At 44.5% G+C, this 72,089-nt stretch overlaps 1 protein-coding gene and 1 non-coding gene across 2 annotated transcripts; both read right to left on the reverse strand.

Moving 5' to 3' along the window:
* Positions 1-5,972: 5,972 nt before the first annotated feature.
* Positions 5,973-6,104, reverse strand: LOC130839468 (small nucleolar RNA SNORA72). Its single transcript, XR_009049858.1, has one exon. It is a non-coding gene; the product is annotated as a small nucleolar RNA SNORA72 (small nucleolar RNA).
* A 1,396-nt stretch (positions 6,105-7,500) lies between these two features.
* LOC130838458 (liver carboxylesterase-like) lies at positions 7,501-32,438 on the reverse strand. The gene is made up of 11 exons (XM_057711557.1): positions 32,308-32,438; positions 30,315-30,468; positions 28,673-28,777; positions 26,723-26,827; positions 23,551-23,589; positions 16,317-16,457; positions 14,611-14,691; positions 14,198-14,345; positions 10,296-10,427; positions 9,223-9,295; positions 7,501-8,945 (listed from the first exon to the last, which is right to left on the reverse strand). The coding sequence occupies exons 1-11, from the start codon at positions 32,436-32,438 to the stop codon at positions 8,762-8,764; spliced, it is 1,293 nt and encodes a 430-aa protein (XP_057567540.1). The 3' UTR covers positions 7,501-8,761.
* Positions 32,439-72,089: the final 39,651 nt, after the last annotated feature.

Here is a 72,089-nt window from a genome sequence, read left to right on the forward strand (position 1 = left end):
CCTCTCTCTCTCTTTGGTTTGTAGATCATTGTCTTCTACCTGTGTCCTCACACAGTCTTCCCTCTGTGCATATCTGTGTCCTAATCTTGTCTTATAAAGACACCTGTCATCCTGGATGAGGGCCCACCTTCATGACATCGTGTTAATTATCTCTTTAAAGACTGTCTCCAAATACAATTATATTCTGAGATATTGGGGGTTAGATTTACTTTAACCTCACATATGCTTCTTATGAAACCTCACTCATGAAGAGGTGTCAGCTGGGGTCTCACGATGCAGGATGTGGGCGTTCCAGACCCCCTTACAGGCCATCACCATCCTCCACCTGACCCTGGGGCCTCTGCCTCCCCCTAAGATGCCTGGCAGGTTGCACCCCACCCCTGGACAGACGTGAGGGAACAAAAGCCCTTGCTCATAGTGGGACAATCTGCCCCAGAGCACCCCAGTGGGAGAGGTCACGGATAGAGGGTCCGTGACAAAACATCTGTGCTTGGCCCCCTCCTTCCCTGTTCTGCTTCCCTCTCACCTTCACATGCACAGAATTCTTGTCTCCAGCTCTGAATTAGAGAAAACTGCGGGCAGAAGACAGTCAGTGCTGGGCTAAGAAAGGAGCAGGGCAATGCCTAAAACAGGTTGGCAAGAAACCCCTGTACTCCCAACACTAAATCCAAGACACTAAAATCCCATTATCATAGTGAAAAAATAAAGTCTTAATTTTTCAACAACAGGGACCAGGCTTGATAAATTACAGCACACACAATGCGTATTTTGCCACGGTTAGCAGTGCCAAACAGAGTCTGGCAAAATGTTGACATTTGTTGAAGCAGGGGGATGGGTGCATTTCATTTGACTATACTCTCTATTTTATATATGTTTGATATTTTCCATAATAAAATGCTTATAAAAAGATAGATAAAGAAAATGCTGTTGTACTGGGAAATTATTCACTATGTAGTTAAGTGAAAAAAGACTGGCTGCAACCACTAATCCAACTATTTAAAATAATAAATTTACATGTGCATTTTTAAATATCAAGAAATTGATAATTAAGAAAATAATATTCAAAAGCAAACTGAAATGTATATACCCAATGACCCAGCAATTCCACTTCTGGGTAGAGAAACACACATGAGGAAGGAGATGGGTAAACAGCCCACGTGTCTATTAATAGAAGAATGGCTTTTAAAATGGTACTATAAAATCATTCTTTGAAATATTTGGCAGTAAACAAAATGAAACTTAAGCGCAGGTACCCTTCTAAATACGTAGGCACATTAATGTAATTCTCACCCTATAAAGTGGGTATTGTGGTCAAGTCATTTTATAGATAAGAAAAATTAAGAAACTTGCCCAAAGTTCATTGGGCCAGTAGTGGTCCTGGGGTTTGAACCCAAGGAGCAGTCGGCCTGACTGCAGAGCCCATGCTCTAAGCCATTACGCTGTTTCACCACTTGATGATGAGATGGTCCTACAAATATCAACAAATTTATCATACCTAACATTTATTTTCAGCACTTCACATGGCAGGCCCTCTTTTTAATAGCTGACATGTATTATCTCACTTTGTCCTCATGACAACTCTTATGAGAGAAGACACTAACTACTAAAACCTCCCTTCTACAAAGGAGACAATTGAAGCCCAGAGAGGTTAAATAACCTGCCCCAGCTCACACAGCTAAGAAGCGGTAGCAAGAGAATTCTAACCTATGTAATCAGGTTCCAGAGCCTGTGCTCTCAATCCGTCTGCCCTAAGTCAATAAATCACAACGGTATGAGAAATATAGTTCAAACAAATTAAAAAACCTACAAAATAATGTATTTTCTAGAAGTACCTATGTAAGCATATAGAATAAGTACTCAAATGTGAAGTAGAAAAATGCAACCACAAAGCTGAATTTAGGATAAAAATATGTTCTAGGTTAAAAACAGAAAACAAAAACAGTCTCCCTGCATCTCCACATACATAGAGAAGAGTCTGGAATCATATTTGTTCCCCTGACGAGTGGTCATCTGGGAGGCAAGGGCTGGAGCCAGCAGCAGGAGTGGGGCTGGCTAAGGGGACTTGAGACCTATCTACAATGTTTTAACTTTTTACAAGAAGAACATATTCACGTATTATTCGTCATTAGAAATTAATAATGCCCCAAACAGTCTATATGGATATACACTAAACTGGCAGCAAGGGCCATCTCTGGGTGATGAGATTTTCTTAGTTCTTTTCTATAATTTATAAATTTTCTACCAAGAGAAAATATACGACTTGCGCAATCAAGGTTGGTGAGAAGGAAGGGAGCAAAAAGAAACAAATGTATCGTTATTGCCCCAAGCTGATGCCCCCGACTTCCCCTCCTGGTCCTCTACAGTCTATTCTCCCAGACCCGCCAGGATGTCTTGGTCCCCAGCCGCTTCCCCAGGAACAGCTCCCTCCCCACTCAGTGCTCTCTGAGCCCCATGGTGGCACAAACTACATTACCCAGTGTTGGATGGATATGTGGGCTTGGCCGTGAACTTCTCCAGGGTGGGCCCTCCGCGCTGTTCTCTGACCTCCCTGTGGTCTCGTCTACTCCAAGCCCTGGCCCGTGGGCATCAAGAAGTGTTGGTAGAATTTACATTGTCCAGAGTCCATCAAAGGAGAAGAAGAGAGGATCCTTCATGTCCTCCTTTCCCCCCTCACCGGGGACCCCCTGTGAGTCCCAAGGGTCTTCTGACCACACCTCCCACCCCCATGTTCCTCCCAGGGTGCATTGCCAAGTCCAGATTCTTTTTCACTGAACACCTACCATGTGCCAGACACTGTTCTGGGCACTGGGATTGGCCCACAGTGAAATGCCCAGTGAATGGCAAGGACAAGGACTGACCCCAGCCTTCAGATGCCACATCTGCTACTGACCCCAGAACTTCAGACCCCAGAACCATCAATGATGAAATTCTTGGTTTTGTTAGAGCCACTGCAACACTCACAATTAATTTCTCCAATGTGGTTATTCTGAAAACTGCAGCAATTTTTTCACAGCCTTCCTTCACTGTTCTTCTCCCTTGACTGAATAAACCCTTAAAGTAACAAGCAGAAGAAATGAGGAAATATAGGTCAGATCTCATCTGAGCCTATAAAACCAAGATGGGGATTATAATATTGCTTCATGAGCTAAGTAAAAAATCAAGCATTTTAAAGTATAAGACTTTTTTTACAATAACTATATAATGGCTTATGAATGGGTTCCTTCAAATAAGCTCCCTGTTTCCAATAAGAGAGATCTTTAATTTGTAAGTTTGACATTTCTTATATACACCCTGTTGATTAATGTCTGCAGAAAGCAAGGATTTTTCCGTTAATAAAGTTCCTGCCCTCATGAAGTGTGCATTCTGCTAGGGGAGGTTAGAAAATGACAGGTGCTCAGGAAAAAATAAAGCTGGGAAGCAGGATGGGGTAGGTTTCTGATGGGGAGGGGATGAGACTTGAAGATGAGGGAGGGAGTCACTGACAAAGTATTTCAGGCACAGGGGACCAGAGGTGCAAAGGCCCTGACGCAGAACATTTTTGATGGTCCTGAGGTACAGGACTAGGCAAATGGAGCTGGCAGGAGGGATTCACATAGGGCCTTGTGAGCTAATGTAAGGACTTTGGTTTCCACTCCAAGAGAAGTAGTGAGACACTGGAGAGTCTGGACCAGAAGGTGACATGTTCTACCAGGATGAGTCCAGCTGCTATGTTAAGAACAGACCAAAGTTCTAGCTGCACTTGCTTGAATTCTCTTGTTGCCTCCTGAAACATCATTGTTATTGCTATTAAATATTATTCATATAATAACAGTTGTGGAACTTGGCTTCTGTCCAAGAGTGAGCTCTGAACAACCATTTTTTCTAGACCCAGAGGGACAGGAAGGTGGCACAAGCCTGGAAACCGAGTCTTGGGACGATTCACCATCCTCAAGGTCAGCCAGCATTCTGAGTCACCATAGCGACAGCTCTGACACTTCCTGACGCTGAGGACCCCAGCCCTCCTTGTTGCTAACAGTCATGGGGGGGCCCAGCCTCGGGTCTAGTGCATCACTTTGTTTCTACTGTCAGATAAATTTGGAAAACAATGCTTTAATACAAGATGTGCCCATTTTATGGCATCCTAAATATGTCTAATCATCTCCAATTATACTATGAAATTCTCAAAAACATCTTCACAAAATGAATACAACTGTGCTTGACTATAAATTATAAATGTATTCCAAACAGGATTTTTAGTAGTAGGGAAGCTGGGGACAAAGTCAATGTCCTAAAAATTGAAACTAAGGCCCTAGAAAAAAAGGAGGGTCACTGCTTATACCAGTTCATGCAAACTGCAAACTGTTTTCCCAAGGGCCTGTCTGTCAGCTGTGGGCTTGGAACTACTTTCTAGGATCTGAGCAAAACCAGTCTGATTGTCTTAACCTTTTGATACGCTGGTTGGTTGACCAGTAAGACTCAATTGGGATTTCCCGCAACTGGCAATTACTTAAGTTAATAACAGATGGCAGCAGACATCCAGTAAAAGTCAATCCTTTTTTATTTATTTATATTTTTTATTTATTTTTTGTTTTGAAATAGAGACAGCATTTATTAGAAGCATAGCACGTATGGAAGGTCTCATGGGTGAACTCAAAGTGAGTTGTGTGCAATGGGACGGCTGAGGTTGCTTACACGGGGGCAGTTTTCTGGGTTGACTCTGGTCAGCCCTCTCGCTTGTGCCCGCATTAGGTCTGACTCAGGGTCCTTCCAGCTTGCAATGAACTAAATGACCAGCAGGTGGCAGCAGACATCCAGTAAAAGTCAATCCCTTTGGAAACTATAAAGCCCTCAGGCTTGCAGACATGAACCAGAGTTGATTTATGACATTGGGAGAGGGAGTGCTTAAAATTCTGAGTAACCATAGCTAAATTACGTTGCTAATGTTTAAAAAACGTGGCTTCCGGGCTTCCCTAGTGGTGCAGTGGTTAGGAATCCGCCTGCCAATGCAGGAGATGCAGGTTTGAGCCCTGGTTGGGGAAGATTCCACATGCCGAGAAGCAGCTAAGCCCCTGTGCCACATCTACTGAGCCTGCGCTCTAGAGCCCACAAGCCACAACTACTGAGCCCACGCGCTGCAACTACTGAAGCCGGAGCACCTAGAGCCTCTGCTCTGCAACAACAGGAGCCACCACAATGAGAAGCCCATGCCCTGCAGGGAAGAGTAGCCCCCACTCTCCACAACTACAGAGAGCCCCCGCGCAGCAACGAAGACCCAAGGTAGCCAGTAAATAAAAAAAATAATTGTATAAAACAACAACAAAAACCATAGCTTTCATGCTACCTACGATCCCCTCCCCCTCAACGCATCTCCAGGGATTTGCTAGATAAATGAACCAGTTCTCAACTGGGTGTTATTTTGCACTCCAGGGGACATTTGGCAATATCTGAAAATATGTTTGCTTGTCACACTAGGGGAGTGCTGGCATAGGGTAGGTGGAGGCCAGGATGCTGCTAAACATCCTACAATACACAGGACGGCCCCCACAACAAGGAATGATCTGACCTGAAATGTCAGTGCTGAGGTAGAGACACCCTGGATTAAACAAACAACAAAGTCTGGCTTTTCTGGCGAAGTGAGACGGGCTCCCTGGGTCTCTAATTTCTGTAGCGCAGCCCCTGTCCAAGGAGGAATCACTCAGTGATGCCGCAGCACTTAATTGTGTGAAAAAACGGAAAGGAGATCCCATCACGGCCTGACTGATCTTCTTGGATCTTTGCCTTTCATTATTTTGGAGAATTCTCAGCTATTTTCTTTTCTTTTATTATTATTTTTAAATTTTACAATTCATTTAATGGCAACTGGTAATCATCAAATTAGCAATGGTTATCTTCAAAAGTTACTACACTAGCTGTGCTACCATTTCTCAAGGTTGATTGCATACCTAGAGCCACAGACATTTTCCACATAAGATGCATCATATAAATCAGACTTGGTTTATCACCAGCATTTATAAAACCAGACCTAGGAAAAGAACTAGGTCTAGGGACACATGCATGGTCTTAATATAGCGAATGTTTAGCCTGCCCTGATTATTACAAAATCAGAACAGCGAGAATATTCGCAGTCAGCTATTTTCTTTTCAAATCTTTTCTACCCTTTTTTTCTCTCTTCTCCTTCTGGGATTCCAGGTACACATATGTTGGACCATGACATACTGGCACACATCCCTTGGATACTCTGTACTGTTTGTTTCTCTCCACTACTTTTTCTTCTTATTTAAGCTGGTGATTTATATGGACCTCTCTTAAACCTCACTCATTCTCAGCTACCTCAAGTCTACTAGAAATCCATTGGAGGTGTTTTTTTTTTTTTTTTTGACAGCCCTATTTTTATTTTTATTTATTTTTAAAAATTTTATTGCAATATAGTGGATGTACAATGTTGTGTGAATTTTTGCTCTATTGATTCAGTTATACATATATATACATTCTTTTTCATATTCCTTTCCATCATGGTTTGTCACAGGATACTGAATATAGTTCCTGTGCTGTACACTAGGACCTTGTTGTTTATCCATCCTATATATACTAGTTTGCATCTGCTAATCCAAACGTTCAATCCTTACCTCCCCCACCCCTCTCGCTTGGCAATCACAATTCTGTTTCCATTGGAGATATTCTTCATATCTTACTACTCTTTTTAATGTCTAACATTTCCATTTGCTTCTTTCTTATAGCTTCTGTCTCTCTCCAGAAATTACCCATCTGTTCTTGTATGTTTTCATATAGTTCTTTAGATTCCTACTTCCATCGGTCTAACACCCGGGTTATCTCTGTATCTGATACTATTGATTGCTTTGCATCTTTTAGTGCGTTTTTTCCCCCATTTTTGTGTGTGTGTGTGTTTCTAATTTTAGATGAAATGTTGACACCCTGTGTAGGGGGAAGAAACTGAAGTAAATAGTGTTTATGACAGGGGATGGACATACCTCTTCTTCTACTAGACTGGGGGGTGTGTGTATGTCTGTGTGTGTGCACACACACGACTATGTGTTGGGGGAGTTGAAGTAACTTAGTCAGGAGTTGAGCAGAGCTTGGGTTTTGTTGTTGCTATGGTTTTCCTAAGTGCGCCACCTGCTTCAAATTCTTTTGGTACTACCTTGTGCTGAGGGTGAGGGTGAAAGGTTTTACTCAGTGTTCCTGTTTCACCCTCAGCTTTGGGCCTGCCCTGTGCACCTGCCCCTCAGGGAGAGTCTCTCTATACGTTCTCCCTCCCCCAGTGGTGGATTTCTGCTGCTCAGTCCTTGGGGCTTGATAACGTGGGGGTGGAATCCAGGGGTGGTTTCTCCTGTCCTGGTCCAGCCTCAACCTTAGGCAGGCCCCTATCCCTGGGTCACGGAGACAGGGATTTCTCCCCTTCCCTGCAGTAAGAGACTTTTAATGATTGGGACCCAGGATGCTTTCCTGTCCCTCTCCCAGTAGCAGAGGGTTTTAAAATTTTGCTTTCCCTCAGCTTCAATAGGTCTTCCTCAGGGCCAAAAGGGGAATGGGTTTGATGCCATTTCCCAGTGGTTAAGGGATTTTGTTTCTTAGGGGAAAAGTGCCTGAGCTGGGTTTCAAGGCTGCACACCTGAGCAGGCTCTGGTCTTACTACCTGTTCCCAATGTTTCTCATGGGTCCCTGAAGGAGGTCCATGGAGAAGGGCCTGTACTGTGTGTAAACTCTCCTGTGGGTCCATGGCTCCCGAGGACTTCATACTCCCATACTTGCCCACAGTTGGCCTTTAGCACTTGACTTGAATTTTTAGAGTAATTCTACTCAAACATATGGTGACTCCATCTTCCACCTGTTGGCAGATGGTAAGCCAGTGTTCACGTCCCATCTCTCCTCCAAAGTGCCTGTCTTCCCTGAGATGCCAGGGTAATTGTTTGCTGTGCAACCTCTTTGAATGAGTCAGAAAAAGTCATGATACTGGGAATCATTCGGATTTTTCTTGCAGAAAGCGTGGGAGTAACACTCTTAGAGCTTTCTATATCCCAGGAGAAGCCAAAAATCACCCCATGGATTCAGAAAGAGAGAGTTTTCAGGTGACACTTTAGGGACTCACTCCAAGGTGGTCCTTGCTTGGACGTGCTGTGGTCCAGGCTGTAGAAAGTGCTTAAAGGAGTTGTTGGAAGAGATGGCCTCAGGGAGGGGCCTGGGAGGATACTGTGTAAGCAGAAGAAAGAACTGTAGACCTGTGGGAGGACCAGTAAGGGCCACATCACAGTGTCACAGTGTCACTGTGGCAAGTCCCCCTCTCTCCCAGCCCAGGTACATCCTCAGCCTGTGCCACCTCCACCTCTACAGTGTCCTCCACATGGAGGAGAGGGACACTGCACTGTGGTCCCCCTGCATCCTCTTACTGGAGTTACTGACGGCCCAGAGACATGGAGCAGGGGCAGCGTCCCCTTGAGCCCCTGCCAGGGCCCAGCCTGCTGAACTCTTCCTGTCCACAGGCCAAGCCAGAACTGCCCAAAGCACCTTCCTGCCAATGGTGCCCTCTCCCATCATTCTCTTGCTAATGAGGATGACTTCATTCCAGCCCAAGGCAAAGACACTGACGTGGTCTCCAAAAGAACATGTATTTCCAAAATTGAGGCCACAGAAACAGAAATTCCCCCTCCCTGACCTCTTCCACACCCATCACCTAATTCCCCAGCCTCCACATACGATGCCTCTTTGGCCCATAAACACCTTCTATAGAACACCCCTGTCTGGGGTCCCCAGCTGGGCCTCCCGTTCACAGCTCAACGTGTTTTAACTGGTGTGCCTTCTTTGCTGCCTCCTTGGACAGGAGCTCGTTCCAGAAAGCCACTTCTTCATCTTTCAGCTTCTTGGCTGCCTGGGTGGTGACGCCAATCTCCAGGTACCCTTCTTTCTGGTCATACACTGGCCAATGGGGAAGCCCCTTTCCATTGGGGTTCCTGGGAACAGAATCAAATAGAAATTCCCCAAAGCTACTGTGTGGTCCCAACAACCCTGTGAGATTGTCAGGGAGCCCTGGCTTCATCTCTGCCAAAGGCTCCTATGCTTCCAGAGACAGGAGGCTGATCATCTCCTGGGCAGCCTGTCCATTGACGGAGCTCTCATGTCAGGGGTCACAAGGTACGGAGTTTCACCATCACAGGTTGGAAGCTCCCCCCGCCCAGCAGACACGCCCTGCCCCTTCCCCACCCTGCTCCACCTTTGCCACCAGCTCACCCATTCCGAGCAAAGTTGGCCCAAAATCTCATCACCATCTTGCTGAGATTGGTCTCTTCTTCTGAGGCACCATCTGTGGGGAGGAGACAAAGCCAGTGCTACTCAAAGTGTGGTTCAGGGGCTGCAGCAGCACTTGAGAACTTGTTAGAAATTCAGAAATGGAGCCCTTACTCCAGACCTGCTGAGTCAAAGCCTGCATTTTAAGAAGATCTTGGGTGATTCATGTGCACTTTAAGCTTGACAGTTACTGACCTAGGTTGGGCTCAGTGAAGAGCTGCAGTCCATCCATACACTGGCTGCCTTGGTCTTCTATGCCCACCTGCCTGCCCCTCCCCCCTTAGGGTCGCAGGGCTACACCCCAGGGTTTTTGCTGCAGTAACGCCAGGATGATCTCCTTTGGGTCTTTTCTCAGTTTCCTTCAACCACACACATTTTCACAGAATCTGGAAAATAACCAAGCATCAAGGTCCCCAAAGAGGCACCCAACTAGGAAATGCCCAGAGGCTCTGGGTGTCATGAAGAGCCTTGGGGTGTGTCACATACAAGTTGTCTGTAACTGCTGATGGTTAAGACATTGAAGACATCTGTGAAAAGTATTTTTTTAAAATGTTACACTCCTAAATATATTACAATATTAAAAGATATGAGTTTTAGATAGATATAGATAGGTAGATAAGTAGATAGATAGATAGTTGGACAGACACATATTAGTCCTGATTCAAGGTTAAGAACAATTCTAACCTTACTGTCACACATTCTGATATGCTCTCATGAGTGGGGAGTGCGTGGTGGTATTCTAGCCCTGAGCAGGGCCCTGCAGGTGACCCTCCTCCTGTCTTGCTGATGCCCAGGTCGGGATTCTTAGAGTGACCCTGGATGAGGGCACAAGGATACACATTCTCCATCATGCACGTTAGAGCAAGAGAGAGGTTGGGACCCTTGTCCTTCAACCCTGTTATGCTGAATTCAGGAAACTAAGACCTGGAGAGAAGGAGGAATTTTCCCAAGGCCACCAAACCAAGACTTGAACCCCATCTCTGAACTTCAAGTTGTAGTCACCAAAGGGCCATCACCTTGCAACAATGGAGCCCCAAAGACGGAGAAGAGCTCATCCCCATGGTCCCCTATCACCGTCTTGGGTCTCATCTCTGATGCGAAGCTTGGGCGATACTGAAACTCATACATGTAGGTAGGGGCTCCAGCATCTGGAAGACATGGATTCACACACAGGTCAATTCAGCAGACGCACACCTGGATGATATCAAGGTCTCCAGGGGGCCGTCAGCAATCAGGAAATTGGGGGCATGCCCCGTCCTATGTGAACAACAACATTATTAACAGCAGCTGCCCACTGTGAGAACCAACTGTGTGCCAGACCCTGCCTGTCCTTGCAGGAAGCCCCTGGTTATCAGCACAATGAGAAAAAGAGTTTGGGAAAAGATTCATGACTTGCTTAAGGGTGCATAGTGGGGGAGGTGGAATAGGATTTGAGTCGGGTATTTATTAAATGAATAAGTGAAGATTGAACAAACAAATAAATGAATGAATGTTTAAACCTTGGGTAGACCCCTTCAAAATAACTGTAGGGGCACTGGGTCACTCACAAAAGTCCCTTCCGATGCATTCACGCACCAGGACGTCTACATACACACACTTTACACTACTGTATTTCACTGCTAACAGGCTAGTCTTCATTCCCTTGGAGAATACTGCAGCCTGACAGGTGTCTTCTATTATGCCCATTTTTGAGCGTTTCCAGTGTTTTCCACACGTATTCCAAGAGGAGTGAAGGAAATCCAAGCTGCTGGTCTGAAAGTGCCGATATTTAAATACAAGCCTATGCAGAAAGGGGACAATCTACTCCTTGTGTCTCAGGAAACCACAATTCAGCATTTCCTTTTTCTCTGCCATCTCACATGTATTGCTTCCTGCTTGGCCTGGGGAGTGTTAAGGTCTTGGCAGAAGGGAGAAGGGGCCGAGGAAGGGAAGGTTCCTCTCTCTTCCTCTCCCCTGACCCGCTCTCACCACTCCTTCTCTAAGCCCCAAGAAGATGTCAGTTTTCCTGTTGAGGTGTCAGCAGAGCTGCCCATCTTGCTCCTTTAGGGCTAAGGCGTGGGCCACCCGCCTGCGGAGCTCTGGGCTTTGATCACTGTGCCCAGAGCCAGTGACTCTAACGGGGAAGGGTCGGGCCCCAAGTCAGACTGGCGGGGAAATAGCACAACTTTTTCCCTTCTTGGGGACAGTATCACATTTGGAAAATGCAGAAAAAAGGAATAAGAACAAAAAGATCACATATAATCCCACAGCTGTGAGAAATCTCTGTTAACATTTTAGCACTTATCCCACTTATGTATATAAAGTTAGGATAATATTGTATATGTTATTTCCTACGACTATAATAATTGCTTCATATCATTAAATATTTGACAACAAAGTAGTTTAACAATTTATGCAATCCTGACAGGTGGATGTAGAATAACGTATGTAATTGCCTCCCTCACCCCGCCCCCCATCGTTGCACATCGGTTTAGCAAGAGGTGTTTTTTGGAAGAAGCAATCCTTCTGTGGTCCCATAATCCACTTATTAAACAGTTGCTTCAAGGTCAAGCAGAAACTGCTGTAAGGAGGTGTTTTATCCTTGGCTCTGCCACTCCAAAGTTTTAGAAAGGAACTCACAGCCGAACCAGAGAGGAAAGACCCGCTGTGAGTGAGGAACTTATTTTTGGCAGCATGTTGCCCAAAAGATATTCCCCTTTTTTGTTTTTAATTAAACTTTCTGCCTTAAGCCTCTGAGGTTTATTAAATTCCTACAACCACAACACAAGTCTTCGAAAGAAAGGAAGGCACAGATTTGAATAACGACATTTAGGAAGAATAAGAAAAGCAGAGGGAAGGAAAGAGCTACCAATCAAAAATACTCAAGTTAAAAGCGTGATGTACTATTTCTGTTGTTGCTGTTGGGAGGGGCTTATGAAATTGGCAGCATTATTTTTATATTTTAATCTGAGTATCTCAACTGAGAGAATTAAGAAATCCACTCTCTTACACACTGGAAAGAAATTTCATAATATGTATCAAGAACTTGAAAATGCTCCTACAGCCCAGTTTACAATTAAACCTCTAATAACCATCCTAAGAAAATCATCAGAGATTTGGTTATAGATTTACACACACGAGGCTGAGCATTTTGTTTCTGTAGCATCCAGGTACAGGCAGCCTGTCTACACATCCAACAGGACAGGATACCAAAGTACATTTTAATGCATTATTCCATGAAATAATGGATGTTTTTATGAGTTTTGTTGACACTGAGGAAATGCTTACAATATAGGATTCTGGGAACAAAAACATAATATAAAATCAGTATTGAATTGATATGTAAGATATGGAAAGATTAATAGAAGAAAATATGTCAAAAATTTATAGCAGATACTTCCAGGTGGAGGAATTATGAGTGATATCTAGTTTCTTCAAGTGTTTCCATATTTTCAAAATGTTCTACAACCGTAAGATATTAATTTTATATTCAAAACAGTTCTTTTCTATAAAAAAGAAGAGTAAGACAAGTATAAAAATTTAAAAAGGAAAGAAAAATGTTGATAAAATCTGGGAAGTCCAGGTGGAAAAGACACTGAACTCAGTCATGAGATTCAGATAAAACACAAGTCCAGGATGGCTGGGCCAACAGACAATGAAGAAGAGGAAACCACATGTATCAAGAGACAAGACCAAGTTTGTGAAAGAACAGATTTGACCCTGGCAGCCCCTGGCTGAAGAGTTTCACCAGGACCGTAGGGAGGAGGAAGCGGTAACCAGCATCTGTACATGACTGTACGGAATTTGGGGGACATGGTAGGTCACTGTAGCTACCTTTTATTAGGCTTACAAAGTCCCAAATTCTAAAACTCTTCCAGCATGGTTAGAGAATGTTGTCTGGATCAGACAACCATGTCCTTCCTTGTACACTAGGTGAAGGATAGATCCTAGAAAAGGAAGTGTCCTGTGAGGACCTCAGCAAGGCACCCCAAAGGGACACCTCCTGTGTGGGTGCATTCATCCATCCCTGACCTCACCCCCCGGCCCCCAACACACATACAGAGTCTTGGGATATGTTGAAAGGTCCTGTGACACACCCAGCCACACTGGGATGGAACGAGGCCAGCTGCAGACATCAACATTCTCTAGACCAGCTGCCCCACACCTCCCCCTGATCACTCCTTTCAGGTTTCGTGGTCCCAGACAACACTCCTAACCCTATGCTTGGCCTCACTCTACCCCCAGCTCCACTGGTTAACAAACTAGTTTGCAGCTAGCTCTGACCTTGGAAACCTCCCAAGACCTATCAGCCAAGATTTCTCCTCTCCCCCACAGACCACCAATTGTGGTGAGGAGTCCTGTGGCAGATGCTGTCGGTGCCTCCCCCATCCCTGCTTCCGGGCACGCCAGCCTGAGTTCCACCTCCTGCATCTGTAGCTCTTTGCCTGAGGTCTTTGGCAGCCAGAGACCGCTCTGCCCATGCACGCAGCAGGTCAAAGCACCAGGGAATTAACTGCCCTCCTGAACAGGCTTCAACCAATGACTCATCAAAGTTGGAGGATAAATACCCCAGCTCTCTTGCCACTCTCTTGGGATAACCCTGAGACACATCTTCCCCAGAGCCCCCCAGCCCCAGTGCCCATGATGGATACTTGCTTGACAGCACAGTGTGGACTGGCTTTTCTCCATTCATGTCACTTCTCCACTCCTCTACTGGTGTTTTCTGGGATCACCCCCCAAGTAAAGTATTGGTATTTGGATCCTTTTCTTGGAGTCTTCTTCTGGTGGAAACCAAAATAGGACAGTGCCCCGCCCCAGACCACATGGAATGGATCTTGGAGTTTCCACAACATATCTTTCTATGCTGAGGCTTAGGAGAGAATACAGTGAGAAGCTGGTGCGGTCAGTGTCCTTCTCCTGTCCAGTGTCTGTGACTCACCTCTGTGGTGACGGGCCACATTCACAGATGGGACACCAAACATGCCATCTGCAATCAAGTCCAGGAACAGGTCTTTCTTTTTGGCAGGGTCGTCTGTCCCTCCTAAATACTTCTCAGTAGCCACTGGAGCCAGTTCCTCAGGGATGTTCTGAAATAGATCAAGGGTGAAAGTGACCACCAAGCCCTAGTGAACAGCATGGCTTCTCCAACCAGGGAGGAAGGCTTGCATCGATGGTGACCCTCTCAAGCCCTGTGCAACCACTTCCGCCCACCCCTGGTGGTGAGGTGGAAAGGCATAAGAATGGCAGCAGAAGCCTCCAGCCCTGGTCTTCACTCTGCCATTTAATTGCTCTGCAATTTGGGACAAGCTCCTGCCCCTCTTTAGGGCTCAGTCCTGTGATTCCTAGACTTACAATGATGGGGTAGGACTTCCACACGAGTGATGTGGCTGTCTCCTGGTCCAGCTTGCCTTCAGAGAGTGGGTAGCCCATCATCTGTTAAAACAGAAGTGAAGCAATTGTGAGTCATCAGGTAATGGCAGGAAAAACCAGTGACCAACAGACCAAACCAACGCATGCCGAAGGTCACTTTGTTATGTTTTGATGGGCATGAGTCTTTGATGAGTTGGGCAAAATCAATGAATCACATGGAGTTTTATATCCAGAAGTCCAGGAGTGCAAAGAGGATAACATAATTGTTAAGGGACGCTGTCCCAGTCTTTATACATATATATATGTGTGTGCGGGTGTGTGCACACACAATCAGGCTAGAGTCCCCACAATGATCATTGAGACAGAGAGGGAAGGTGTCAGCCAGCCTAGTGTTGAAATGGAGGGCTCTGGGGCAGAGGCACACAGACCTCACAAATACCCCACCTGTGTCAGATAACTGGGAAAGCTTCAAATCCTGCCGTTATGGCTTTGGTCCTTCGGTATCACCTCTGAAATCATTCTGAAGAACTGCAGAACTCTGCACACAATGATTCCATCAAAACTCTGCACTAAGAGACTTGACCAGACTCTAGCGCGGCTACAAGCAGCTTAAGGCCACATCCCCAGGATGACCCCAAGCCCCCTTAAAAAGCTCTGCACTGCCAGGAAAATTTACTGTTTGTTCCAGCCAAAACCTGGTGATAGGCAGGTAGGTCCCTGAATCCTTTCTTAGAGCAGTTACTTTAGCAACAACGTTATCATAAATCCTTTGCCTGCCCTTTGAGATGTAAATCTACCACCCAAAACTGTTCCCTCCAGGACCTGAGAGCCATCTCTATGAAAAGCAAACATTCAGGGGCTAATTCTTGCTCTCTCCCCCAGTTCCTGTGGGAAGATAAAGGCCTAACCTCAGCGGGTGCCTTGCTTCTACTTACACCATGGCCTTCTGTCCTAAAGACAGGAAAAGTTTGTTTCTTCTCCAGATAAATGCTAGCTAACAAATCCAGGTGGCCCAGTCACATGGACAACTCACCCCCCACCCCGCCCCGCCCCCAGCCTTAAATAGGCTCCAGCCTTCTGTTTCAAGGAACTGGGTTCAGGTCACAATGGTTCTTTTCCCTACAGCAAGGGTGTAACTGAATCAAACTTATTACCGCTGAAGCTCGTGTCCGGTTTTGTTTATCTTTGGCAGAAGGGAAAGCCCTTTCTAACTTTCAGAAGTCAATTTTAACCCAGGAGGAAGCAGACTCCTTAGAATCTTTCCAGCTAGATGACTGAACGTGTCAGGGGTTGGGGGTCAGAATTTATGGAGAACTTATGAAAGTGCCAAGTCCAAGGCGAGAGGCTGCATGTCTCAAACCTCATTCTCCTTAACTCCCGAGCCCCTTCCCCTTTCTAGGTGTTGGGTTTCTCATCTGCCCAATGATTCTCTCTACCAGCCCTCCTGGCACCGACATTTCAGGATTCTTGGATGGGAGGCAAGCAGAGAGTGGGTCAGAACATGGGTCCCCAAGGCCACACCTCCCAGATGACAGCTGGGCCATCGTGGAGAAGGTTTCCACAGAAATGTCAATGTGTATGAATGTCCCAGGGTGGGGGTCAGTAGAAGAAGGGGTCCTGTGACCAGAGATGGAAGGGGTGATGTGACAGGCAGGGGAGGCAAGCGGGAGAGGCCTGCACTTGCTCACCGTCGGCAGAATCCAGCCAAACTCTTGCTTGTTGATTCCCACGATGTAGGGAACGGTGTTGAACTTCTTTTCAGCCAGAATCGCCTCAGGCATCTTTGGCAGCAGCACTCCATCAAGTACAGCGGTCAGGAAAGGATAGCTCTGGTGAGGAGGGCAGCGTAGTGTCTGTGCTTCCCCTTAGAGGTTACACCCACGTCCCCCTCTGCACCTGCCTGAGCTCATGGCCAGCATCACAGACCTGCATGCTTATGGGTGGTGGCCACACACTCAGGGTCCTAACAGAGGGGGCTCCGTCTGTGGACCCCAGAGGGCAGAACTCTGACCAGGGGGCAAGAGTGGTCAGGTGATGGGGGGCAAATCTTCACTCAAACTGGTATAAAATATATAACATAATGGGCATATATTTGAAATATATATATACATATGCATGTATCTCTGCACCTACAATCAGTTCTCATTATTTGTGGTACTTATGTTCTAAAACGTCACTGTAACTCCAATTTGGGGGATACTGAGCTGCTGCTCCAGGGGAGATATGGGGTCAGGCTCCTGAGAGCCTCTGGTCACTATTTTGCCAACTTTGTTTTGTGTGTGTTTCTGTTTAAGGACACCTTATGTAATATATACTCCTTACAAACAAAAGTTTTTTGGTCGCACCACGTGGCTTGTGGAATCTTAGTTCCCAGACCAGGGATTGAACCCAGGCCCTGGCAGTGAAAGCATGGAGTCCTAACCACTGGACTGCCAGGGAATTCCCACAAATAATTATTTATATGTAGTATTTGTTTATCACAAAACACCAGCTGACAAGGGCTCAATGGTTCCCTGGGTAATGTGAGTATTAATTCCTTGGGCTGTCAGCCTCATGACAGTGCTGTCCACTATGCTGTTTTAGCCACCTTCATCTCATAAAATCACAAATGTACCCTCGTTTCCACAGCTGCATCACTCACTACAGATGTTACTTTAGCTCTTTCCAAGCAGCCTGACAGACAGATCAGCAAATTTCCTCTTCTTTCTTCTGGATGCCCTGCATTGTTGAGTCATTAACACTGACATCTTGGCCAGCAGCACTGTCCCCCACGCCTGAGGGGAGCTTCTCCAACACGTAGACACATCTCAGCCTGCCTGCACTTAGGAACATTAGGCAGCCCTTCAACCCTAAGGTTGGGGACTATTTTAAACAGCAGAACTGCCAACACAAAGCTCAAGAATGCAAAAGGGGGCACGAAATAGACCACAAAAAGGCATGTTAATAGTATGAAAGATGAAACTAAAGACAAAAAGTCTCTCCTTGTTTGATCTCAGATGGAAACGTATGTGTCATCATGTGCAGGTGACCCCAAAATGCCACAAGTATTGAATTTGGGGTTGCAAACAAATGTCTGTGAGCAGATGAATCCACAAATACAGAGTTTATGACTAAAGAGGATCAACTGGGACTTCCCTAGTGGCGCAGTAGTTGAGAATCCGCCTGCCAATGCAGGGGACACGGGTTCCAGCCCTGGTCTGGGAAGATCCCACATGCTATGGAACAACTAAGCCACAACCACTGAGCCTGCAGCTATAGGGCCCAAGAGCCACAACTACTGAAGCCCACACACCTAGAGCTCATGCTATGCAACAAGAGAAGCCACTGCTCTGAGAAGCCCATGCACCACAACAAAGAATAGCCCCTCACTTGCTGCAACTAGAGAAAGCCTGCCCGCAGCAATGAAGACCCAATGCAGCATAAGTAAATAAATAAATAAATAAATAAATAAATAAATAAATGTCTCTCTGTTTAAACATGGGCTGTGATTGATAAGAGGTTTGCTTCAGGAGGTAGTGAGCCCCTCATCATTCAAGGCGCTCAAGCTGAGACTCGAGCCCCATTACGAGGAACAGCACAAAGAAAGAAAAAGCAGTGAGCTCACGTTGCATTTGTAAATGTCTTAATCTTAGGTTTACCTTTGATTAAAAATACAGTAGTCCCTTCTTATCAGTTTCGCTCTCTACAGTTTCAGCCACTCGAGGTCAACCGTGCTCCAAAAATAGTAAATGAAAAATTCCAGATGGAAACAATTCATAACTGTAAAATTGCGGTCCCTAGCGGGTAGCAAGATGAAATCTGCAGCTGTCCCGCTCCATCCCACCTGGGACGTGACTCTTCTTTTCACCAGGGTCTCCTGCCCCTTAGTCACTTAGTAGCCCTCTCAGTTACCGGATCAACTCTCAGGGTATCGTGTGCTTGTGTTCAGGTGACCCTTCTTTACTTAATAATGGTCCCAAAGCCCAAGAGTAGTGAAGCTAGCAATCGGATGTTCTTTTATTGTACCTAATTTATGAACTAGACTTTATCATAGGTATGTATGTGTATACAGGGGTCAGTACTCTCTGAGGTTTTGGGCATCCACCAGGGGTCTTGTAACGTACTCCTTGAGGATACTGGGGGACTACTGTAACGACATGGCCACAGACTAAGTAGCAAGTGACTCACATGTCACCACCTGGGAAGCTGGTTTCGGGTATAGTTACATTTCATATTTGGTCACAGTGGTCATTAAGAGTGGGGATTTGGGAGCCAGACTCTCTGGATTTGAAATCTGGCTCTGTCATTTACCAGCTGGTAACTTGGGAAAGAAGTCTCACCCGTGTGTGCCTCAGCTGCCTCATCTATAAGAGGGGCTGGTGTGGGGATTAAATGGCTGAACACATGCAAAACGCTGAGCACGGGACTGGAACCTGGAAAGGGCTGAATAACATTAGACCTGATTCATTAGCAGTGCTGCTACAGATCCCGCACACGGACACCAGTCCCAAGTGCACAGTCCCCTCCTGGATGGCAGGTGGAAATGGACAATTCCTAGGCTCTGAGAGCCTGTGGCTCCCACGACCTGCTTCTGCTCTGCAAGGACCAGTGAATGCCGGGCCAGCTCTGGCTGCCCACAGGAGAGGTTCTGTCACATGATTCTGACCCAGCAGGACAAGGGCCCGGATCCTAATCCACTGTGGCCGACAACACGGGAGAAGGATCTGGGTGCCGCTACGGCTCACTTCTAAAGGCTGTGCAGTTCAGAAAGGGCTGCGGCAGGCGGCCAGCAAGAGGAGCAACTCGTTCTGGAAGGAGGACCCAGGAGGCCACCAGAGGTGGTGCCTACCATTGGCAGTGGGCTCTGGGGAATGAACCGTTTTCTAAAGAGTGGGAGTAGCATGAGCAGTGACAGAGGTGTCACTGCAGCGCTAATCCCGGGAACCTCAAACCCCAGGGGCTCAGGGCTTGAAGGAATGTTGGGGACATGGACTAGAGACACGGTCATGTGCTGCAGCACGTGTTCTGCACACGCCTGCACACAGCAGGGACGCAGGTGCCTTTTGAATGAATAACTCCACGAGTGAAGGGGATTTCTCTCTCGTAAGGAAGGTCAGCCTTTCAAGACGAGGGTGGCATGCTCTGGCCTGTGTTCACAAGGGGAACTCTGGCAGCACTGTGGGACATGGGATGTGGAGGGGCAGTAAAGAGACAACGAGGGTCCTAGTTGATCAAGGGGCCTTCCAGGGCAGCGTCCAGTGGGGATCTACTGATACCAGCAACGGTGAGAGGGACAGTAAATGCTGCTGTCCAGAGGGGGTGCTAGTGGCTGCTCTGTGTGGGCTTCATGTATCACTTTGCTCAGGTCAAAACACCCAGGGGAGGGAATTCCCTGGCAGCCCAGGAGTTGGGACTCCGTGCTTTGACTGCCGAGGGTGGGGGTTCCATCCCTGGACGGGGAACTCAGATCCCACAGGCTGCATGGCACAGCCAAAAGCAAAAACAAAGAAACAAACAAAAATCCCAGGGGCCTGCTTCACTTCTCTTCTCCTCATGCCCCACATGCTGTGAAGCAGCACATCCCGTCAGCTATTATTTCAATAACATCCATGGACCTAGAGGTTATCATACTAAGTCAGGCAGAGAGAGACAAATACCATAGGATATAGCTTATATGTGGAATCAAAAAAATAATACAAGTGAACTTATTTATGAAACAGAAACAGACTGACAGACATAGAAAACAGACTTATGGTTACCAAAGAGGAAAGGCTGGAGGATAAATTAGAATTTGGGGATTAACAGATACACACTACTACATACAAAATAAACAAGAAGGATTTACTGTACAGCCCAGAGAACAATATTCAATACCTTGTAATTACCTATAATGGAAAATAATCTGAAAAAGAATATGTATATAACTGAATGACTTTGCTGTACAGCTGAAACTAATACAATATTGTTTAAGTAAACTACATACTCTGGTAATACACTCACACACACACACACACACACACACACACACACACACACACACACACAGGCTCAAACAGGTTCTCCCCATCCCCTCTGCGACATCCTTAGTCCAAGCAACTGTGATCCCGGGCCTGGATTATTCCAGTGCAGAGGCCACCCCAGCTGGTCTCCCTGTGGTTGCCCTGCCCCTTCCCTACATCAACCTCACCACAGCAAAGTGCCCTTCGAAAAATCTATGGTCCTTCCACTCCTTTATTCAAAACCCTCCCAAGACTTCCCATCTCACTTGGAACCAAAATCCAAATCCTTTAAAGGACCACCTCCACCTTTTACTCTCTTTTTAGCCTCAAGCCTGTTCTCTCCCCTCATCCCAGCACAAAGGCCTCCTGTCTCAGATCCTTTGCTGTTCCCTCTGCCTGGAACACTCTTCCTCCAGTTTCCTGACAGCTGGCTTTCTTCCTCCTCCAGAACTTGGCTCAAATGTCACCGTCACATCCAGCTAGTTCCTGACCCTGCTCTGCAAATTCAACCCACTGGCAAACTATCCCCATTTCCCTTCACCAAAAACACAATCATCAAACATACTACATATTTTGTTTGCTTGTCTACTGTCTGCCACCCTCACTCCCAGGGGGCAGGTGATTATGTCCGCATGGCCTATTTCACTGCTATATTCCTAGGTCATAAATCTGGGCTTGGCACATAGCATAGTGCTAATTAAATCTTTGTTGGAAAAAGAACAAATCTTGTTGGAAAAAGCTGGAGTATAACAGTCCCAGACTTCAGACAACACTACAAAGCTATAGTAATCAAAACAGTGACGTATTGGCACAATAACAGACCTATGGATCAATGGAACAGAATAGAAAGCCCAGAAATAAACCCACACACCTATGGTCCATTAAATTTCAACAAAGGAGGCAAGAAAATACAATGTAGAAAAGGCAGTCTCTTCAGCAAGTGGAGCTGGGAAAGCTGGACAGCCACATGTAAATCGATGAAGTTGGAACACACCCTCACACCATACACAAAAATAAACGCAAAATGGCTTAAAGACCGAAATATAAACATGACACCATGAAACTCCTAAAAGAGAACATAGGCAAAACATTCTCTGACATAAATCGAAACAATCTTTTCTTAGGTCAGTCTCCTAAGGCAAGAGATATAAAAGCAAAAATGAACAAATGGGACCCAATCAAATTTATAAGCTTTTGTATAGCAAAGGAAACCATAAACAAAACAAAAAGACAACCTCTGGACTGCAGGAGAAAATATTTGCAGATGATGTGACCAACAAGGGCTTAATTTCCAAAATATACAAACAGCTTATACAACTCAATAACCAAAAAACAAACAACCCAATCTAAGAAGAATGGGCAGAAGACCCAAATAAACGTTTCTCATAGAAAATACACAGATGGCCATAGGCACATGAAAAGATGCTCAACATGGCTGATTATGAGAGAAATGCAAATCAAAATTACAAGGGGGTACTACTCCACATTGGTCAGAATGGCCATCATGAAAAAAATCTAAAAATAACAAGTGCTGGAGAGAATGTGGAGAAAAGGGAACCCTCCTACACTGTTGGTGGGAACGTAAATTGGTACAGCCACTATGGAGAACAGTTCCTTAAAAAACTAGAAATAGAGGTGCCATATGACCCAGCAATCCCACTCCTGGGCATATATCCAGAGAAAACTCTAATTCAAAAAGATACACGCACCTCAATGCTCATGTAGCACTATTTACAATTGCCAAGACATGGAAGCAACCTAAATATCCATTGAAACAGGAATGGATAAAGAAGATGTGGTAGATATATGCATACAATGGAATATTACTAAGCCACTGAAAAGAATAAAATAATGCCATTTGCAACAACATGCATGGACCTCATACTATGTGAAGTGAGAAGGAGAAAGACAAACACCATATGATATCACTTATATGTGGAATCTAAACTATGACACAAATGAACTTATTTACAAAACAAAAGCAGACTCACAGACATAGAAAACAAACTTATGGTTACCAAAGGGGAAAGGGGGGAGGGGAGGGATAAATTAGGAGTTTGGGATTAGGGATACAAACTCCTATACACAAAATAGATAAATAATGAGGTCCTACTGTATAGCAGAGGGAGCTCCCTTCAATATCCTGTAGTAAACCATAATGGAAAAAAATATGAAAAAGAAGATGTATGTGTATGTATAACTGAATCACTTTGCTGTACACCAGAAACCAACACAACATTGTAAATCAACTATACTTCAAAAAAAAAATCTTTGTTGAATGACTGAATGATCTCTTTTAGTCCTCTCTACACCTTTTCGGGTAGGTGTTGCCCTCCCCAGGGAGAGAGCAGAGAGGCCAGGATGTAAGATGTTGCAGAGGTAATGCCATGGGAACCTGGCAAAGCTTTGGAAGGTAGGAGGGGAGGAAGGAGATGGGAGGCTGCTGTTGCAGTTCCCTGCGTGGCTGGGAGGAGGGTGGTGTCCTCAGGACTGAGATTCACGATTGCCTTCCTCACAGCCCTGCACATAGTGTGATTTGCCCAGCCAGTCACCCCTGCAGCTACCCTGGAGAAGATTCGGGCTCCTCATGCAGGCTCCTGAAGAGCCCCTTGCCCAGTTCTCTCCACTCCCCACAGTGGAAGTTTCTAGCCCAGCCTTCTCCCAACAGGGCAGTTTTAGAAATGTAAACAAGGCAAGGGGTAATAGGTCCAGGGGACACAGAGTTGATGATGGTGAGCACCGCACTGGGAGTTGGGGGAATGGGTTCTGGTGCTATGATTGGTCCTCCTCCCTGTGCCATCCAGGCAATACTCTGTCCCTCTCTGGGCTTTAGCAGGGTAAACGCAAGGAGTTACTGTGATTTCACAAGGGAGAATTCTTTCATTCATATGTAAGTGGAGCTTAAAGACTTGAAACCTATAATCAAGAAACCAAAAGTCCTTACCTCTCTGGGGTCTCCAAGCAAATCAAGAGTGAAAAATTTCTGTGAAGACAAAGACAGAGGTTGTGAGTGAGAAGGTTTCCTGGGAGAAAAGCTGACCTCTGGTGCTGTGTCCCAAAGGTATCATGTTCTCCCTCCTGGTGCCCCCCTGGCTGGTCTGAAAGGAAGTGGGCAGGGCACAGGCTCCCCTGGGCATGAGCACAGGTGTAGCTATGGGACGGGGGAGGGGAGCTCTGGAGAGGACTGCTGTTTGTGCCTGCCCTGCCCTCCATTTCCCCTTCTTATTCCTCCAGGCTACAACACCCCAATTTTCCTTTGGGGGACCCCCTCTTCCCCACTCTCACTCCACAATTCCATGCATCTATGTGTGACCTAGGGGACTTCCCTGGTTTCGCAGTGCTTAAGAATCTGCCTCCAATACAGGGGACATGGGTTTGAGCCCTGTTCAAGGAAGATGCCATATGTTGTGGAGCAACTAAGCCCGTGTGCCACACTACTGAGTCTGTGCTCTAAAGTCTGTGAACCACAACTACTGTGCCCGTGTGCCACAGCTACTGAAGACCTCACGCCTAGATGTCCATGCTCCACAGCAAGAGAGAGGCCACCACCATGAGAAGCCCTCTCACCACAACAAAGAGTAGCCCCCGCTTGCTAGGACTAGAGAATGCCTGTGCACAGCAATGAATACCCAATGCAGCCAATAAATTATTAAAAAATAAAAAATGTGACCTGAGGGGTACCATCTCCCTGGAGACAGGGATTACTTCAGGGATAGACATGTGCCCATGTTAGTTCAGTAGAGTTTACCCAAAACTTTTGCTGGAATTATTGGGAAAGAGGGTTTCTAAGCAGATAGGATATACATGTAGAGTACTGTTGTTCTCCTTAACTCCCAGGGGACAAATCTGCCTGAAAGTGAAGCCAATGTAGAGAGGTAAAAAGCTGAGGGATAGAGACAGAGTGTTAATAATATCATATGTGCATCTGGATCCAGACATGCCTGAAGCTGTCAATTCCTGGACCTTTTATTTCGCTACATGAAGATTCTGTTATAACATATTCCTTTCCCTTTTCAAGGTACTTTAAGTTTTCTCCTCTTGCATTAGAAAATTCTGACTCATACAAGCTCACTGAAATTCATCCCACCCCACACTTGTGAGTTCACCAAGACTGTGCTGATTTTATTGTTACACTGTAGCTAACAGGCCTGACCAGTATGCAGGAAGTCTCAGCAAGGGTCCCCCATTACGTGTCCTAGCCCCAATATCCAGGAGTGTGTGTGTGTCTGTGTGTCTGTGTGTGTGTGTATGTACTGGGGAGAGAGGATAATCATGGAAACACTTCCACATGATCTCACAAAATCTCAGAAGGATTATAAGTGCTTAGGTTCTCAGGGTTTTCCCAAAGTCACCAATTCTCCCCTAAAAGCTGGATCTCTCCTGCCACAGGGAGAAGTGCCGAAATAAAATTTACCTCTTTCCAGGCATCAGAAAGCAGTTGTGGGACTTCCTTGGTGGTGCAGTGGATAAGACTCCACACGACCAATGCAAGGGGCCCGGGTTTGAACCCTGGTCAGGGAACTAGATCCCACATGCATGCCACAACTAAGAGTCTGCACGCCACAAGTAAGAATCCTGTGTGTCACAACTAAGGAGCACACCTGCTGCAACTAAGGAGCCCGCCTGCTGCAACTAAGGCCCGGTGCAACCAAAATAAGTAAGTAAGAAAATAAATACATAAATAATAATTAAAAAAAGAAAGCAGTTGCATTTTCATTCTTTGAACATGTTGGTCATGTTATGTGAGCCTGAGAAATCAGGATCCAAGTTCCAAGACCACACTGGAAATAGAGCAGAGTCCAGTGCTATAGGCTTGTTTCTGGGGAATCCAGGAATACCCTCAGGAGTCCAGACAGACAGCCCAGGTGCTCAGGCTACTCTGGGCTCACTTTCAAACCCTCCCCCACAGACAGAATAGTTTCCATCGGCCCAGATGCTGTATTTCTGGGTGTCTGTCCTGAGGTAGCTTCTCTGTGATGACACACTGCCACAGTCATCCATGAAGCCTCACGTGTTGCCTTCTCTGTGAAGCATCCCTGCTTAGTGTAACGAGCTCTGTACTCCCACCACATAACCCACAAAGTATATGGGTGTGTCTCTCCTTGGAGAGTTCCTTGTGAGCAGGGACTGTGTATCTGATTCATGTTTTGCATCACCCTCCCTATTACCATGTCCAACCCCACCCCCCACCCCCAGCACAGATACGGGGATGGATGAAGTTGGTCAGTACATGGAGTACTGGTGAATTAGATGGACGAGTGGATAGATGGATGATAACTAGCAGACCGGTGATGGATGGATCACTGATTTTGGAGGGATGGATGATGGAGTGAAGACAGTGGTGGCTGGATGATGTATGGATAATTAATAATGGATGAATGAAAAGTTGTGGATGGAGTGGTGGATGGATAGAGGAATAATGAGATAGATGAATAAATGGATGGATGATTGGATGGATTAATGGGTTGATGTATAGTTTTCCTAGAAACACAACTGAGGCAGAGTCTTTAAAAATCTAGAAAATTGGATCACCACTGGCTTATAATTGAAATGGTTTCTAAATTAACCAAGATAAATTGTAACAACCTTTTTGAAAATCTTTGTTTTTAATATCCCCATCCCTAAAATTCAGGATGGTAGTTTCCTCTGAAATATATAATTTTAAATTATTTTATTATTATTATTATTATTTTGGCCATGATGTGTGGTTTGTGAGATTTTAGTTCCCTGACCAGGAATCGAACCTGGGCCCTCAGCAGTGAGAGTGCGAAGTCCTAAATGCTGGACTGCTAGGGAATTCCCTGAAATATGTAATGCTTAATTTCTTTAAAATATATCTAAAAACATGAATGGAAAAAGTAAATTTTGATAGATCTAGAGGATTATGAGTTGTTTATTATGAGTTTTTTCTTTTTGATTTTGCTAAAGTTTGAGATATTTCATGAAAAAGAAAAAAGGTATTTCCCATTCAGATCTAGAGGCTGATACTACTCCCAGGAGGCAAGAAACTGTCCCAGGTCGCTTTTTCAGGTTAAGGGGACAGCTGAAGTGATGAAGCTTGGGGCCATGTTTACAGGGTGCAGGGCTCGTGTGGTCACAAGAGTGGAGGTACTCACCATCTTCCGCGTTACGTCCAAGAGCTCGTCCTCTGTCTTCTGGCGCAGGCAGTGAACAAGGACAGCCGAGGTGGTAGCTTTACACCCAGCAAGGACAGCAATTTGCTGCAGAGATCACAGGTGACAGCAGAATTAAAGAGCCACATCTCTTCCTTCCAACAATAACAAGGTGGTCTGTTCCAACCTCAATTTCTGTAGCACATGGTAGCAAAAAATACTCCAGAGCAGTAGGTGTGGGTCCTGGGTCCCAGTCACGCCAATTTAATACAACTCCTACCCTGTTACTTTATGTCTGTTAAAATGGGCACTATATTCTCACAACTGAACATCTAAAGGGTGGCAGCATGGAATGGAGCTTAAAAGTGTGAAATCCAGAATCACAATGCTTGCTTTCAAATCTTGGCTCCCACTTACTAGCCTTTTCGCCTCAGCCAAGGCACTTGCAAAGTGCAGCCAGAGGGGAAGATGCAGAAGGAGAGAAGTCAGGCTCCAAGATGGCGGGACCATGCAGAGTGTGGTCCAGTGTCTGACACAAAGTCAATGCTCAGTAGGTACTTATGGAAGAAATGAAATGACACAGGGAGCAGTAGGGGGCGGGGAGAGAGAATGAGAGAAAGAGGGAGTGAGAACAAGAGGTTTTAGACTCCCTTCATTCTGTGAATGTCTGGTCCTCTTTGGTAGCAAAATCCAGCCCCATTTCTGCCACCTTTGTTTCTTTTAAACAACCGCACCCCCCCAACCCCCCATCCCCCCCGCTTTTGACTTAAGCCTGGTCAAATGGGCTTCTGTTGTTTATAACCAAGAATTCTGGAAAACATTTTCAACAATTAAAATTCTTGGTGTCATATCTCCTCCCCAAGTCCCTTTCAGTCTGGCTGCTGCCCCCACCCCCCCAACCAAACCAGCTCTCACAGCCTGACCAAGAGGCTCCTCACCGATGACTCCAATGCACCCGCCGCAGCAGAGCCTCTCTGTTGCTCACCCGTCCTTGGCATCCTAACACTCTCCAAATAAAGACAGAGTCCTCACCAGGTCCTGTGCAGCATGACCCTGCCCACGGCCCTCTCCTCCCCTCACTCCAGGGTCCATCCACTCTTTCTGCTCTGGCCACATCAGCCCCTCTCACTCTCTCTCACTTGAGATACCTGCTCCTGCCACAGGACATTTGCACAGGCTGCTCTCTTGTCCTGGATATTCTTTTCTTAGCAAGTAATTTACTACTCATCCTTCTCAGCTCAGCTCATTAATCATTTTTTTTAAAGGAAGACTTTTCTGATAACCTCCCCCCCACACTGGATGCAGTGCTCTTTTTGGATTCTGTTATGACATCAGGTACCTGTGCTCTATTGCTCTTGTCACAGTTGACATTTTATAAATTGTGCAATTATATAATTACTAATCTGTCTCCTAAATTATAATAGAAGCTTCATGAGGATGCTAGATGTCAGAGTATATCAAAACTATTTGTTGAGTGAATGAATGATTCAATCTGAATGAATTCTGTAGGAGCCCACCCCAGGCCCAAGCCCCCAGGGAGAATCCACTCCAGGCCCACATGGTGCCAGTGAGTTCATCAGATCTCAGACCCTGAGAGAGGCAAGACAGCGACAGTTCATTGCCCACTGTCCAGCCTAGCACCCCACCCCGAACACTTTGGGAAGTGTGTTCAGTGGACTGAGCATGGGGCTGGCAGTAGAGAGTCATCAGCTTGAGTCCCAGCTGTGCCCTGATCACTTGTTGACCTTGGCAATTGCTTCTGCTCTCTGCCCCAGTTTGCTCAGCAATAGAACTGGCAGGTTTGTAAGGTGAGTCTTTGCCCCACTCCGCTCAGCCATTTCCCACTGCTGTGATTCTTAGAGGATGTCAGCTGGAACCCACAGTAAGAAAGGCCCCTGAGCACTCCAGGAGAGCAGAGCAAAGGGTGTGGGGAGAGTGCAGTGTGAGACCTACCTTAGCTGCAGCCTTCATGTCCTTCTTGATCAGGCCAGGAGTGAGGGCCACCCCACTCTCAGAGATGGCCCGGTGGAAGAGATTCTTGGCCAGGGGAGATAACACCTGGGAGGAGAGCAGCAAAAAAGGGACTTTACACTCACGGGGAGGGGTCTTCAAGAGCCAGCCCCACCCACAGCCCTGTCCTGGCTGTCCCCCTGGAGACCATGGGGCTCAGTGGATATGACAGGTCTTTGCTTGGCCTGGCCTGTTTCCCAGGTTGACTGTAGGGTCCAGCTTCTTCAAGAAAACTCTGTACTCCTGGAGGAGCCAGGAGTACAGAGTGAGGCATGCACTGATTATAACAATCAAAGCATCTGAAAGGCTGCTCAGCAATCCTTAGCATCATTTTAAACACACAGTTCTGATTCCCCATTTCCATTACTTAGGATTTATTTTAAGGAAAATGATCCTGGAGGCACACAAAAATCTCCAAAATGTTCATGTTACTTATAACAATAAAAACTGGAAATAACACGTTTCTAATGTATGACATGGGTGAATAAGGTATTTTTTCATTCTTACAGTGAAATACTATACTATACGATACTATACAATACTTAAGTATACACACAAAAATATGAAAGAATAACTAATGCTTATGGAAATATTTATGTTATAATAATAAGGAAGTTTTTTGTTTAAAAATTCATAGGTATAGATATCTAGATAGGTAGATAGATAGGTAGATAGGGTGATTCATGGGAAAAAAGACTAGGAAAATGAAACTGTCCATGGTGAGAAGCCCTGGCTAATGGGTCTGTGGATGAATTTTTATTTTGGGGGGTCATCTATGCTTTTCTTTTTTCTCCATTTTATAAAATATAAAAGCATTTTCCTCTGAATATTCAACTATGAATCCAACATAGGTTTTAAAAAGATAGTCAGAGTGCTAACCCTCTGCTCAACAGTGAGGTAGCTGGAGGGGTTCCACAGCTCCCAGCACCGTCTAACCTGGTTTTCCATCTTTGCTTCCCTCAGTGTCTCCCTATTCCCGTTCCCCACTCCAGACTCCCAGGTCGTGTCTGTGTCCCGTATCCCCTGCCCCATCCCCCCTTCCATGCCCCCTCTTACTCTCCCCCACTTCCCCCAGCCCCGCTCCATCCCTCAGTCCCAGAGACTGCTGCCCTCCTTCTTGGGCACAAACAAGCCATCACATCACCTCAGAGGAGGCCGCTGATCTGTTCTCAGTGCTGCTGTCTCCAAGAATTGTAGGTCTGGCTTCAAGTCAAAGAATGACACTCTACCAACTTCATGGTTGCCTCTTCATATTTTTAATTTACACCCACCCCCTACTTCCCAAGAGGAAAGAGGTGAGTGCTGATGTTAAAATGAGTTGGAAGGAGAGTGAGAGATCAACCAACAGAGGACAGGAAGAATGTCTCTGTTGCAGCTGTGGCTGGAGATATGGCCCAGGATGCTAAGCTGAGCTCTGAGCTTCCTGGGGGTCAAGGAAAGTTTGGCCATTAACTTTCCACCATCTGATGCTGCACAGAGTAAGGTCAGCCTTGAACCCAGGTCTTATAAGTAAAGGTCCCATAACTAGGTTGGCTGGTCTGCAAGGGGTCCCATCAGTAGCCACATCAGTGCCAGGAACACTTACAAGAATAGAGACACTTTGCCCTCCTGCTGACTCTCCAAAGATGGTCACAGAGCCTGGATCCCCTCCAAAGTGGGCAATGTTCTTCTGGACCCAGTGCAGTGCGGCCAACTGGTCCAGGTAACCCCAGTTCCCCCGGCAGTGTTCATCCCCTGTGCTGTAAGAGAACAGGGTGGGGTTGAGAGCAGAGATTTCACAGCAGGGCCCTCAGGACCACAGGTGAGGCTGGGGGTCCAGGGGAGCCTTCTGGAAAAGACTGGGCTTCCACAGCCCTGACACTGGGGTCTTTGCCTACTTCCCATCCTGTAGCATTGTTCTGCTCTAGGGCTCTACACATCCATCCCACATCCATTTATTGAGCATCTACTATGAGCACGTGAATCTTGCAAATATCCAAAGAAGGAAATTCCAGGCATAAGAAACAGAATGTGCAAAGGCCCTGGGGTCTAGTGAACAAAAGTGTGAGTCTAGGACATACAGCCATATAGGGCCCTAAGGGCCTTGGTAAGAATGTCACTGTCATTGTAAGTAAGCTGGGAAGCCATTTCAGGGATGGCGTGATTCCATTTATGTCTTAAATGATCACTCTGGCTACTGTGGAGCCAAGAGGATTTGCCTGTGACTGGATGTGGCTGTGAAAAAAACAGAGAAGAATCCTGAGTAACTGGAAGGGTGGAGCTGCCTGCAGCTGAGCAAGAGGCCCTGTGGGGAAAGGAGGAGTGTTTGGGGGATGGCGCATCGTGAGTCAAGGGTTATGCTTGTGTGTGGAAGGGAGAGGTGCCCTCAGACATCCCGTGGGGATGGCAGGAGGCAGTTAATGATGTACCTGTGGGCTTCAAAGGAGACCTGGGCTAAACGTAGGGAACTTGGAAGTGCCCCCTGAGGTCACTCAGGGAACCAGGGGGACAGAGAAGAAGATGCACACAGAGGCGGAGACGGGGAGGGGCAGGGTCAGGGAGGGGCCGAGAGGGAGCAGCCATGAGGCAGGAGGTGGCCAGGAGCCAAGAGAAGGAAGCTTTTCACAAAGATCCGAGGGATCACGTGTGGATGCTGCCAAGGCTGGGCCAAGAGCCGCTGGGTCATTGGTGACCGGGCCCAGAGCAGTCTGGTGTCCGGTCGGGGTGAAACCCTGACTGACGTAGTACAGGAGAGACTGGAGGAGAGGAAACAGGAGAGTGTGCGCAATTATACTGTAACTGGGAGCAGGCATGGGCCGTGGGGGAAAGAGCTGAGGAGGCTCTGTGAAAATGACACATCCTGGGACACGACCCTCCTGGAACAACCCTCCTCCAGCCCATAGGTCTTTCCAGCGAGGTGACCAGCCCTCCCCAGCCCACCCACCAGCCATCTCAGGGTAAGAGGTCCTGGGGCTGGTACATTCAGAAAAGGCTCAGCAACTGCCTGCAGGAAACCCAGTTGCTGTCCCCATGGAGACCCCATGGAGGAGACAAACCTTCACTCATGCATGTGCCAAATCCCAAAACAGAAATGGGGTGAGTGGGCCAAACATTCCTCCCAGTAGGTGTGTCGACTAGGGTCAGATGCTCCTTATAACCTCCCGGTTCCAACCACTCATTCCTTCACCTACAAGACTTCTCAGATCTCCCACATGAGTCTGCTCCTTTCCTACTTCTCCATGAGGTAAGATGCATAAGCCTCTAACTGCTTTGCTGCAGCGTAACTGTCATCTTAGCAGTAATGCAACATGCTGGGCAGCACAGGTGAAAAAGAGATGAGTATTTCAGACAAGGTAACATTTGGGTTGGGCTTTGCAAGAATACTAGGAGTTTATCAGGCAGATTAGGCGTTTTACATGTAAAAGCTCAGAAGTAAGTGGACCAGAGTGGCTGGGCAATGAGAAGGTAGGTGGAGCCCAATTATGAGGGGACTTGGATGTCTTAGTGGGGATCCTCTTGAGAGTTTGCATGACCAGAGCTGAGTCCTAGCACCACCACACTGAGGGTCAATGTACCGTGAGGAGAGGCCAGTGTCTTACCTGAAGAATCCCCAGATGCCCAGGCGGTACTGAATGGTCACCACCACCACGTTTTCATGGGCAGAGAGGGCCAGCCCATCATAGGTTGATGCCCCACCCATTATCAGAGCTCCTCCATGGATCCACACCATCACCTGGATGGGGAGGATGCAACCATACAGCTTATAGGAAGCAGAGCTCGGGGAGATCTCAACAGGATGTCTGTTTTGGTCACCTACCTGTTCTCCCAGCTGTGGCCCAGGCCACCACCCCACTCAATGCACCCTGGCTGCCCCTGCCTGTCTCCCCCACCCCAGTGACACCTCCTCCCAGCACTCTTCATACTGAGAACATCATCTTGAGAACAGACAAGGCTAAGAGCGTCATCTTCTCCCCAACACTCCTACCATCCTCACTCCTGGACCCCTGATGCAGCTCAGCACACTCTGCATGCAGCAGCCCTTGGTTAGAAGCTTATTTCAGTTTCACCTTAGTTACCTTTTGTATGGGGAAACAACCTTCTCATGTCAATGAATGACCATGTCAAGAAGCACACGTCCCGAGTGGTACTGAAACCGTGCACCTCAGATTGGGACTTGAACCTGCGAGCCAGGACTCAAACCCAGCAAAAACCCTGATTGGGACTTGAACCCTCGCAGCTGGGACAAGAATCCAGTCAAAACTCAGACTGGGGTTTAAACCCACGAGACCAGGATTCAAACCCCACCAAAACCCAAGATCTTCCAACTGAGATCATAGGCCTGATTTCAGGACTTAACGAAGCTCAGGTTCTTGATGTCTCATCACAGAAAGAATTCAGTGAGAGACAAAGTGATAGGTAAGAAGTTTATTTAGAGATTTAGAGAGAAACACACTCCACAGACAGAGTGTGGGCCATCTCAGAAGGTGTGAAAGGCACCAGGGTATGGGGGTTGTCAGTGTTTGTAAGGGTGGGTAATTTCATAGGCTAATGAGTGGGTGGAGTATTCCAGAATTGGGCCACCACCCACTCTTTGATCCTCAAGGTCAGCCTTGCAACTGTCATGGCGCCTGGAAGATGACTTGTCCGCCATCTTGGACCCATTTGGTTGTAATCAGTTTATGTTATGTCGTTGGGCTCTGTTATTCTTTCAAAGCTTGTGCCTTGCCCCCTACCTCTTCTTAATATGCCTACCTGCTGCCTCCTCTGCTCCTCAAATTCCACCCATCCTCCAAAGCCCAGCCTAAAGGCCACCTCCTCTAAGAAGTCTTTGATCATTTGATGAAGGTGATCTGAAAACCTACTAGGTGCCAGGGACTGTGGTAAGAATTGAGGATGAGAGTAGACATGACAATGCATGGCTCTGATTTTAAAGAGTTCACATAGAAAAGTGAATTAACATAGAAAGTGAGAATGGCTAAAATAATATTGTAATCATTTTGGTAATTAAAAATATCAAAGAGCTCATACATGAATTATGTGCCAATCATTATTCTAAACATTTAAAAATAAACCATCCATGAGATAGGGACTACTGTTGTCCCATTTCATAGATGGGAAAACTAGGGCACTTAACTACTCTGAGGTCCCACAGATAATAGGTGGTAGAGGCAGGACTTGAACCCAGGCAGTGGCCCCAGAGTCCACATGTTGAGCCACCCAGCACACAGCAGCCAACGGCCTCGGCGTAGTAGGCTGGCTGTGGGGGCAGGAGGGATTTCTTCCCTTAAACTGTAATGAATGCATCAGGAATACTTGCCTCGTGTGCTGTGCCAGACACTAACATAAACCTTGATATTCATCACTGAACACTTGTGTGTGATCACCCCTGATTTGAGGACACAGAGCCAGGTCTCTCAGCAAGCAAAAGGCAGAACCAGGATTTACACCCAGACCCTGCGGTTCCAGAGCCTGTGTCCATAGTAGAGGCTCTCCAGCCTCAGGTTCCTCGAGCCCCAGCTCCTCCTGCACCTCTGATGCCTGCCTACCTCCAGGCACAGGGCCTGAGTTTGCAGTCATCTCTGAGTCCAGGCTGAGCCAAGGGCCTGTCAGCAGTGAGCTGCTGCTGAAGAAGCTAGTCCAGCTCTGTGCAGCCCAGATGGTAAGATCCTCGAAGGCAGGGGCTGTGTGGTCATGCTTCTATGTTCCTCCTTTCTCCTAACCCCCAATCCTAGCTATGCATGTGGGGGCGCTGAGTACGTAATAGGGGAGTGAATGAATGCATGAATGGATGAATTAACAACTGTCCCCACCTCTCTGAGCCAAGCACGTGCAGGGCCAGCTTCTAGTCACAAGCTCCCAGACGCCTTCCTCCACATCTGGGCACCATGCCAGGGGTGCTCCTGGGAGAAGGCTGGGTGCTCACGCCCCTCTGTCTCTACCCCAGTGACCCCACCTTTTCCAGCAGTCCAGTCCCCACCCTCCAGCCTGAGTCTGAAAGGCTGCCCCATCTCCGGGCTTCCATTTATTCTGGAAATGTTGACTCACTGGGTCATCAGCTTGCGCCAAAGACAATTAGGAAGTGAAATTAGCTACAATAAAATCTTGATAGCTGGCAAAGGCAGAGGAAAGTGCCTCTTTGTTACTCCAGGCTCTTTCCCACAACCTGTGACACCAAGACACTGAAAGTTGTCAGAGAAGGTCTTTGTGTGCTGAGGAGAGGCCACACACAGGCTCCACTTGCTTGTGCGTGTCAAAGACTGTGATTTGAAGATCAGGAGACTCGGGGTCTAGTCCTGCCAACCCTATTCTGTGACCTCGCCTTCCCCTCACCAGTTTTCAGTTTATCTGTCAGAGGAGGTTGCGTTGTTGGCTGGAGGTCCAAGATTCCTTCCAGCTCTGACTTTATTGGAAATTACATTTTCTCCGCTCTGGGTATCAGATTCCTAATCTAGCAATTAAGAATAATCCTTCTTGTCCATCTATTAGCATGAGAGACCTTAGAAAAATTAAAATGTGTATTACAGATGTACAGTAAGCTCCCCCAAAGGCCCTACTCTACAGTAGGGGAAACCGAGGTATGAGAAACCTGCATTCCCTGATGTCAGGTTTGGCTGTGGTGGTAAAGGAAGCCCTGGGGCCCCTGGAACAGGCTTGTTCCAAGACACCCTCACCCAACACTGCCTTCACCCCCTTCCAGTCTACACCAGCCTTGACCAGTGGTTCCCACTGCTTACCGGCAGCCTGCTTCTCCTCGTCAAGTCAGCAGGAGAGTAAATATTTAGGTAAAGACAGTCTTCAGAAAACTTGAGGGCAGTGTTGGGAAGCAGCTCTGAGTCCGTCCTCCCCACCACTGGAACTTGGGAGCACCTGGGAGGGGCAACGAGAGAGAACTCCTGATGTTCAATCAGAGCTGACTGAGGAGAGGTCGCTGGTGGTTAGGCGAGGTCTTGGACTGGGAGAAGAAGCCTGTAAGTAGACTTGTTCTTACCAGATTCCAGACACTGGAATGCATTGGAGGATGCCCAGAGTGCGGGTGGGGGTCAGGATGGAGGGCCCTGGGGCTCACCAAGGTCTCTGGGGAGAGTGAATAGTGAGAAGGAGGCCTGGCACCTCCCCTTCCAGGAGCCTTCTGGATGCCTTGTGTCAAGAAGAGGATGCTGCTTATACGTCTGGCAGGGTAACAGGGAAGAGCTAAATCAGACTCCATGTTGGATCTGTTTCTTTGACTTTAACCTTTGCTTTTCGCTGCTTTTGTAATTATCATCATACATGATGGCCTGCCTCAGGGAACACTGCCCCCTGCCTGAATGTTAAACTAAAGTGCCTCTCCTCAGCTCACAGGCAGACAATCTGCCCTGCCCACCTGTGTGAATGGCTGCAGAAAAGAAGAAATTAACATATCCCCTCACTGAGGCTGGTCATTCCTGGAGATGTCTTGCAAGACTGATGGCCCTTTCACTTTACTTCCTCACAGCCTCTCCCTCTCTGATTCTATAAAAGAAACTGGCATCCAGACCCTGATAAGATGGTTTTTTTGGAGACACTAGTCTGCACCTTCTCGGTCTCCCAGTTTTCCAAATAAAGTCATATTCCTTGCCTCAGCACTTCATCTCCCATACATTGGCCTGTCGTGTGTCGAGCAGAGTGATCTTGGACTTGGTAACAGGCGTGGATCATTGCCTGCAGGCCCTGGTCACCGCTGGCTCTCTGCTGGGCTCTGCACAGTGAGTGCAGGGTACCCACGTTCCTCCACCAGGTAAACCAGGTGTTGCAGTCCACAGGCAACTTCCAAAAACCATGAGAAGTCACTCTATTGGCAGACATTTAAGGCATGCAACAGATCAAGGACAAAATCTTTGTGGTGCAACATTAGGAGAACTTTGTTCTAGTCCTGCCTCAGCCACTTATGTGCTGGGTGACCTTGGGTGAATTCCTTCTCTGCTCTGGGCCCCAGTCTGCCATGTCTAACTGCTGAGGGCACTGATTTCTATCAGGGTCTTGCAGCACTGACATGCTAAGATTCTATCATCAACCCATTTGGTCAAGTGTTATCTGTTGCCCAAATAATGGATCTTAAAGATCCAACAGAGATAATTGCTAATATTTAATCTTAACCTATGATATAGGTTCTACTATTATCCCCATTTTACATTTGAGAAAACTGAGGCACAGAGAGGTTACAAAACCTGTCCAAGATCACACAGCCAGGAAGAGCCATACTATGTAGTGCTTATGTTTCTGAGGACATTAAAGCAACATTTCCAGATTTCCAGAAAGCAAGTATGATTGCCCACAGACTGCTGATGAGGTAACTGAAGCACTGAGCTGCTTGGGTGACGCAGCTGTCAAGTGGCAGAGTCAGAGACTCAAAGATAACCTCTGGATTTCCATCCTGGGGGAAATTTCCCCAGATCAAAAGACAAGGGGCATAATATTCATAAAGGAGAAATTCAAAAATTAAAAAAGGAAAAAGGAGTTCAACATGACTAGTATTCAGAGAAATGCAGAATAAACTTTAAAATTGTATACATAATTATGCTGTTAAGTAGTATTTTGCCCATCCACTACCCAAAACCATTTTTTAATAATTCCAAGCACTGGCAAGGGTCTGGTGAATGAAAGGTTTCATATATTAATGGAAGGAGTGTAGTTGGAACCTTTCTGGCAGGAAATTTAACAAAAGGTGATACTCTTTTCCTCAGAAATGTCATTTCTTAGAACTCATCCCAAAATACCTAGAATGTGCACAAGATTTGGCTACAGGATGTTCACCACGGTGCTAATTATATTATCAAAATCATCAAGCACAGCTTAAGATCCCTAATAAGAGAGTGAGTAAAGAAATTACTATTCAATACCCAGTGTAATATACTGTCAGACTGTGGTATGTAATGACATCCAACAATGTTCTCGATACATTTAAAAATGAGCAAAGCAGGCATGCAAAGTATCTGTATCGTGTGATATGATATTGTGATATAATAAAAAATATATTTTTGGTCTTCATCCCATTCCCAGAAAAGAGCTCCTAAAACCCTTGGAATTTCCTATGTGATGAGAGTGATAAATCTGCCTTTTTTTTGTGTTAATGAGGTGATTTTGGACCTCACCTAAGGATGGGAGCTGGTTACCAGGAGAATCACATATGATTCCAGGGTTGGAACTTGCAGATCCACCCTCCTGACCTCTGGGGAAGGGAAAGGGGCCAGAGGTTGAATCCATCACCAATGGCCAATGATTTCATCAATCCCGCCCATGTAATGAAGCCTCCACATGAACCCAAAAGGCTAGAGTCCACAGAGCCTCTTTGTTAGTGTACCAGAACTCTTCACAGTGCCCCGTGCTGGGGGCAAAACTCCACAAGCACAGAAGCTCCTTTGTTTGTACCTCAGCCTCTGTCTTCCCATCTGGCTGGTGATTCATATCCTTTACTATTCTTCCTGCTAAACCAGTAATCTAGTGAGTAAACCAGCATCCTGAGCTCTATGAGCTGCTCTAGCAAATTAATGGAACCCAAGGAGGGGGTCATGGGAATCTCTGATTATAGCCTTTTGATCAGAAGCATAGGTAACAACTAGGACTTGAGATTTCATCTGAAGCAGAGGGCAGTATTGTGAGACTGAGCCTCTAACCCATATAATCTGATGCTGCCTCCAGGTGCTTAGCATCAGAATTGAGCTGAATTGTAGGACACCCAGCTGGTGTCAAAGAATTGCTTGCTGGTGTGGGAAAAAGGAATTAAACATTGGAATTGGGTGCAGAATCTTATCTGATTATGCTTTAAGGGATAAAATATGCACTAGATAAGAGACTAGAAAAACAGAATCTAAAACATGAATAGCAGTTCTCTCTAGGTGGTACAAGAATATATGATTCTCATTTTCTTACCTTTACTTACCTGTTCTTCCTCACTTTTCTGTAATAAGTATGTATGACACTTGCAATCAGGTAATAAAGACTGAATATCATAAAGAAAATAAAGAAGGAAGGGAAGGGGTTGGGAGGATGGCAAAGTAGAGAAGAAAAAATAAAGGAAAGAAAAGGAGAGTAGCGGAGGGGAGGGGAGGGGAGGGGGGATGAGGAAAGGAAAGGAGAGGTGAGGCGAAGAAAACAAAAGAAAGCAGCGAGAGGCAGGGCCCTGGAAATTCCCAGAAATGCCTTGCTCAGATGAAAAAGGTCTCAATCCATGCATGGAGATATCCCAGGTGTCCTGGGGGATGACTTCGACATCTTTGCCCAACGGGGTCAGAGTGACTAGGACACACCAACCATTGCTCTGCTCCTTACTAAGTAGCAGTCACACCTGGGAGTTAGGAACTTGCCTGGTCAACACCCCAAAGACTCCCCACCCACACACCTCCTGGCCCACCTCACTCCCCAACTACAGCAAAATTCAAGACAGGAGAATAAATAGAATCATACTTCTGATCCGCCTCACCTGCTCAACTATTTTATTCCAAAGCACGTATCCTATGCTGACATATTACATAATCTATTACTTTGCCTATTGTTCAGTATCTGTCTCTCCCTGCTAGAAGGCAAGTTACATGAGGAGAACATTAGTCTTGTTCACTAATGGATCCCAGGAAACTAGAACATGCCTGGCACACAGGAGGTGCTCCATAAATATTTGTTGAAGAAGGGGTTCTAGAATGCTGTGAGAGTTCTTGAATAGTTTTAACGATCTACAATATCTCGAGGACTCCAGGACAAAGTACGAGCCACTCAGAGGATTGCCTTGGCTCCTTCCTGCATCCCTTTGAGGCTAACATCCCCACCGAAAGATGTCAAAGCCACACCTTGACTTACATGGGAGGGTAAGAGGTAGTATTCTTCACGAAGATCCATGGTTCTGCAGGCTGCGGCGGAGCAAACCTCAAGGATCCAAGAGGGGGCTTGGCGAAAGGGACTCCCAGGAAAACGGCCACAGGCTGTGCAATTCCTTTTAAGCTGACGTATTTCCCCAGGACTCTGCCCTGCACGGTGTCCACAACAGGTGGTGAGGGTGGCCGCCCTGCTGGACATTGAGAGGAAATGAGGATATGCCAGTGGTGAAGGTTTGATCTGGATTCTGGGTGGATTTTGTTACTTTGGCCACATGATCTTGAATGTCCCCTCAACATTCTAAGCCTCAGTTTCTTCTTATGTAAGAGACAGTGAAGCTAACCGTCCTTCCTCACTCACAGGGCTATCTGAAGGAGTGAATTGGAATTGGAGGAGTAACAGCATCAAATAAGACATAAATGCGAAAAGGAGAGCCTCTGGGAGTGAAGGCACTCAGTTTCCACACTCAGGAGCCTCTGGAAACCGTCATCCACTGGATCCTGACTCTGAGCTGCAGCTGGATGAGGATGAACAAGAGGCGAGGCGGAAGAGGGGGTATCAAGGTATAAACAGATGAGACTGGGCAGAGGTGAGGCTCTAGACAGCAAAGCGCAGGGCTTGCCTGAGGAAGAGTGAGGGGCCCACGTGGGGCAGGAAGAGCAATGGGGGAGGAACAAAATCCTGGATGAGACAGGTTCCTGCTTGGGAGGGTCTCAAATGCCAGGCAAACGATTCAGGCTTTATTTAGTGGGTAAATGAGCAGCAGTGAACCATCCCGGAGTAAGAGAGAGGGACACAGTCATCTTGAAGAGGCTCCTTCTGCTGGCTCTGAGCAGGGTCATCCAGAGGGAGTGAGACTGGGGCTCAGATTCCATCTGTCCCATTCGCGTGGAGCAGACAGTTCTTTCTCACTGAGCTGAATCGCATCTCCCTGCAGCTGCCACGTCAGTCCTGGTGTCCTACCTGCTCTGGGACCATTCTGCACCTTCCTGTGACCAGCGGCCTTAGCAACCCATGTTTAGGCCCATCCCTCAAGTCTTCTCGTGTCCGTCCTCAAAAGCTTCAGTTTGTTTAAGCATCCTAACAGGAAACGACTTCTAGCCTCTCATCCTCCCAATTGTTCCCTTTAAGTGCAGACAAAATGTCGACCTCTCCCTCCAAGTATGTGGCCAGAACAGAAAAGAATAACACAGATTTGGTCTTAATAGGCAAACCCACTGATAACTTTCAAGAGAGATGATGTGGACAGATGTCCAATTGGTGAGGGTGAAAAAGTGGGCAATGGGCTGAGAGGCATAGGCAATACTGGTAACAGCAGCAGTTACCACTTGTGTTACAGGTAATGTTTGTATATTGAGCACTTGCTATGTGCCAGTGGGCATTCCAGTTCCTTTAAACTAATCTTCACAAAAGCCTTGCTAGGTAGACATGAATATGCCCATTTCACAGATGAGGTAACAGGAAATGGACACAGCTAGTATGGACCTTCTAAATGTGGAATTGCCATGGCCCTGCCAGGGGGCAACCAGCAGTAAGGGAATAATCAAATCCTAATTTGGTTCTTACTCTGCTCTTACCCTCAGTGCCAGGTCTCTCACAGTTTCATAGCACCAGGAAGAAGAGAAAACCCCGTGGAGCCTGAGCACTGATGGCCAGAGCAGTGGCCCTGGACTCAGGAGGTACAGATAGAATTCAGAGCATGATTTTCCAGTTGACCTTGGGCATGTACACTTCCCTCTCTGAGTCTCAGTTTCTCCATCTATAAAATGGCACAGATGCATTCCGAGGTCCCTTGCTGCACCCTTGTATTAACTATGTCTTTTATGTTCTGTATTCTGATGCTTTGGCATCTGGGGCCTTGCTGATTCTGGAGGGACTGCTCTTCCCAGAGTTAGCCAGTTCCTGGAGATGGGAATGAACTTCCCCTTCAAGCATGCCAGAGCCTGAACTCCAAGCACCTTCTTTATTGGGCCCTCCACATCTGGCCACTATCCTGCCCTAATCACTCCAGGCCAGGTACCTGACAACTGTGGGGGCCACCTAAGCCCCAGCGCCCACTGCAATTGGCTAGTTAGCCAATTCCAAACCTTGCTGTTACTGCTTCACCTCCACCTTCTCCTCCCACCCACCCCATGCCCCCAGGAAACAAGATAAAGTTTCCTGCCCCCAATTCCTCTTTCCTTTCTCTGTCCCCTGACACACCTGCTGCTTCACCTTGTGGCCCACCATGGTGATGTCACGCCCCCTCCTCTGGGGAACTGTGAGTGACAAACTGTCTTTCCAGTGGCAGTTGGCTCCTGATCCCTGGCCTTACCACACCTCAAATTTTCTCTTACTACACTATTTTAAAACAACCCTTTTATTTATGAATGCTTTTTTCACTTTCTCCATTTCAGACACTCTTTAGAAACAACAACCCATTTCAACCTTACAACAGCCCAGTGCGGTAGATACAGCTGTCACCCCCATTCTAGAAATGCAAAACCAAGGCACAGAAAAGGGACATCCCTTGTCTAAGAACACATAGCGACTAAGTGCTGAGCTGGTTACGAACCCACACACTGACTCCACAGTGGATATTAATATTCTGCTAACACAGTTTTGGCCATAACTGGACTAATAATCATGGGGAAAATACACGGAACTCACCAAAGTCCTCAACGGTGAGGCATGAGGTTAGCTGGTTGCCCTCCCGCGTGTAGCATAGCCCGTGCAGCTGTGTCTCCGAGTGTTTACCCTCCCCTCTGTCTCCTGTCACCTGGGCTGGCTGGGCAGAGACTCAGAGTCCTGACAGTGGGTGCTGCGGCAGAACCTGGCCTGTCACTCCTTTGCCCTGTATGCATCTCCTCCACCTTGTCCCTCAGGAGGATTTCCAAGGATGCCCCGGCTACTTGCATTTCAGAAGGACTCACCCCAAGCTGTGGAAGTGGCAAGGGCAGTCAGGACCAGAGGGAGAAGCCACATCGTGGAAGGACAGCAACTTTTCAGCCAGCAGGTCTCTGTGCCCACAGAGGGCCTTCTGAGTCCACCCCCCTAGTTCCCGCCCCCCTCCAGCTCCCGCCCTCACCAGCTCCACCCCCAGCCACGCTGCCCAATATGATGAGACAATGGAATAGCTCCGCCTCTTCCAAAGATGCAATGGGTGGCTATTGGGGCCTCCAAGCCCATTCAGGCCCCACTCCCCCAGACTTTACCAGCTTTTATCAAAAGAGCCTGGATTAAACTCTCTGATTACAGATAGCCACCTACTCCTTCAACAACTCCTTTCATAAGTGTTTCTCCCTTCCTGAACTCTAACCTTGGTGCACTGTGAGCTACCCAAAGCAGACACAAGCACACAGATGCCTTTAGACACCTTTGGTCCAGGGTCCTCAGAACAACTTGAAAATTTTCAGAGTGACTCCTAGCCCCACAGCTGCCCAGTTGGAGAATGTAGGGCAGATCTCTTAGCTTCCCTGAGCTGCTATTTCATAGAGTTCTATGCTTTCCACTTTAGAAGCACCTTAAATTTCATCCCGTTTCCCTTTTGATGCCTAGATTAACTTTTCAGTATTCCTGCCAATGAACTCAGCCTCCTGTGCCACACCTCCAGGGTCAGGGAATGCATTTTCTCTCCAGGCAGGGATCTTTGGACAAAATGTTCTCATAGTAAAGGAACTCCATCTCTTCATAGTCCTTGGCACTAACAATCCATCCTTCCATTTATTCATTATTCCCTTTATTCTTTCATTCTTCAAACATTTACCAAATGCCTGGCTCTATGCTAGGTAGTATGGGTACAAAGGTAAATTTGACATGTTCTAGTGCCCAGAGGAGCTCACCATGTAATAGATAAGATAGATGGGGGAAGGGGTGGCTTGTTATGCAATGTGAAAGCACCAAAATAGAGGAAAACAAAGTGCTCTGGGTATACCTGGGAGAGTGGCATTTACACGATGGGGACGCAAGGAAGAGGCTCAGAGCCTGTTTCATTGAATCATAAATGTCCAACAAAAGAGAATTCTCCAAACACACTGTGACATTGATACTTAGCTGGCTAAGACAATACCATGCATTCACTCAAACTAGTGACGCACACCTCTACGTGTGGACAAGGGAATACAGTCATGATCCATTGTGAAGGGGAAAAAAAAACACGTTATAAAATAGTTACAGATGCTTCAGGACAGAGTTTGGCAGTTCATCAAAACTTAGAGTTGCCATATTTCTCAGCAATCTCATTCCTAAGCATGTACCCAAGATAACTGAAAACATGTCCATACAAATACCTGTACTCAAATAGCAGCATTCTTTAAAAGAGTCGAAAGTAGAAACAACCAAAATGTCCATCAACTGATGAATGGACAGAGACCTCTAACCACACACTGGAATATTATTCAGGCATAAAAAGAAATGAAATGTGGATACTTGCTACAATGTGGAGGAACCTTAACAACAGCATGCTAATAGAAAAAGCCAGGCACAAAAGGCCAGATATTGTATGATTCTATTTATGAGATGTTCACAATAAGCAAATCCATAGAGACAGGAAGTAGATTAGAGGTTTCTCCAGGCTGGGGACGAGAGGAATAAGGAATGACTCCTAATGGGTATGAGGTTTCTTTTAGGTGTGATGAAAGTTTTCTGGGATTGGATAGTGGTGATGGGTAGACAATTTTGTTAATATACTGACCGCTAAATTGTACACTTTAAAAAGGTGGATTTGGGCTTCCTAGGTGGCGCAGTGGTTAAGAATCCGCCTGCCAATGCAGAGGTCATGGGTTCGATCCCAGCTCCAGGAAGATCCCACATGCCGTGGAGTAACTAAGCCCGTGTGCCAAAAAAAGAAAAAAAAAAAAAAAGGTGAATTTTATGGTATGTGGATTATATTTCATTAAAGTAAATATTTTAAAAATCCCATCATGTATAGTATCCCATGTTAAAAAACAAAGTTCCACTTCATAAATTTGAAGATCTGATTGGCTTTGCAAATGATTCATGAACAAAGAGGCATCCCATCTAGCAAGCAGAAAAGTTTTTAAAGGCAAGGCAGAGAAGGAAGTCATAAACAAAAATGATGGTTTCTGGCAGGGTCACCTTCTTTGAGGGGACAAAAGGGTCTATTAGGCATATCATCTCACTGGTGCTGACCAGGAAATTCCAGACCGACTGGTTAAGATTGCAGTGCTGGGGAAGGTGGAAACTGCCATTAGGTGAGGTGCTAAATCTTCATTTGGTGACAAGGGCTTAGCACAAGTGACTGCATGTGGATCCTTTGTGTGGTATCCATGGCTCATCATGTTTTTGTCTAAGACCGTGACAGTCACAGGTCTTGGCTTCAGGTTCATAATACCTACGTCGTTATTCTCTTTCCTTCTTTTCTGACATTTCAGTCTTAGTGAGACCACTTGCTTGGCCGTTGGCAGCTGGGAACATGTATTTAAAGCCTTTGAGAAGGTACAGTGCACCATGGAAATGATTATGGCTGAAATTAGCAGGGTAAGTCTCAATGTTTGAAGTGCATTCTAGAGACATGGTCCCCAAGACCCAAACCAATCAAAATCAAGTAAGTCCAAGAAAGACTTGTTGAAGAAATCACCTTTTTAAGCCAAGTGGCTTGCTCAGTGATCTCATATAACTGATCTTAGGTAACTAAGTTATGTCCCCAGAAACGTTAATCCAAGTGCAGCAAGTGGTGTTGGCCAAAGCACAGATACCTCCTTGCTCAGCGAAAAGATAATCAAGGGCTATCCTGTATCAAAAACAACTTTGGCCAGAGAGTCTGAGGATTTTTCTTGGGCAGCTATTGCTTTAGCAGCAGATTCTATAATACTATCAGGAGTTAAGGAGAGGTTCCTGATCATAGCCTCATTTACATGTACTCTTATCCAGGGAAATAGGGGCCTTCCTTCAAAGGAAGCAAACCTTGAAAACTGAATGCCTCCTGGTAATTCCCACTTAAATCTTGGTCAGGATTGGAAAGGTGACAGCCATGGAGACCAGTAAAAGGGTCTGTAGACCACACAGGAGTTAGTTTTATTCTGGTTACCCTTTCCTCATGTACTTTTTTTGCACAAAGCCTAGACATAAGGTTTCCCAAGTTTGGGGTTGTTAACCAGAGATAAGGAAATGGATGAGGGTGACCCTGGCATTATGGACAGATAAGAGTTTTTTAAATGACATATCCAGCAATCTGGAAACTTCCCCCCCCACCCCCCAGCAATGGTCTTGGAGATATGGACAAAGGCATCATCTTTCCAAGCCAATGCCAGAGTAAAGGAAAGAAAGAGAAGAAATAAAAGTTTCATACTTAGTTAAAGTAAGAAGTTCCAATCCAACATCTTTGTCGGAAGCCTTGGTGTCAGCTGCTTCTCTCCCTAGTCAATGTGATTTGGTGCCCTCCAGCATTTGAACAGGACCAGGTGACAGGTGGAGCCTGTTTTAGCTGTGAGATATATAGGTAAGGTTCAGGTTCCTGAAGTTTGGCTGCCATCTGGGTCGTAGGAGGAAGACCTGGTATAGTACCTTTCAAGGAGATCCAAGGGCAGTCTTTGTTCTTAGTGATTCTAAATCAGAAGGGTGGGAGATAATTGGAAACATTAGTTTGGAGATTCGTGGCTAGATATTTGAGGAAACTAGAAGGCTTCAGGATCCACTCCGATTAGCGGGTATATAGCAAAACCTCGAAGGCAATTGTCAGGATAATGCAAAACAATTTTTCTCTCTACAACCATCCCCATTTCTTTTTTCCAAGGATGATCACAGGAAAACTTAATTTGTTTGCATGAGATTTGGCGTGATTATGTACATAAGTGCTGCAAGAATAGCTGTGGACCATATAAGTTCTTTTTGAGACTGCTTCATTGGCACTTTTCATAAGAAATCTCAGACCGAACTCTTAAAAAGCCTCTAAGGCCAAGAAGCCAAGCCAAGAATTCACCATCAGTTTTTACCTGGAATACCTATAATTTGCATACATTCTGCTCTTCTTGAGGTTCCTGGGTCTGCCAGGAAGTTACCTGCCTTACTCACCTGGTAAGGTTGCTGGGAACTGTGTAAGCAAGGTACCAGGCCAATTATTTCAAGTAACTCCTTAAAGTTGTCTGGTCATTTTGAGCCTTTATACATCTCTTTTATCTATGACATTCTAGTTGAAACTTTGGTAATATGGGACTTCCCTGGTGGTCCAGTGGGTAAGCCTCTGTGCTCCCAAGGTAGGGGGCCCTGGTTTCATTCCTGGTCAGGGAACTAGATACTGCATGCATGCCACAACTAAGAGTCCACATGCTGCAACTAAGAAGCCTGCATGTCACAACTAAAGATCCTGCATGCCACAATGAAGACCTGGCATAGCCAAAATAAATAAGTAAATTAATTAATTAAAAAACTTTGATAATATATCCAATGGTATTGTGTTCTGTTACAAGGAGAACAGATTCTTATTGAACCTATGCAAACAACAAACTATATTGCCATGAAAAGAATACTCAAGAGTTTCTGAATTTTGAAGGGATTGGATAGGGAGAAAAAGTAAATGTTTCATCTTTGTTCACAAAGGTATAAATGATTTAAATTAATAGCTTCAAGAGAAAGAAAACATGTTTCCATAAGTCTGGAAAAACAAAACATAGGAGAACCATCAATGTTTCAAACAGAAAGTCATCACCAAAAATAACAAAAGGTTTAAAAACACTCAGTCAAATAGGATCACAGGTCACTGTGAAACAATACTCAGTTATCTACTTAACCAAAGTGACAATTAAAGACTTCTCAGGCAAATATTGAAGGTGATATATTCCGAGCAAAACTTAGCTCTTTTTACTATTGAGAGGACTAGTTTTACCTAAGTTGTCAAAGACAATATAGGAACACAGGTGATTATTTTAACAAGTCTCAAGATATTTGTTTTCTAGGAAGATTATTTTAAAAGCTAAAGGAAAACCTTTCACAATCTCTCATGAAAAACAGACCAATAGCCCAATAAAAGACTCTTTAAAGAGTTATGAAACCGAATTTTAATTTTGTACCAGCTTACTTTTGACATTAAAACTCAGTCAGCTACGGACTTCCCTGGTGGCGCAGTGGTTAAGAATCCACCTGAAAATGGTATAGATCAAATTGTTTGCAAGGCAGAAACAGAGACACAGATGTAGGGAACAAACATATGGACACCAAGGGGGGAAAGCTGGGGGGCGAGGGGTCATGAATTGGGAGATTGGGATTCCCATGTATGCATTACTAATAGGAAAAAAATATCAAATTGTACACTTTAAATATATGCAGTTTATTATATGTCAATTATAACTCAATAAAAGTTCTTAAAACAATAAAATAAAACCTGCCTTTCCCCCCCACAAAAAAAACCCCAACAGTCCAATAAAACTGTCTTTTTAACAGTGATAAAACCAAATTTTAATTTTGTACCAGCTTCCTTTTGATATTGGAACTCATTCAGCTTACTTAAAAATTTAAAATTACACTTAATATATTTTTTAGAAACAATATTTCATAGTAAATTTCTTAATGTGGCACAAGATATGTTTACTAACAAACCCAACAAACTGAAACTAGCTTTTATTTACTAAAGATTATTTTAGATCATACAAACCAATTAAATAGAGCTCTTTTTACAAATTAATTTGGAAAATACCACCTAGAGGTAGAAAATACACACACATCTACAACATACATATTTACACAATAAACATACAGACAGATGCAAAGAGACTTCATAGTTTCATTTTAAATTTTAGCCAGGCCAGCACAGTAACAGGCAGATGTACATTCTCTATACTCACATTGCTTTCACAGTCTCATTTAGCAAGCCTGCTTTTGTCCAGGTCAGACCAATATTGGTATCAGAGAGAGCTGAGCAAAGAGCAGCTATAAAACACAAGACAACCACAAGAAAAGCTCAGGAGCATAGGGCATAGGTTATAGCTGAAATGAAGCTTCTGGAGACCAAAATTCTAGAAAGGATGCTCATTTTCACGCATTTTAGCCACTATGGCTGGCCAGTGAGGGGGAGCCCTGCATTAGGGATGGGGTCTTTGTGATAGCATTGAAGTCAGCCCTCAGAGAAGGTTGCTTCTATGGAGTTTGACTTGGTCTGAAATTCTTCCCTTACTTTTATCTGGGAAAGAATAAAGAGCACCCGTATTTCTACCCACATGGGACAATCCAGGTGGTCCTCCTCAGCAGAAAACAAAACTGTTTCTAATCACTTACCACCACCACCCCCAAGCCAACACACAGAGAAACTTACACTCACACTCAAAGACACAAACTCACACACCTGTCAAGCAATAACTACCTGGCCTTTTACCCTAGCCATCTGGCCTTTTACCTAGGAACACAGCCCTAGTTCTTAGCCTATGAAGCTTGCAGGATGCTGTCTTAGCAAAATATAAAAAGAAGGGATGAATTATTCTCTTAATCTCACTGTTCAATCACATACCCACTTGTGACACCCATACTTTCAAAACAGAGGCAGCCACTCCCAGACTCGCTGTGAATGGCTGCAGTCTGGACACCCATGCCTGGCTCATGGTGACTCGGCAGAAGTGGGCGAGGCTGAAGTCTACCGAACCTCAATTTCATTCATGTGTATAATCTTCTGGCATCACATTAGCTATAAATAATACAGCCCCTAGGTTTCAGTGGCAGTTGATTGGGATTGTCACTTTTCCTTTGGGGAACTCTCTAAGGTTTTCCATGTGAAACTAAATGATCTGGAAAGTAACATCCTAGGAACTAACCTTAACTCCTAAGCAGTTGGGCAGGTCTTAGGAGAGAAGACGCCTGTGGGGGTTCCAAATTAGCTACCCCCAAACCTTTCCATCTCCGTCAATTTATTCAAAAGATATATACAGAGCACATACTAAAACAAGCACTGGACAAGTATGAGCTTGTGTCCTACTGGGCCCTTTACTGGGCTTTGTCCATTAATCATGGGATTAATCAGGCAAAGCCTTCATGATGAAGAACGCTGCCCTGGGAGACCAGAAACCTGGGAACCCCACTGGGTGACATTCGGGTGTCTATTCTGGAACAGGAGTGGTGAGAGGCAGGGTGGCTATGGGTGGGGTGATCTCTCATGCACCACCTACCCTGAATCAACATTCTGTTGAGTCTAGAATTACATGGCATTTTCCAGTGCAGCCTAGGCATATGCAGTGTTTCTGGAACCTCAGTTCTTCTCACAATAACATCATGTGGGGTTTTTTTTTTTGTTTGTTTGTTTTTGCCATATCAGTATACCATCTATTACTACTATTACTAGTTTTCTTTACTTTTATTTTTTTAATAAATTTTAAAATTTATTTGTTTATTGGCTGCATTGGGTCAGTTGCTGCATGTGGGCTTTCCTTAGTTGCGGCAAATGGAGGCTACTTTTCGTTGCGGTGCATGGGCTTCTTATTGCGGTGGCTTCTCTTGTTGCACAGCACGGGCTCTAGGTGCTCAGGCTTTAGTAGTTGTGGCACACAGGTTCAGTAGTTGTGGCTTGTGGGCTCTAGAGTGCAGGCTCAGTAGTTGTGGCGCACAGGCTTAGTTGTTCCACGGCATGTGGGATCTCCCCACACCAGGGATGGATCCTGTGTTCTTTTCATTGGCAGGCAGATTCTTAAGCACTGTGACACCAGAGAAGCCCTACCAGTTTTCTTTAAACAGATTAATTTTTTTTTTTACTTTAACAAGCTCTTTCAAAAAAAATTTTTACACCATTTCCATAAAGAGAAGACCTGTATAACTCACTATGCATTAAAACTAAGCATGGAGGAGGAGGAAAGATGGTGGCAAAGTAGGACATGGAGTGCATCTCTCTCCACAGATGTGTCAGGAATAAATCAAAAGATGCAATAATTCCTACAGAAAGCAGCTGAATACTAGCAGAAAACCTTGGACACCACAAAGGACTACAGAGATCCCAGCGTAACTGGGTAGGACAGAAAAAAAGGAGGGGGAAAAAAAAAGGAGAAAGAGGAGAGGAGAAAGAAAGGGATGGGTCCTGCATCCTGGGGTGGGGGGAGCTGAAACAGAGGAGAGATCACCGAATTCGGGGAAACCCCTCTTACCTGACGGGGAAACCCCCTCTCCAATGGGGAATTTGATTGGGTCAGAAGGGAGGCATTTGGGACTGTCCAAAGAGGGTGAAGTGGCCAATGTGTGGCAGGTGGGGAAGAGTGGGAAACACACAGAGGGTCCATACCATGGCCCTGCATGTCCCGGACTGAGATGTGGGTTCACAGCAGTTCAGGGAGTCTGGGAGCTGGAACATGGGAACCGGAGAACTGGCCCAGGGTGAGAACCATTGTTGGCTGTGGGGAGACGGACTGAGGGGACAGGAGGGAAGAAATCTGCAGCATGGAATGCCTACTGTGGAAAACTGGGCTGCCATGGTAGCAAGGTGCTACTACTGAGTCACAAGCAGGGGGGGAGGCGCCATTGTTGTAGCCTCTCAGTGTCTGTGATGAAGAAAGGGAGGCCCCCTCTGGGCCTGGCTATTGCAGTTGGCAAGGGATAGAAAAAGCCCCCTCGGAGGCTCGCCTGGTGTGTCTGCAGCCAAGAGCCAGAAGAAGTCAACAGAGTGGGCCATTTCTGGAGACAGTCTGCTTGCACCTGAGCCCACTGGCTTGCCTCTGCATAGGCTCCGCCACCACCGCCAGGGCGCCCATGACCCAGGCAGGGTGCTACTGCTGAGTCACATGCAGGGGAAGGAGCCACTATTGTACCCTCTCTCTCCCCACACACTGGCGCCTACAGATGACCAATAAAGGAAGCTCTGCCAGTCACAGAGTAATACAAAAAGCCCCTGAGCACTGGCCCTCAGTCGCCTTGCACCAGGCACAAGTAAAGAACCACACTAAAGCCAGATTTCCTACACCTGCAGCCACCGGCATTCCTGTACATTCGGTATCACCCCCGGGGATCCCACAGTCCAAGCAGGGCACTACTGTTGAGTCAAATGCAGGGAGAGGAGCCACTATCAAAGCCTCTCTCCCCACACACCTGTGTCTGTAGATGAACAACAAAGGAAACCTTCACTGAGGCGGACCCAGATAGCTCCACGGCAGCCTCAGGACCAGACTCCGGTGGTTGGACCACACTCAGAAGCAGGGACAAAAACAAAGCTGAATGCCAGGGACAGGGGGATTAAGGAAGAGGTTCTAAAATCTTTCCATCAGATATACAAGCTGCAGACTAAATCCCCATAATCAGCTAGGTAGACCCTATATCTTTGGAATATCTGAGTAGAAAATAAATGTTTCCACAAATGAAAAAGGTCTAGCTCTGGCAGCTGTGGACTTTGGGAGCAAGCACACACAGGAATTGGGCCAGATCAGAGCCTAAGTGGACCCCATAGGACCTACAGCAGGTCCAGAGTCCAACCCAGAGGCAGAGGAGGGCCTCTTGGGGAGGTGAAGGTGGACTGAGGCTCAAGGTGTGTACAAGGACACTTACAGCTGAGACCCTAAGGAAACAGAATTATTATTATTAATTCTATTGATTTGATCCACTCTGTTGTCAGTTCTAGCTTTATTTTTTTCTTAATTACGATCTTAGTCATAAGGGATCTTCACGTTTTATAACATATTTTTTATCCTATTTTTTACTTTTATTTTTATCCTTTTTATATATTTCTATTTCTAGCTAGCTTTTCTGTGGTGCTGAGTTTATTTCCCCTGTTTTCTTTTCTTCTTTATCTTTAATACATGTATATTTTCTTTTTTTCTTTTTTCTTTTTATATTTCCAGTCATACTATGCTCTTCTGTTCTTCTGTGTTTTATCCCATTTTATTTTATTTTATTCTATTCTATCTTATTATACGTTTAATCAATATTATTGGTCTGCTATGTTTCCTTGCTTTATTCTTCAGATGATACACTGATTTGGATTTTGTTATTAGGTTTTGTCTTTATCTTACTTCTAATTATAATTGTTTGATTTCATTTTGGGGATCTTCACTCTATCTGGTTGTTTTCTTGCTCTTTGTTATATTTGGTCCTTGTTTCTATTTGATCCCTGTTATATCTGGTCCCCATTTTCACAATTCCTCTGGTGTTTTGTTGTTGTTTTTTGTTTTTTGTTTTACCACACTTTTTGTTTTGTTTTGTTTCTTTGCATCAGTCTTTAGTTGGCAATCTGCTTAGGTTATTTTGGGGGGTTTTTTTGTTTGTTTTTTGGTTTCAAATTTTTGTTGGTTTTCTCTTTGATTGCGTTCTGGAGTTCTTCTGTCAGGTTGTTCTAGTGCTTTATGTTCTGCTGGGTTCTGTTTTTGTTTTTCTTCTGCATGTATGTGTTTCCTTGATTCAGTATTTGTTTGTTTCACTTAACCTTTTACCATTAGTCTGGGACTTGGATAGTTTATTTTTTAAGAACTTTTACTGAGATATAATTGCAATAAACTGCATGTATTTATTTATTTATTTTTGAATTTTTTTAAGCTCTTTATTGGAATATAATTGCTTTACATGCTTGTACCTGCTTTTGAGGTACACCAAAGTGAATCAACTGTATTTATACATATATCCCCATATCCCCTCCCTCCTGCAACTCCCTCCCACCCTCCTTGTCCTATCCCTCTAAGGCATCACCCATCATCAAGTTGATCTCCCTTTGTTATACAGCAACTTCCCACTAGCTATCTATTTTACAGTTGGTAGTGTATATATGTCTATGCTACTCTCTCACTTCATCCCAGCTTCCCCTTCACCCCCCCAACCCCGTGTCCTCCACTCAACTGCATGTATTTAAAGTGTACAATTTGATATTTTTTTCTTATTAGTAATGTATATATGGCAATCCCATTCTTTCAGTTCATCCCACCCCAACTGCCCCTGCTTTCCCCACTTGGTGTCCATAAGTTTGTTCTCTACATCTGTGTCTCTATTTCTACCTTGCAAACCAGTTGATCTGTACCATTTTTCTAGATTCTGCACATATGCATAAGTATACGGTATTTGTTTTTCTCTTTCTGACTTACTTCACTCTGTATGAGAGCTTCTAGGTCCATCCATGTCTCTACAAATGTCCCAGTCTCGTTCCATTTTATGGCTGAGTAATATTCCACTGTATATATGTACCACATCTTCTTTATTGGATAGTCTTTTTTAATCCCCTTTATTGCTGGGATGAGCAACCTCTGGAGTCTGGATTCCCTGACCAGAAGTCAAGTTTGAGGCTCTGGGGAGGGAGCACCGAGTCCAGGACACTAGACCACTAGAGAGTCCTTAGCCACAGGGAATATTAACTGCAGAGAAAACAGGGAATAGTTACTGCAGAGGACTCTCATGGAGGCCTCTATAAGAGTCTAAGACCCAGCTTCACCCAACTATCCACAACTGCCAGTGCTGGATACCTCACCAAACTACAAACAGGAAAGGAACACAAACCCACCCATCAGCACACAGACTACCTAAAGCCATATTAAGCTCACAGATACCCTAAAACACACCACCTGACATGGCCCTGCTCATCAGAGGGAAAAGACTCAGATCCACACACCAGGCACCAGACCTTCCCATCAGGAAGCCTACTCAAGACACAGGACCAACCCCACCATAGGGGGCAGAGAACAGAAACAAGAGGAATTACTACTAGGCAGCATAGGGAAAGGAGACATCAAATCCTAGAAACTAGGCAAAATGAGAAAACAAAGGAACACCTTGCAGGCAAAGGAGGAAGATAAAAACCCACAAGACCAAATAAATCAAGAGGAAATAGGCAAATTGCCTTCAAAAGAATTCAGAGTAATGATAGTAAAGATGATCCAAAATCTTGAAAACAAAATAGAGAAAATACAAGAAACATTTAATAAGGACATAGAAGAACTAAAGAGCAAACAAACAGTAATGAACAACACAATAATTGAAATTAAAAATAGTCTAGATGGAGTCAACAGTAGAATAACTGAGTTAGAAGAACAAGTAAGTGAGCTGGAAGATAGAATGGTATTAATAACTGCCACAGAGCAGAAAAAAGAAAAAAGAATAAAAAGAATGGAAGACAGTTTCAGAGACCTCGGGGACAACACTGTGTACCAACATTTGAATCATAGGCATCCCAGAAGAAGAAGAAAAAAGAAAGGGTCTGAGAAAATATTTGAAGAGATTATAATCAAAAACTTCCCCAACATGGGAAAGGAAATAGTCAATCAAATCCAAGAAGCACAGAGAGTCCCATACAGAATAAACTGTAGGAGAAACACACTGAGGCACAAATTATTCAAACTAATGAAAATTAAACACAAAGAAAAAATATTAAAAGCAGCAAGAGAAAAGCAACAAATAACATATAAGGGAAAACCCATAAGGAAAACAGCTGATCTTTCTGCAGAAACTCTGCAGACCAGAAGGGAGTGGCAGGATATACTTAAAATCTTGAAAGAGAAGAACCTACAGCTAAGAATACTCTACCCAGCAAGAATCTTATTCAGATTCAACCAAGAAATCAAATGTTTTACAGACAAGCAAAAGTTAAGAGAATTCAGCACCGCCAAACCAGCCTTACAACAATTGCTAAAGGAACTTCTCTAAGCAGGAAACACAAGAGAAGGAAAAGGCCTACAAAAACAAACCCAAAACAATTAAGACAATGGTGATAGGAACACAAAGGTCAATAATTACCTTAAATGTAAATGGGTAAAATGCTCCAACCAAAAGACACAGACTGGATGAATAGATACAAAAACAAGACCCTTATATGTGCTGTCTACAGGAAACCCACTTCAGACCTAGGGACAAATACAGACTGAAAGTAAGAGGATGGAAAAAGATATTCCATGCAAATGGAAGTCAAAAGAAAGCTGGAGTAGCAATACTCATATCAGACAAATTAGACTTTAAAGTAAACACTGTTACAAGAGACAAGGAAGGACACTACCTAATGATCAAGAGATCAATCCAAGAAGAAGATATAACAATTGTAAATATCTATGAACCCAACATATGAGCACCTCAATACATAAGGCAAATGCTAACAGCCATAAAAGGGGAAATTGACAGTAACACAATAATAGTAGAAAACTTTAACACCCCATTTGCACCAATGGACAGATCATCCAGACAGAAAATAAAGAAACACAAGCTTTAAATGACACATCAGACCATCTTGAGTTAATTGATATTTATAGGACATTCCATCCAAAAACTACAGAATACACTTTCTTCTCAAGTGCACACGGAACATTCTCCAGGATAGATCACATCTTGGGTCACAAATCAGGCCTTGGTAAATTCAAGAAAACTGAAATAGTAACAAGCATCTTCTCTGACCACAATGCCATGAGACTAGATATCAATTACAGGAAAAAACTGTAAAAAATACAAACACATGGAGGCCAAATAATATGCTATTAAACAACCAAGAAATCACTGAAGAAATCAGAGGAAATAAAAAAGTACCTAGAAACAAATGACAATGAAAACACAACAACCCAAAACCTGTGGGACGCAGCAAAAACAGTTCTAAGAGGGAAGTTTATAGCAATAAAATCTCACCTCAAGAAACAAGAAAAATCTGAAATAAACAATCTAACCTTACACCTAAAACAATTAGAAAAAGAAGAACAAAAGAAACCCAAAGTGAGCAGAAGGAAAGAAATAAAAAAGATCAGGTCAGAAATAAACAAAAAAGAAATGAAGGAAACAATAGCAAAAAGCAATAAAACTAGAAGCTGGTTCTTTGAGAAGATAAACAAAATTGATAAAGGCAGAAGACGCAAATCAACAGAATTAGAAATGAAAAAGGAGAAGTAACAACTGACACCACAGAAATACAAAAGATCATGAGAGACTACTACAAGCAACTATATGCCAATAAATTGGATAACCTGGAAGAAATGGATACATTCTTGGAAAAGTACAATCTTCCAAGACTGAACCAGGAAGAAATAGAAAATATGAACAGACCAAATCACAAGAACGGAAATTGAGGCTGTGGTTAAAAATCTCCCAACAAACAAAAGCACAGGGCCAGATGGATTCACGGGCAAATTCTATCAAACATTTTGAGAAGAGCTAACACCTATCCTTCTCAAACTCTTCCACAATATAGCAGAAGGAGGAACACTCTCAAACTCATTCTATGAGGCCACCATCACCCTGATACCAAAACCAGACAAAGATGTCACAAAAAAAGAAAATTACAGGCCAATATCACTGATGAATATAGATGCAAAAATCCTCAACAAAATACTAGTTAACAGAATCCAACAGCACATTAAAGAGATCATACACCATGATCAAGTGGGGTTTATCCCTGGGATGCAAGGATTCTTCAGTATATGCAAATCAATCAACGTGATACATCATATTAAGAAACTGAAGGATAAAAACCATCTCAATAGATGCAGAAAAAACTTTTGACAAAATTCAACATCCATTCAAGATAAAAACTCTCCAGAAAGTGGGCATAGAAGGAAATTACCTCAACAAAATAAAAGCCACATATGAAACCAACAGCCAGCATCCTTCTAAATGGGGAAAAACTGAAAGAATTCCCTCTAAGAACAGGAACACACTTTGGTAAACACTGAATTTTTCTATTTCTTGGATTTAAATTACAGTAGCCTGAATGTAAATCCAGTCCCTACTTGCTAGGACGACTCTATAAAGCCTTCCTTTAGCCTTTTAAGGAAAAAGGGTGAATGAGAAAGACATGTAAAAATTTAGACCCAGAAAAATTAAGATTGAATTATATTCTGGAAAAAGTTCAAATTATTATTACAGATTTTTTTTTAATAGACATATGGGTGAATACAGTGACCTCCAACTAGAGAACTATTTTCTTACCCTGGAATTGTATATATATATATATATATATATATATATATATATATATATATATATATATAAATGCCAAAAATTATCTATGGCTTCTGATCATACTGGGCATTAAGAGGTGAGCAGAATTTGGAGGACAGAGAAGTAAGGACATGAGCAGCAGTGCAAGGTGGTTCTGGAGACTTCTTGGGAAGGTCGGCAGGGCCTGAAAGGTGAATTAAGGACAGAGGGCATGAGTGCCAAGCTAAGGAGAACTGGTTTCACCCTGAAGCGATGATAGGGAATCATTGCAATGGAGATGACAAGATAACAAGGGTGTTTCCAAAAGTACAAGCTGGCAGAAGCAAGTAAGCCACTGGAGAGCCCAAGAGGGTTACTCTGAAAAGGAAACTCACTGGGAGGGTAGAAGGTAAGCTCTCCTTTCTAAAGATATCTAAGTTCTCTGCAGGTGAAAGTCTGGCCTTGGGCTCCCACAGGGCTCAGCAAGATTAATGACATAAGCATCTCCAAAATGCTACATGGCAAAAAGTTTTGCCAAATCCCAGGACCTATTGATGTGAGCTCTCACTTCTCACTCTGAAAGGTCACAGGAGTCATGGGAAGTTGTAATCGACGGAGATCCCCTGAATCATTGTCTGTTCTGTGCTTACGTGTCTTTCTATGGAAGCAGATTGGGGGCACATTGGGGGATGGGCACAAATGCTTGTGAAAGGCTAAGTCCACAGTTCCCCCAACCCATCACCCAGGTTTCAAGTACCTTTCAAGCTACACACATATAAAATGTCATTTCAATATACAACAAGCATGAACATCACGATGTGCAAATTAAAACCAGATACTCAAACTATACCTATCAAATTGACAAGGAATCACCTCCCTACTATTTTAGTGGTTGTGCCAAATATCGGCAAGAGCGTAGAAAAAACAGTAACTTTCACCACTGATTTAGAAGATAAATTAGAATAGCCTTTCTTGGGGCAATTTGGCAAAATCTATCCAAATGCTTACAAAGGGTATCTTCGTTGCCCTAGCTATTTTCTGTTGAGGAATAATTCTTAATGAGCCCTAAGATGTCTGTATCAGATTGTTCACCTCAATGATACTGATGTAGTAAAAAGTAAGAGATAACCTGTGACCAAGGATAGTAAATGGTTAAATAATTTATTAAGTATTTTTACTATAGGATGCTATGTACCAGTTAAAAATGTAGAAACATATACAATATTGTTTTTAAATGTTCATTAAAAAAGCAGTTTTGCACTTGCTATTAAAGAAAAAGGATCAAAACTTGCATTTATTTCCCTCTCCCCACAGGTTTCTCTAAAAGGACAGCAAAATAAAGTCTGTAAAGGCACAAGACCATGTGTCCAAACAAAATGGAAGATGAGATGACGGCAATAGCACTCTGGAAGCTGAAGCATGACAGAACAATGACTGCTGCTTTTAGGGCAGATAGAGGGAAAGTTGATCCATGGGGAGGAGGGAGCCCCCAAAAATGGATGCAGAATGGAGGCAGCAGAACAACCCTCTGCATTAGAGGTGCCAGGTAGCTGTGAAAGCACGGGATGCAGATATCCCCAACTTACGCACATCGAGAGTGCAGCTCTTCCCTCCAAGATCCACCCAGGCCAAAGTTCCCCACATGTGCCCTGCTTCTGCCAGTCCTAGAACTGGATTGAACCTGGGGAATCCAATCACCTGATCACAACAGAGCATCAGAAGGACCTTGGCAGCATCAACATCATGTGATTTCTGTCCAGAGATTTGGATGTCAAAAGGAAAAGCTTCCTGAAGTTCAAGGAAGTGGCTGTAGTAACGGTGACCCTTGATGAAGACAACGCCTGGTCACCTACCTAGTGGTCATGACGGTGGACAAGGCTGTCCTGTCCACTAGCTGACCATTAGTGTTATGCTGTTCCCACTGAGTAACTTATTTTCAGAAAACAATTTTGTAAGGGAGTGGCTAAGATGTCAGAGTAGGAAGACCCTGAGATCACTTCCTCCAACAGGCACACCAAATAGAGCAACTATCAATGAGAATGACCTGAAGACCTGCAGAAAAAGTTTTCCACGACTAAGATACAAAGAAGGAAACACAACAGTATAAGAGGACAGACAGTTGCAGGGGTTCTCCTCAAGGAGCGAGGAGTCTAAGCCCTGTATCAGGCTCCCCGACCTGGGGAATCTGCACCAGGAAGACCAGCCCCCACAATCTCTGGCTTTGAAGGCCAGCATACAGGAGAGCTGGAGGGCTGTGGGAAAGGGTGCACATAAAATACCACATACTCCTAGACCCAGCACAGAGGCAGTAATTTGAAAGGAACTTCGATGTGACCCCACTAGCTGATCTTGGAGAGCCTCCTGAACAAGCAGGAGGCAACAGGGACTCTCCCCAGAGAACGAGATTATAGCAGCAGCCATTTATGGGCGCTTGTTCTACCACGAGGACACTGGTGCTGGCAAGTGCCATTCTGGAGCCCTCCTTTTGGTCTATTAGCACTGGGTCTTAACTGTCCCCTAGCTAGTTGGCACAAGTCCCAGGACCCCCTAGGCTGAGCAGCCAGCCACCCTGGGACACAGGCCTGCCCATCAGCAGGCCCAGGACCCAGCCCTACCCACCAACAGGCCAGCACCAGCCATAAAAACACCCAGCCTCAGCAGCCAACCACACTGGCACATGGCCCTGCCATTAATGGGCTGGGACCAGCCCTGGGACTGCTCTGCCCTCAGACACACTGGCAGCCACCTGGGCCAGGGACCTGCCCCACCTACCAATGGGCCCACAGTAGTCTGCCCTGCCAAAAAGAGAAGGACCCATGCGGCCACATACGTGGTACCACTAGAGCCTATGATGCTGGTGACCAGAGGGGAGTGTGCTGCTGGGCCCCGTAGGACAACCCCTACGTGAGGCCACTTCTCCAAGATTGGGAAATGTAACTGAGCTATCTAATACACAATCATAAAAACAGAGTTAGGCAAAATGAGGCAACAGGAAAATATGTTACAATGAAGGAACAAGATAAAACCCTAGAAGAAGAACTAAGCAAAGTGGTGATATGCAATCTACTTAATAGAGAGTTTAAGGGAATGAATATAAAGATGCTCAACAAACTCAGGGGAAGAGTGGAAGAACACAGTGAGAAGTACAACAAAGAGTTAGAACATACAAAGAAAAGTAGAGCTGAGGAATACAATAACTGAAATTAAAAATACACTAGAAGGAATCAGCAGTGGAATAGATGATACAGAGGAACAAATCAGTGAACTGCAGGACAGAGTGGGGGATCATCAAAGTGCAACAGGGAAAAAAAAGAATTTTTAAAAATTAGGATAGTTTAAAAGACCTCTGGGGCAGCATCAAGTACACTAACATTTGCAGTATAGGGGTCCTAGAAGGAGAAGAGAGAGAGAAAGGGGCAGAAAACTTAGTTGAAGAAATGATAGCTGAAAACTTTCCTCATGGGAAACAGACATCCAGATCCAGGAAGCACTGAGAGTCCTAAACAAGATCAAACCAAAGAGGTCCACACCAAGACAAGGTGTAATTAAATTGCAAAAATTAACCATAAAGACAGCCATTAAAAGCAGCAAGGGTAAAGTATCTAATTACGAACGAGGAAATTCCCATACGGCTATCAGCTGACTTTTCAACAGAATGTCTGCATGCCAAAAGGAAGCGCCATGATATATGTAATGTCGTGAAAGGAGAAAAGGCTATAATCAGGAATACTCTATATGGCAAGGCTATCATTCAGGTTTGAAGGCAAGATAAAGAGTTTTATAGATAAGCAAAAACTAAAAGAGTTCAGCACCAGAAACCTGGCTTTACAATAAATGCTGAAGGGACTTCTCTATGCAGAAAAGACCAGAGCTAGACATATGAAAATTAAAAAAGAAAAATCTCACTGGTAAAGGTAAATATACACTAATGGTTTTAGATCAGCCCCACCACATTGAGATGGATAGTAGAGGCAGTCGCAGTCTTTCCCAAACCTCACTCCCAGTATGGTGACCTACAAGCAGGAGGGATCTCACAAATGCACTGCTTATCCCTGAGGAGTGAAGGGTTTGTGCCCCACATCAGGCATGCTAACCCTTGGGACCTGCACTGGAGATACACCCCCGAGGATGCCTGGTTTTGAAAACCAACAGGGCTTATATTCAGGAGAATCATAGGACTATAGGGAATGGAAATTTATCTCCTTAAGAGCTCATACACGGACTCATTTGCCCTGAGACTGAGCACAAAAGCAGCAGTTTGAAAAATGCCTAGACCATATGTGAAGAAGATTTCTTTGCTAATCCTAAAGCATGTGCCGGAGGGGCAGAAACCTGTTGGGACACTCTCTGGGGACATAGGCACTGGTAGGTACGCTTTTTGCTTCTCCTTCTACCTTCCTAGCATCAGCTTGGCAGCCACATTTTTAATAATCTCCCTCTGACCTGCGAGCAACAGGGGGCATGTCCAACACCTGAGACTCTTCCTTGGCTCAACCAAAGCTGGCCAAGAAAGTGCCCCACCCCTGTACCACTTCTGCAGCTCCACCAAAGCCAGCTGTGTGTGTGCCCTGCACCTGTGCTGTTCCCACAGTCTCACCAAACCTGGCTGGCAAGTACCCTGCCCCTGCATTGCTCCTGTGGCCCCACCAAAGCCAGCAGACACACGCAGCCATAATGGGGATACCCCACTGGTGGGGATAACCCCCTGGTTCACTCTGGTGGCAAGGGGTAGTATATTTCTGGGTCCCAGGGTCTGAAAAAATAAGAAGGTTCTTGACACCCTCAAAAACTGTCACCTATTAATAAAAACACAGGCTGCTTACATAAGCACAAATGATTAAGAGATGACCAAGAGCTAGGTCAAGGTTAAATAATAAGTTTCATCTCCTACTCAAGTTGCTCCTTCAAGACTGGGAGAGAGAACTGTTTTGCCTCGTACATAGAAACAAACACAGAGAGCCAAGCAAAATGAAGAACCAGAGGAATATTTTCCAAATGAAGGAGCAAGCTAAACCTCCAGAAAAAATCTTAATGAAACAGAGATAGGTAATTTACCTGATAAAAATTTAAAACTAATGGTCATGAAGATGCTCACCAAACTTCAGAGAGGAATGGATGAACACAGCAGAGCTTCAACAAAGAGAAATGTAAGAAAGTACCAAACAAATCACAGAGCTGCAGAATACAATAACTGAACTGAAAAATACACTGGAGGGGTTCAACCACAGACTAGAGGAAGCATTGAAAAGAATCAGTGATTTGGAAGACAGGGCAGTGGAACTCTCCCAAACAGAGCAGCAAAGAGAAAAAAAAAAAGATAACTTTAAAAAGTGAAGGTATCGAGCATGGAAGATGCCTTAGAGGACTGGGGCGGGGGTGGGGGGGGGAACTCGAGGCGGGGGGAGTCAAGGAAGGGAGGGAATACGGGGATATGTGTATAAAAACAGATGATTGAACCTGGTGTACCCCCCCCCAAAAAAAATAAAAAATAAAAAATAAATTAAAAAAAAAAGTGAAGGTATCGAGCATGGAAGATGCCTTAGAGGACTGGGGCAGGGCGGGGGGGGAACTCGAGGCGGGAGGAGTCAAGGAAGGGAGGGAATACGGGGATATGTGTATAAAAACAGATGATTGAACTTGGTGTACCCCCAAAAAAATAATAAAAAAAAAAGTGAAGGTAACTTCAGGGAACTATAAGACAACACCAAGTAGAATAACATGCAAATTATAGGGGTTCAAGAAAGAGAAAAAGAGACTCGCTTTAGACCTAAAGATGCACAGAGACTGAAAGTGAGATGGGCAATTTCTGAATTTTTTCATTTCCCAGTACATATAAAAGCTATTTTTACACCCTACAATACTCTATTAAGTATTCAATAGCATTAGGTCTAAAATAACATCCCTTAATTTAAAAATACTTTCTTGCTAAAAAACGCTAACCATTACCTGAGCTTTCAGCAAGTCATCATCCTTTTGCTGGTAGAAGGTCTTGTCTCGAAGTTAATGGCTGCTGACTGATCAGGGTGGTGACTGCTGAACGTTGGGTTCCCTGTGGCAATTTTTAAAGAGAAGACAACCATGAAGTCTGTGCATTGATTGACTCTTCCTTTCATGAACGATTTCTCTGCAGCATGCGATGCTGTTTGATGGCATTTTACCCAGTGTAGGACTTTTTTCAAAATGGAGTTAAGGGACTTCCCTGATGGCACAGTGGTTAAAAGTCCACCTGCCAGTGCAGGGGACAGAGGTTCAACCCCTGGTCCAGGAAGATCCCACATACCATGGAGCTACTAAGCCCGTGTGCCACAACTACTGAACCTGACCTCTAGAGCCCTAGAGCCACAACTACTGAGCCTGTGCACCACAACTATTGAAGCCCACACACCTAGAGCCCATGCTCCGCAACAAGAGAAGCCACTGCAATGAGGAGTCTGCACACTGCAACTAAGAGTAGCCCCTGCTCACCACAACTAGAGAAAGCCCGCGCGCAGCAACATAGATCCAACACAGCCAAAAAAAAAAGAAAAAGAAAAACTTGAAAATGGAGTTAATTTTCTCCCAAACTCTGCTGCTGCTTTACAATTAAGTTTATGTAATATGCTAAATCCTTGTTGTCATTTAACAATCTTCATAACACCTTCAGCAGGAGTAGATTCCATCTCAAGAAGTCACTTTCTTTGCTCATCATAAGATGCCACTCCTCATCTGTAAAGTTTTACCATGAGACGGCAGCAATTCAGTCAGGTCTTCAGTCTTTACCTCTAATCCTAGCTCTCTTGTTATTTCCATCACATCTGCAGTTACTTCCTCCACGGAAGCCTTGAACCCTTAAAGGCATCCATGAGACCTGGAATCAACTTCTTCTAAACTCTTGTTAATGTTGATATTTGGACCTCTTCCCATGAATCATGAATGTTCTTAATGGCATCTAGAATGATGAATCCTTTCCACAAGGCTTTCAATTTGCTATGCCCAGATCCATCAGAGGAATCACTATCTGTGGTGGCTACAGTGTTATGAGATGTATTCCTTCAATAACAAGACCTGAAAGTTGAAATGAGTCCTTGATCCATGAGCTACAGAATGGGTGTTGTGTTAGCAGCATGAAAACAATATCATTCTTGCACATCTCCATCAGAGCTCCTGGGTGACCAGAGGCACTCTCAATAAGCAGTAATATTTTGAAAGGAATCTTTTTTTTCCTGAGCAGTAGGTCTGAACAGTGGGCTTAAAATTTTCAGCAAACCATGTTGCAAACAAATGTGTTGTTATCCAGGCTTTGTTGTTGTATTTATAGAGCACAGACAGAGTAGATTTAGGATAATCCTCAAGGGCCCTAGGGTTTTCAGAATAGTAAATGAGTATTGACTTCAACTGAAAGTCACCAGCTGCATTAACCCCTAACAAGAGAGTCAGGCCTTCCTTTGAGGCTTTGAAGCCACACATTGACTTCTCCTCTCTAGCTATGAAAATCCTAGATGGCATCTTCTTCCAATATAAGGCTGCTTAATCTACATTGAAAATCTATTGTTTTGTGTAGCCACCTTCACTAATGATTTGAGCTAGATAATCTGGATGATTTGCTGCAGTTTCTACTTTGGCACTTGGTGTATCACCTTGTACTTCTATGTTATGGTCATAGCTTGTTTCCTTAAACCTCATGAACCAAGCTCTGCTAGCTTCAGACTTTTCTTCTGCAGCTTCCTCACCTCTCTCGCTGTCACAGAACTAAAGGAAGTCAGGGCCTTGCTCTAGTGTAGATTTTGACTTAAGGGAATGTTGTGGCTGGTTTGATCTTCTATCTGACCCCTAAAACTTTCTCGATATCAGCAATAGGCTGTTTTGCTTTCTCATCCTTTGTGTGTTCCGTGGAGCAGCACTTTCAACTGCCTTCAAGAACTCTTCCTTTGCATTCACAACGTGGCTAACGGTTTGGCACAAGAGGCCCAGCTTTCAGCCTATCTCAGCCTTCAACATGCCTTCCTCAGTAAGCTTACTCACTTCTAGCTTTTGATTTAAATAAGAGACGTGCAACTCTTCCTTTCACTTGAATATTGAGGGCCATTATTAATTGGCCAAGTTTCAATATTGTTTTGTCTCAGGGACTAGGGAGGCCTGAGGAGAGGGAGAGACAGAGGGGAATGGGGTCCATGGATGGACTACTCAGAACACACACATTTGTTAAGTTCGCCATCTTATATGGGCATGTTTCCTGGCGCCCCAAAACAATTATAACAGATCAAAGATCGCTGATCACAGATCATCAAAACAAATACAATAATGAAAAAAATTCAAAATATTGTGAGAATTACCAAAATATGACATAGAGACACAAAGTGAGCAAATGCTTTTGGGAAAATAGCACCGATAGATTTGCTCCACACAGGGTTGCCACAAACTTTCAATTTGTAAAACATGCAATATCTGTAAAGCACAATAAAGTCAAGTGCAATAATATGAGGTATGCCTATAAAGGGGCCCAAGTAGATAGATGACAGATAGGCAGGTAGATAGGTAGATAGATATAGATGATAGATTATGGATGACTCTAAAGAAAGAATTCTGTTTCCTACAGGTCAAGGTATAAAAGCTCTTCCCTAAGCCTCAAAGTTGTGCTCCAGCAACTGTGACAATACCAGCCATGCTGTGCACTGGGATGGCCCCCTCCCCACCCTGCACACTTATAGCTGAGCTTCCACACACCTTTGCTGGCCTTTATCCCCCCATCCATTCTTTAGGTCCCAATTTGGAGCACAGCAATTCCATCTATGAAGCACAGCAATCGCTTTGCCCAGGAATTCCCTTGTTTTTGGACACAATCAAGTGACAAGTTAGGTTTTTCTCTCCCCATGCCTCCCTTCCCAGGAAATAAAATGAGGTGCACACTTACAAACTTCTGGCAGAGCACAAGGGCTATGGTGGGCTGGGTCTGTCTCAGCTGTGGGAAGGGGGTTCATCTTGTAGATTTGTTACCTGGGGCAGTGCCAGGCAGGGCAGTTTCCCAGGTGTAGGTCCTGAGCGCATCTTGCCCTTGCCCCCCTCTGCCAGGAGGGGAAACCCACCTTTCAGCCAAGACCAGAGGCTGAGAGGGAGGAGAATCGAGGTTTGGGGGTCAGGCAGAAAGGTCCAGAGCCCAAAGGGCCACTGAGGGAAGAGTAGAAAGAACAGGGACCCACAGCGGAAGAAACTACTTTCTGTCCATCTGAGGCAGGCTCCTAGGGACCTGATGGCAAAGTAGGAAAATACAAGAAAGAAAAAAACTGCTGGCCCCAAACTCTGTTCTGCCTGTGAGTCATTTCAGTCAGACTTTTGAGGTAATGAATTGTACTTTTCCCTTTTCCAAATATTACAGAGAAAAGGGACAATGATTAACGGTATTGGTTTGCCACTTAACTATTTTGTATGGTTTTCTTTTCCTTCTAATTCTGGGGTATCACTCACGTGCATCCCGGGATCCCTGAGGAAAGGGGAATCTTTTCCCCTTTTACATTGCTGACCTCTGCTGGATGAGAGAGGAAATGCACAGGAAAAGACTGATTTGTCTCTAAAGTTTGGTTTGGGTTTGACTTAGTATTTCAAATTCACGATTGTTTGAAAAAAATAAAGGATTTTTCTCTAAATAAATAATTTTTAAATTTTTTCAACAAGAAAGTAGTTAATATTTTATGTCTTTACAGTGATGAAAAAGTGGAAGTGATTGTGAAATACACGTACCTGGATTGCTGATGCGAATGAAGTGATGTTATCCTACCGATGTGAATTTGTAGAACATAAGGAGAGTAATTTTAAAAGGCCTTTCATCTAGTTGATCTTCTGCAAATCTAGAAGCCAGAAATAATTTTAAATAGTAAAAATATTCATTCCCAAAGTTACTCATCAAATTATGGCCATAAATATCCAGGGGCACACTATTGGCTAAAGAGATTGTGATGTATCCACATCAGGCAGATATGAAAGCTGATTTTTTCTTCCAGTTTTGTTGAGATATAATTGACATACAGCACTGTATAAGTTTAAGGTGTACAGCATAAGGACTTCACTTACATGTATCATGAAATAATTCCCACAATAAATTTAGTGAACAGCCATCATCTCATACAGATACAAAATCAAAGAAATAGAAAATTTTTCCCCCTTGTAATGAAAACTCTTAGGATTTACTTGCTTAACAACTTTCATATATAACATATGGCAGTATTAATTACATTTATTATGTTGTACATTACATCTCTAGTACTTACTTATCTGTTAACTGGAAGTTTGTACCTTTTGCCAACATTACAATTTCTCCTCCCCCACCCCTGCCTCTAGTAACCACAAATACAATCTCTTTTATAAAAGTCTGTTCATTTCTTTGTTTGCCTGTTTGTTTCTGAAGTGTAACTGTCCTACAACACTCTGTTAGTTCCTATTACACAGCGCAGTGATCAGATATTTGTATACATTTTAAAAAATCACCATGGTAAGTCTAGCTCCCGTGTCTCACCAAACAATAACACATGCTTCTTGACAATATTCCCCACACTGGACATTTCACATCCATGACTCATTTTGTTGCAACTGGAAGTTTGTATTTCTTAATCTCCCTCCCCTATTCTTCTCTTCTCCCCAACTCCCACTCCTCTGACAACCACCTGTTTGTTCTCTGTATCTATGATTATGTTTCTGTTCTGTTACCTTTGTTCATTTGTTTTGTGTTTTAGTTTCCACATGAAGTGAAATCATACTGTATTTGTCTTTCTCTATCTGACTTATTATTTCGCTTTGCATAATAACCTCTATGTCCATCCATTTTTCCAAAAAGTCAAGATTTCATTCTTTTTTGTGGCTATGTGTGTGTATACATCTGTATATATATACTCATATATATACCGCATCTTCTGTGTCCATTTGTCTATTGATGGGCACTTAGGTTGCTTCCATATCTTACCTGTTGTAATAATTTTGCAATAAACATAGGGAATCACATACCTTTTCAAATTAGTATTTATGTCTCCTTTCGGCAAATACCCAGGAGCAAAACTGTTGGATCATATGGCAGTTCTATTTTTATTATTTTGAGGCTTCTCCATATTGTTTTGCAAAGCAGCTGCACCAAAGTTACGTGCCACCAACAGTGCCAAGGGATCCCTTTCCTCCACATCCTCCCCAATACTTGCTATTTGTTGTCTTCTTTGATAATAGTCATTCTGACAGGTGTGAGGTGATATGTCATTGTGGTTTTGATTTTCATTTCCCTAATGATTAGTGATGTTGAGAATATTTTCATGTGCCTGTTGGCCCTTGTATATCTTCCACAGAAGATATACAAAGGTCTGTTCAGGTCCTCCCCCGTTTTAAAATCAGGTTGTTTGGTTTTTTTTTTTTTTTTTTTTGATGTCGAGTTCTATGAGTTCTTTGTATATATTGGATATTAACCCCTTATCATATATATCATTTGCAAATATCTTCTCTTATTCAATAAGTGGCCTTTTTGTTTTGCTGATAGTTTCCTTCGCTGTGTAAAACATTTTCAGTTTGATGTAGCCCCATTTGTTTGCTTTGGCTTTTGATTCCTCTACCTGGGGAGATAGATCCAAAAAAATATCACTAAGACTGATGTCAAAGAACATACTGCCTATGTTTTCTTCTACAGTATTTATGGTTTGGGGTTCTACATTCACGTCTTTAATCCATTTCGAATGTATTCTTGTATATGGTGTGAGAAAGTAGTCTAGTTTGAGTCTTTTGCATGTTGCTGTCCAGGTTTCCCAGCACTGTTTATTGAAGAGGTTGTCATTATCCCTGCTGTATATTCTTGCTAACTTTGTCCTAGATTAACTGACCATATAAGTGTGAGTTTACTTCTGGACTCTCTCTGCTGTTCCATTGATCTATGTGTATTTTTGTGTGTGTGTCCCAGTATCACATTGTTTTGATTACTGTAGCTTTGTACTAGAGTTTGAAATCAGGAAACATGATGCCTCCAGTTTCGTTCTTCTTTCTTAATATTGTTTTGGCTATTCTGGGTCTTTTGTGTTTCCACACAAATTTTGGAAATATTAGTTCTAGTTCTGTGAAAAGTTCCACAGGTATATTGATAGGAATTGTGTTCAATCTGTAGATTGCCTCCTTGGGTAACGGGGTCATTTTAACAACATCAGTTTTTCCAATCCATGAGCACAGTATAGCTTTCCATTTGTTAGTGTCATTTTCAATTTTTTCATCAATGTCTTATAGTTTTCTGAGTACAGGTCCTTCATCTCCTTAGTTAATATATTTTCAGGTATTTTATTCTTTTTGATGTGATTGTGAATGGAATAGTTTTCTAAATTTCTCTTTCTAGTAGCTCACTGTTAGCGTATAGAAACACAACAGATTTCTGTATATTAATTTTGTATCCTGCAACTTTATTGAATTCATTGATGAGCTCTAATGTTTTTTCAGTGGTGTTTTTAGGATTTTCTCTATATAGCATCATGTCATCTGCAAAGAGTGACAATTTTACTTCTTTCTTTCCAATCTAGATTCTTTGTATTTCTTTTTCTTGTCAAACTTCTATGGCTAAGGCTTCCAGTACTAAGTTGAATAAAAGTGGTGAAAGTGGACATCCTTGTCTTGTTCCTGACCTTAGAGGAAATGCTTTCAGCTTTTCACTATTGAGTATGATGTTATCTGTGAGTTTGTCATATATGGCCTATATTATGTTGAGGTTCGTTCCCTCTACATCCACTTTTTTTGAGAGTTTTTATCATAAATGGATGTTGCATTTTGTCAAAAGCTTTTTCTAAATCTATTGAGATAATCATATGATTTTTATTCTTCAATTTGTTGATGTAGTGTTTCACATTGATTGATTTGCAGCTATTGAACTATGCTTGTATGCCTGGTATAAATTCTGCTTGATCAATGTATATGTTCCTTTTCATGCATTGTTGAATTCGATTTGCTAATATTTTGTTGGGGAATTTGCATGTATTTGCATTAGTGATATTGACCTGCAATTTTCTTTTTTGGTGAAATTTTCCTGTGGTTTCAGTATGAGGGTGATGTTGGCCTTCTGTTATGAGCCTGACCCAGGTCATTTCAAATTACTGCTTCTGCCCTGGGTCTCAGAGCATGTGAGATTTTGTGTGTGCCTTTAAGAGTAGAGTCTCTATTGTCTACAGCCCTCTGCCTCTTGTGAAAGTTAGACCCACTGGCCTTCCAAGCCAAATGTTCTGGGGGCTCATCTTCCCTGTGCAGGACGCCTGGACCAGGGATCCCAGAGTGGGGCTTGGACCCCTCACTCTTGGGGGAAACTTCTGCAACTGTAATTATAATTCTGTTTGTGGGTTGCCTACGCAGGGGTATGGAGCTTGACTCTACAACATCTCTGCCCCTCCTACCCACCTCATTGTATTTCCTTTTATAATTAATATCTTTCAGGATCCCTGGTGGCCCAGTGGTTAAGAATCTGCCTGCCAATGCAGGGGACACAGGTTCTATCCTTAGTCTTGGAAGATCTCACATGCCGTGGAGCAACTAAGCCCATGTACCACAACTATTGAGCCAGCGCTCTACAGTCCGTGAGCCACAACTATTAGCCCATGTGCTGTAACTACTGAAGTCTGTGTGCATAGAGCCCGTGCTCTGCAACAAGGGAAACCACCACAATGAGGAGCCCGTTCACCACAATTAAGAGTAGCCCCCACTCGCCACAACTAGAGAAAGCCCCTGTGCACAGCAACGAAGACCCTGAATTGAATGAAATGGCCAGAAAAGCCAAATTCTGTCATACCCAAGCTCCACACAAATAGAGGCACCTCGCCACTTCAGTCTGAAGTTTCATAAACTTTCTTTGGAAACAATTTGCCGAATGAGCCAGAGGTCCTGGACAAGAAGTTCTTACTACAGCAGCAAAATTCCACCCTGGCCATGCTTGGTGGTCCACAGGCCCAGCATCCAGGCCTCCATCATACAGGCAACTTCCCCTGAAGACAGATCATGCGTGGTTCCCAAGGTGGTGTCATAAAGCAAGGGGAGATTCGTGGTTGCAGTCCTCTAATTCTCATTTTCCTTGTCTCCAGGATACACCAGCACCCCATAAAAGATCTGAAAAAATTTGATGTCAACCATGATCCTTCCATCTGTGCCCAGATTAAGCCTCCATTCTCCAGGAAAGCTTCTCTATACTGGTTCTTCTGCACTCTGCAAGAAGCTTCAAACTGTAGATAAGGTTGGGACTTCTCATCTAGCTGCTGACACAAAGCCTGCATGATTACAAACCATACTCCCAATATAGAGGAGAGAATCCAATAATTAATTGAGAAGTAACAGGAAAGGGAAGTTTTTATTTATTAATTGCCTGGGAAATCTTTTGGCACTTTAAATGTGCTGTTTCATTTGATCATTGCAACAACACCCCTGGGAAGTACTGATTCCATGTGACCTATAAGAACACTGACATTCAGAGAAGTTAAGCCCCTTGTCCAAGTTTACAGAAAGAAAAAGTGACAGTCAGGATTTGAATTCAGGTTTGTTCTGCCTCTAGGGACCTGCAGTCTCAGACTATACAGACTCTGTTACAGAGGGTCAATGGTGGCGTCCCTCTGAAGATCACACACTCCCTAGGCACCAAAAAGACACTTGGGCTTAAAGAAGACAGCATCTTACTGAGATCATCCTTGTTTCCTGGTGAGAGCACTTGAGGAGAGGGATGTTGATTGATGCTGGTTGTAATAATACTTATTTGTCTGTAATTGCTCCTTGAATTCCATCCAACATGGGACACACTAAGCTGCAGCTGTACAAGATGTCTGGATTCTCCCACACA

The sequence above is a fragment of the Hippopotamus amphibius genome, chromosome 16, assembly GCF_030028045.1.
Source record: "Hippopotamus amphibius kiboko isolate mHipAmp2 chromosome 16, mHipAmp2.hap2, whole genome shotgun sequence".
In the NCBI taxonomy this organism is placed as follows: domain Eukaryota; kingdom Metazoa; phylum Chordata; class Mammalia; order Artiodactyla; family Hippopotamidae; genus Hippopotamus; species Hippopotamus amphibius.

Bases quoted from the DNA above. Each gene is read 5' to 3' on its own strand.
- LOC130838458 (XM_057711557.1), bottom strand. From the start codon at position 32,438: ATGGTGTGGATCCATGGAGGAGCTCTGATAATGGGTGGGGCATCAACC. The intron at 14,692-16,316 runs GTGAGCAAGTGC...CTGTTTTAACAG, and splicing joins TTGGCTGGATTCTGCCGACG to ATGATGGGCTACCCACTCTC. The intron at 9,296-10,295 runs GTGATGGCCCTT...TCCTCCCCACAG, and splicing joins TGGGGCTCCATTGTTGCAAG to ATGGTGCCTCAGAAGAAGAG.